We start from the raw sequence: 71,861 nt of genomic DNA, 5'->3' as shown, positions 1-71,861 counted from the left end.
GACAACTATTAGTGCTACTGACACAAAAGTGTCGACACTGGATCCACTCTCAATAGAAAAAAAATGAAATACACAAAGGAAATAATAAAAGACTAATAGTTTTTAAGTAATAAAAATAAATGACTAAGAGAACTGAACAATAACATCGAATTTTTGGTTGTCTTTTATCAGCAACCTTTTTTCCAGATATTCACAAAAGAATGAAAAAAAGAAAAGAAATAATGTACATCAAGCGGGAAAATCCGAGATCTTCTGTGACCATATACACATAGATATTACTTAGAAATATTGTACGATTAATCTCACAAAAGGGAGAATGCCTATTGTGTCCTGTCGTCCGCTGAGCTACCGGGGGGCATGTCAGGACAAAAACATAGAGGAACTGGGTTAAAACCTCACCTGGGTTCTCCATCCGTCACCGCTTTGCACAGCTCACTTTCCAGCCTATTCCAGGTTCGATGCATTGTCGAGGATTGTTTTATGAATTTTCTAAATCTCAATCGACCATCTCACCAGAATTAGCGTAGCTGGCCAGTCTGGATCGTCTTGAGAAATTAGCATACGGAGCTAACAGCGACTAAAAACAAAGCTCTAAAATACACTATCTTGTAGACGATTCACTACGTTACTTCATAAACAGTAAGTACTTGTTCTTGACTCTAATTCCGCAGTGTCAATACTTTAAAGATTAACACATTTCTTTCTCGGAGCGCATTTACGTCTCCATTGTTTATCGGATTAAACTTCCCTCCAAGGATGTACGTGCGAGAAAAACAGGAAGTTCCGCCCCCGCATACCTGTGATTGGACAGCCTTCTATCAATCAATACGTGGGGGAACTTCTGTTGTTTTCATGTATACTTCACGCCTCTGAATCTCACAGGGAGGTGGTGGAGAAAACTAAGAAATGTGCCGAAGATTAATTGTGTGTCAAAGAATAGTTTCAAAATGGAACTTCTGATCTTCCAAAAGTCTTAGGCCTAAATGCATTTCTGATTTAGTTGTAAAATATTAAACATCAACACTCCTGAGGTCTTCTGAAATAAGTTCCTTTAATGTTTCCAGTGTCATAAGCAAACAAGATGGAGAAGCTTCTTGTTCTATATTAAATGAAATTTAACCATGTAAAACATTTCTGAGATGAAAATGTATCTTTGACCTGAATAACTGTGTTTTGTGTGTGTGTGTGTGTGTGTGTGTGTGTGTGTGTGTGTGTGTGTGTGTGTGTGTGAAAAGGATAGCCTATTGAATGTCTGGAACATTTGTTCTTTCAGTGTGATTTAGTGAAGTCTTTTGGAGTGAGATGCAGAGCTGGCTAAAATCCAAAGGCATTATGTTATTTTTGAATTTAAAAACAATGGGTGCTTTTGATGATAACAAGAATGTGGCATTTTTAATAAATTCTTTGGTGTTATTTGAAAAATTCTTTATTCATAAATGCAGATATTTTAAGTCTAAGCCCTGTTTGACTCATTGGAGGAATGAGTTGAATCTTCTGAGTAAATCCACGAGACTTGTTAAAGAAAAGAAAGCCCTTAAATTATTTTCTTTACTAGGAATATATAAGTTAATTTCCGGTGGCTTCTGTAATTTCATTGATTTTATTTGTCTGTTTTGTTTTGTTTATTTTAATTTTTGTTAATATAGTGTTTGTATTCCTGGCACTTGTAGTATTTTTGATGCTGAATTTGCTCAACCTAAGGCAAATTGTATACAATTCTGTACTGATGCCTTGTTTGTATTTACTTGTTTAATTAAAAAAAGGCAACAAAAAAAGCTTCTCGTTCTGAATTTCACTTCTGCATCCATTCATCTATCCAAAAGATGTTCATTCCTCAAAATTTTGTGAGATTAGAAACGCCCCTCTTGAAATCACAAGTCATATAAGAAAACAGTGCTTTAAGGATATTTTTTATTTGGAAGTTTGGCTTGTTTATTCAAAATATTTCAATATAATACATCATCACAACCATGTTTTATATACATTAACTTAATACACTTTTACAAGTTAAAGTTTAGTGTGGCAAAGATGTTCCTGTTTCTCATTTCTCAGAACAAATAATCTGCACATGTTGAAATTATTTGAATGGATCAAATTTGATCAACTCTTTAATTTCACAGAACACAGAGCAAAGTTGTTGTTTTTTTTTCCTCAAAATAAATTTGATGATAGGCTTTTTGAGATCAGGACAAATGTGAAGGCTGTCATCTCAGATGGAGCGGAGGGCAAGAAGAAGGAGACTCATCATAAGCATGAGCACACTTGGGTGGGCTGCTGCAGCGTGGTTGAATGGAGTGAGGCTACAAGTGTTGTAGGGCTCGATGCAGGCAGCGTAGGCCAAGACGTGTGCGATATAGTTCTGCTCCTGCACACCATGGAAAAGGTGTGACATGGGACCTTTAGCAAAGATTGCAACGTCATCTATGCCGTGGGTTTCTGAATCAAGAGGAATGGCAGCTTGCTGGCGGTACTCCTTGTCCACTGAAGTAAAAAGAAACAGAGACAAAAAAAAACATGCAATTCAACTGTCATAATATTTATAAGGGTTGCAAAAGTTGTAACCTTTTACTGTGAATGTGTGTTTTTATCGAGTTTTGCATGACTGTTGGTGTATTACTGTCATATGTGTTAGTAATTAGTCAAAGTATGTGGGTTTCTTTACAATGGGTTTCTGCTTTGAAGATGCACATTTTAAAAAACTGGATAATATAGTTAGTTATCTAATATACTTAGTTATCTAATAGTAAAAAAAAAAATCCTTAGTCTTCATGGAAAGTTTTCATGTTTAAAATGACAATATATACATTTCATTATTTAATTAATAATATAATTAATAAATATATAGTCTGGTTGTTATTTCACTCAATTTGAGTTGTTTGTATGAGCTGTTCTTTTTTTTTAATGAATTAATTTATTCATTAAATTTAGGCCGGGTTGTTGAAAGTAGTTCCTAAAAATTTACTTCACAATCCTTGATTTAATCAAGCACTGGTAAATAAGGGTCTCATCCTGGTATATTGTAGAAATACAATGATCTTTCAGGCTGCAGTATGCATATACCAGATAGTGAAGTCCCATTTATTTGGTGTTCAGTATTATCCTGATGTACCACAAGATGGAGCTAATATGTTACATTGCCTGCCTCAGAGGACGACCAATCCATACTTACTTGTGACTGAATTGTTCATATCAGGTCTAATTCCGTCCTTAATCTGGTATCCTGGACCATTCCCATACACGGCTGTGGTGAAGTGCTTGTGGTCAGTTGCAGTTGCACTAGACACTCCTGTAAAATGAAAGTTGCAATTTTACCATTTAGCCGATTGTTCTCGCACACTTTGATTTCAAACACCTCTTTCAGTAGTGCCCTTGTAATTTTTTTAAAAGTGTATTTTACCAAAGACGGTGTTTCCTCTGGGAGAATATCCTCCAAAAGCAAATACGTGAGAGTGGTCAGCTGTGACCACAGTCAGGGTGTCGAGTTCACTGGTGAGTTCACCTGCCCGTCCAATTGCCTCGTCAAACTCTACGGTTTCATAGAGAGCTTTTTTAGCCGTTCCTCCATGATGGGCATGGTCAATTCTCCCCCTTAGAACGAAAAAGAGAATCATGGATCATTACACATCTCCTGAACATTCCCTTCTCATGCATTTGAAGCGATATATCATACTCTAAAATGTACCATTATTGAATGTAGCTGAAATGTGTACAAGGTTGGATTTAATGAAAAGGTTTATTTATTTAAAAAAAAAGAGAGTTTTATCATGTGTGTAATAAATAATAAACTATACTTCGAATAAACCACTCAATAATAATAACTACACGTTAGCAACAAAATTCACTTTCTCTGTGAAAGTGCTGCCACTTTGGAACTGTGATCAACTGTAAAAACTGATATTTTCATGATTATGCACTGAAAGAATCATTAAAAAAAAGTCATTGGTGAACATGTACTCCTCTTAGGCAACTGAGAAAAGGGTTGTAACAAATATTTTGGCAAAAGGTGAGGTGGGGATACAATGACAACATGAGTGCAAGTTTGCAATCATTTGCAGCCTGAAACAGACAGGAAGAAAAGGAAATACTTATCTTCCACAAAGAGGAAAAATCCATTGGGGTTCTTGCTCAGAATCTTAATTGCTTTTTCTGTCATCTCTGAAAGGGAGGGGTCCATTGATGGATCACGGTCTAGCTCGTAACGACAGTCTTTGGGTTCAAACAGACCTGAAGGCAAAAAGAAAACAAACTGAAAAATAAAAACTCTTAAAGCTCTAAATTTCCACTTATGGTTTACCACTGTAAACTGCTAAACCATTTAAAGCTATCTCATCTGAGACCCCATATACCATTATTTAGGCAATGAAGCACATTTAATGTCCATCGGATTAGCTCAGAATACAGTACTTAAAGGGCCTATTTCACAGTGGGATTTTTGGTTGTTGCTTTTTTTTTTTTTTTTTTAGTTTTTTGAGTTTATAAAACAAAATCAACTTGTGGCCTGGAGAGCCACATCTATTTGCACTCTCAAAATAATAACAATCAAATGACATATTCCCATGCTCAAAGTCATGGTTCTTCCACCAACAATGATTTAATGACTTATTCTTGTTTAACTATACCGGCTCTGTGTATTTAGGCTTGTATTGTTTAGTCTTTGAGACAAGTATATGCGATTACCAACTGCACTGCTGCATTTCACTCAGCATAATGCTAATATTAGGTAAAAAGGACAAATATGTCTCATTTAAACTGCAAGGCACTGTAATGTGTATATTATCCTTTTAAGTTTTCTATGACAAAACATGTAACAGGTGAACAAAAATATTCCTCTTACCCATAAGAAAGTCTGTATTTTCAGGATTGACGCTATCAAAGTCTGCTTTGTTCCAAACATATTTAGCATTCTGCCACCAAGAACAACAAAAAACACATGGCATGTTATTCATGAAATGTGAACTGAAGCACAACAGTGTAGACAGTTAAAGCTTGATCGTACTTGCTTCAAATTTTGATTACCTGTTTGTTGCTCGTCCACTCCGAAATAAGATTTCGCCCATCATTTCGGCCTCCTTGAGAAGAGGGATACTCTGGATCTTGCAAGGTGTTGTTATACATGTACTGACGACCTCCACCAAGGATGACCTGTATTCAAAGATACAATTGATTTTTTTATGTTCACACTTGATATAGCTTTAGCAGATTCCCAATGTAACTGTGTGATCGCTACACATGTGTTTTATCACTTAGGGATAGTAGTGAAGGAGTAGAAAATCAGGAAATCTTAACTAAATTAAACTTTTGTCCCAAAGATGTTAGTAAATGTCCAAGAGAAATTGTTACAGTTTTTGTTGTTTCTCTATATGAGCACTCTTGTGTTTAGCTAAAAAAATATTTTTAAAACAAGGCTTACATCTATCTCTGTGTTGTGAACCAGCTGGTAAGCAATGTCCCGGCAGCCGTTTTCGACAGCCTCGTCAGTGAGATCAGTGTCACCGTACCAGCCCCGTTCGGGAACGTGGGCATAGGCTGCTGCGGGGGAAGCGTGCTGCACTCTGGTCGTTGTGACAATTCCAACGGATTTTCCTGAAAGTGCACAAGATTGTTGAAAAATTAATTTAAAAGAAAATCAATAATACTGCAATTTTTTTTGTATTGCAAGCTTTTTTGTATTAGGAATAATACTGCTCCAAAATAAAGGGAGGGGGGGGGGGGGGGGGGGGGGGGGGGTAGTTTGGAATCAAAATCATCTGGGATGTAGCTCAAAACATTTTACAAAAGAAAACGATCTGATACCAGTTTTGATGGATATATGAATGTATTTTTTCTTCTTTTTGCTTCCATGCCAATCGTGAACTTTAATATTATTATTATCATTGTTATTATTTTTGTTGTTGTTGTTGTTGTTGTTGTTGCTGCTGTTGTTTTTGTTGTTGTTGTTGTTGTTGTTAATTCTGGAAAAAATGTTGACTTTGTGTGCATCTAAAAATCCTTCTTGAGAGCCAGAAAACACCTATGGCAAAATACAGTGTTTGTTTTTTGTTTTGTTAGTTTGTTTTTCTACTGAAAGCACTAATATTATTGATTCTGTTCTGTGGAAGCCTTCTGTATCAAAAATATCATTGCCTGAAATAAATGAAGGAACTTTAATGGTAGATAAATAGGTTACATGGTGTAATAGAATACATATTCCGATCAAAGTGCAAGTATCTGAGAATACTACCTAATTGCCTCCTGGCCCTCAGTAGGGTTTGTTTGTATGTCTGCCTTTCTGTCTGTCTATCTGTCTTTCTGTTAGCAACATAACGAAAAAGGTTACGGATGGATAATGTTAAAATTTTGAAGAAAAATCTTAAATACAATCAGGAAGAAGTGATTAGATTTTGGGAGTGAGCTGGGGGGGTTCTGTGGTGGAGGTCTTAACAGATTGTGGAAATCATTTTTTTTAATAAAAGCTTTTAGTTAAAATAAAAAAAAAAAGTCCCTAAACTCCTCAAACTCAAAGTTATACACCAAGACTTACCTGCTTTTTTGGCACGTTGCAGAACAGATGTTACTTCATTACCGTAGGCAGCACTACAGTTGGCCCTTGGAGCGGCAGCTGACAGACCCAAGGTACCATAGTTGGCTTTCACACCACACAGGTAAGCTGTGGCTGTGCCGGCACTGTCTGGCATCTGCTGGTCCACATTGTACGTCTGCAGGAACATTCAGACAGCAAAATCAGTGCATATCATTTCAAGTATAACAGAGTTGCAAATTGGTCATGATGTGATTTCTTACAGGAAAACTGTAAACTTTCTTCACTGGTAACAGTAGAAATCAAGAAAAAGTATGACTTGTGTTTATTTAGATTTGCTCCTTCAGATAGACCTGTCTTGATATGCACAGAAGACATATTAGATGTACTGATAGTTTGATCATTAAGTTCAAAATATGCTCTATTATCAGAATTTTAGCATTTATTAAAAGATCCCAACTTTGAACCATTGACGACAAAAACAGAAACAAATCAGCTGATGTAACATGACCATGAAATAATGAGCAAACAGTAGCAGACAGGTACATTGGTAAGGTGTTTGGGGATGCTAATGCACCGCAGGTATTACAATATAATGCAATTTATATTGCTAGATAAGCCTCATTGCAACTTTATCAAGCATTATTTACAACTATGTTGACAAATGTTAGCACCATGTTGGCTTCAGGTCAGGCTCATCGGCCAAATTTGTTTGTTTAGAAATTATTTTTGCTTACATCTTATGAAGGTTACAGTTATGAATGTTTCCACAGTACTGCTACACCAATCTTTAAAATTAAATTAATATACTGCCTTAGACTTAACATACAGGTGAAATGATCTGTTTGGTGTCCTCTTCCATTGTAGACAAATATATTCTGAACGAACATAACCTCCATAGTATTTTCAACATGTGTGTTTAAGTGTTCCTGAGTTTTTCTTGTTATCTGTGGAGTATGTCCTAAGATAGAAGCCTGGACTAAAAATCATGTCCAACCAAGCTGTATGTAGGTGAAAGAGACCAATGCTGTGACTGCTCTAGTCCACTGGATTAAGCAACTAGTCCCATTACTATTGTGTGAACTTATGTTACCCTTATGATTGCTCATTATTTCATAATAATCTTCTAAAGGTGTTGTAAAAGGTTTTATTTATCAAAGACAAATGTCCCAGACAGCATTAACGATAATCTATTTATTGGCGGCAATGTGCACTGACCTTGGACAGTGCCACGTGTGGAAAGGCATCCATAAACAGACTGCTCTCCTCCCCGGACCGTCCTGCCAACTGACCTTTGAGAATACGCGCAGCCGTCACTGTTGGTACTCCCATACCTGAAAGCAAGCAGCAACACAGCTCAAAGTAAAATAAGATAAAATGAAATAAAATGCAAGTTTATTTACATTATATAACTCAGACACAAGTCAAAAAAGTTTTAAACAGAAACTTGGAAACACATTAAAATTGATCAGAAAAGGGAACTTTTGAAACTTAAAAGCAGGAGTTTACAACAAACAAAATACATAGCTGCCATGATTCTAATAATGAGCTACATATCTACTTCACAAATGAGCTGCGTGCATATTCACAAAATTTGTTCCAAAGATGAAGATCAAAGACAATAAAAGTTGCTTTAGTTGATTTGTTTTGATCCTGAAAACTCTGGGTAAACCTGTTCAAAAATAATCTGAATCATCCGAGATGCAGCAGGAGGTCTATTAATCATATGATAACAAGCACAGCAATGTTTTGCAGCTTGTCACAGCACACTGGTAATTGTTTTTCAATTAAAAACGGTTTTACTTCAAGTGAGAGTGTCAGAAACTGTTTCGTCTTTGAACAAAATAAAATTCTTGATTTAAAACTTTCATATCAACTACATTTCTCTCTGTGCCTCAAAGGAAATAAAGTATTATGTCATCATGATACTATCTCTCTGATTAAAATTTCGCTTGGAGCAATTGTGGTTGTTAGACAACGACAAGCACAACACTAAAGGTGAGGTGCCTTATATTCTGGTTGAAGCTCAGGTTAGATATCCATTCAAATACTTTCTAGAAATTGCTCATGTTGAGTGAAGCAAGTAACTCGTGTTTCTTGGTGTAACACAGTTGAACAGAGAACAGGGACATTGCAGTTTATCTTCATAAGCACTATATTGTAGGGTTAATACTGATCAGTCACTAACACAGATAACATCTTGAGTGCTGCAATCAGCATGAATTATAGAAGCAGGGGAACACAAATGTAAGATACCTCCATAGACGTGTACTCTTTGTAATGAAGTTTAAGGATGTCGATCTTGAATTATGAAGTGAACAGTAGTTATAACTCCAAATAACTTCTGGGTGTTCGTAGTTTAAAGGTCATAGGAAATGTCACCTTACCTTTATAAGCATTTTTGCCATTAACAAAATACTACATTTGGTTATTTTTATGTAATTGTGATAGATACAGGTCTTCTTCAATCTTTTTTTTTTTTTTTTACTTCTTTTGCAATAATATAAGCCTGTTTTCTAAACTAATACAAACCTTTGCTTTTACAATCAGTGTGTGACTTTGAAGATATTGGCAGTTAATCAGAACATGCACCAGGTCTTCAGACATGACCTTCTTTGGTGTTCAGCACTATTGTCAAGTCCAGTAATTAAAACAGAACTCAAGTTGTTTTTATGCAAACTTGAGTGTTTTGGTCTTTTTTTTTTTTTTTTTTTTTTTTTTTTTTTTTGTGGGGCTGGTTTCTAAATGTGTTTGTTTAAGGTAATGAGTTACAAATGAACAAGTGAGCTGCAGAAATATTAAGAAAGCTTGTTCCAAAGCTGCAGAACACACAGAAAAAAGACCTTTGTTGCTTTGTTTTGGTCCTGAAAAAAATTGTAATTTGTCCTGCATCTGAAACTAAATCTTCTGTAGTTCTTGTATCATTTCCACCATAGCTGAGAGACTGGAAATGACCCTGACACTGGGAAAATGCCTGTTTGAAGTCATCAAAGTAAAATAAAAGGTAAGATATGTGCATAAAAAGAGTAATGAAGTGCAATTATCACTTTTATTTGGTATAGAGTCTGAATTCCATGAGCAGGTGTTTTGTGCTGTATCTGTTTTAGAGTTTTGTTTTATTTTAAATGCAGCAAGTTTGTCTTTTCACTTTTAGATTCCTTTTTTTTTATTATTATTTCTGCTTCTTCTTTTAAATTACATTTTGAGAGAAAATCCATTGTTTTCGATCTGGGCCTGATTGCTTCTTTTCACCATAATATGGCAACAGTGGTGTTCAGATCAACTAAGAAAGCATGGAGAATGACTGCACATGCAGTTAATTGTGGTTTCTAATTTTCCTTTCTATGCAGGTGATCAGGTGTCAGCATTAGTGTCCTAGCCTTAAATAAATGTTGCATTTAGCTTTGGAATCCAATTTTATGTTATGATGAACCTCAACACAATGGTAACTAAAACACGCTTTCAACCTCCATTGGCCTTTTTCTGAGTCTATGAGGAAGACGGAACATTAAAAAAAAAAAAAAAAAAACTTCTCAGATAATTGCATGAACAACACACTTACCATCCCCTAAAAAGAGGATCATGTTATTGGCCCGGTGGACATTACGCTGCATTTGCATGGCTTCATGAAGAGACTGCTTGGCTTTGTTGTTCCAGTAGCTAGCATGAAGCTCATCCTCCACTAGCAAGACAGAAACAAGATTAAGGTTATATGCAGGTTATGTTTTCAGCTTCTTCAAAATGAATTGAGATATTTCGTGTTTCCGACAACTTTATGTGGTTAATGAATTGAGCATTATAAATCATTGGGTTTTTTTTCATACAAGAAAGGGCCTATGATTAAAAGAACAATTGTAACAGATTGTCAGCAGTTGCTGTAGGTAACAGGTACTTACCTGGAACACACAAAATCCATTGTACTGAAATCAAAACCAGTAATCCAGCAAAAGTGAAATGTTTTTTGCTGGCCATGTCGCCAACTGCATGCAAGGCAGAGTATAATAGCTCTTATCTACTGGGTGAAGACCTTTTATAGTTGCAGCAAAGGAGCAAAGGGCAAGTGAAGCCTCACATCGCATGCACAAGGTTACATATTGCTTTCAGACAGACCTCGGAACTGCACTCTGGTTTTTGCCTGTAGTTGTCTAATTTCTCTTTGTTTTTTCTTCCTGAGGACAACTGCAAAACTTAAATAACAAGCTTGTCGGTAAAAGTAGGATACATTTTGAGTATATGTCATCTAACAGCTTAGCTCTGTGATAGATGACACAACTCTTATTTAGTTGAAGTGGTACTTTATTTAATACTTACCCCCCAGAACATCTGACCTCATCAAGGGTTCCTACCTCTATATTTTCACTAACACTCCTTCAACTCAGTCTCACGGCAATAACCTATAAGGAGATAAATACTTAAGCCATAAGGATCATCTTGGAACCTTAGCAAATACAAGTCCATTCCACATGGCATATTTTCTCACTTGTGAAGATGATGAACAAGATAAACAACAGCTTTATCTCTCTCTTTGACAATATTAGCCAACAATGTGATTTCTCACGTTTAGCCTTTTGGCACACTGAACTGTCAGAGTTGCAAATTACATGTATCATAATTTTTTTTTCTTTCAACATTCCATGTTCGTTATTTTTTTCTTTTCTTTTTTCCTCTTTTTTGTGTGTGCTTTGTTTTTGTTTTTTTCTTGTTTTGTTTTGTTTTGTTTTGTTTTTTTTTTGGCTGAGGTAAGGCGTAGACTGCCCCATAGCCTCTAACTGAGTGTGAGGATTATTCTTCACCTTTGTTGGCTCCATATTCAAGTCTATAAGCAAACAAAGTCTTGAAGGTGTCTTGGTGCTACTATGACTCTTGTGGGAAACACAGAAGATTTCTGTTCAAGAGTCATTCTGGGCTGCAGGAGTGACATGCCTATTTTGGGTGGCAGGAAGGACGCAGTCAGTAACTGGCTCCGACAAGCTGGTACGAGGGTCAGGTGATTTGACCGTTTATGAGAGATGATATCAGTTCCTTCACACTGGGTGTGTTGACAATAGGCAACACTTGAGATACCACTGTGCTCCTCTAGATCGTGTCTGTTACCCACACATAGTTACCTGGCTGCAACTGTGGCATGTTTTGGACTTTGTGTCTGATGTTGTAGTTTTGTGTTTGTTTATATCTGTATTTTTGTTCAGTCACTCTCGCCTCCCTCCAAGTCTGGCCATTTTTAGGTTAAGATAGAATGGGATGTTAAGTGGTGTTCTAATTTTTCTTCCCGTGAAAATTTCTGCAAGACTGTGCTCATTAGCCAGTGGAGCTACATGATAAGCTAAGACAGCCAGATAAGGATCCCTCTCCTTCTTCAGAAGCCCTTTGGTCGTTGTTACTGCTCGCTCCGCCTTGTTGCTCTGTGGGAAATGGGGGTTGAACATCACATGACTGAAACCCCACTCATATGCAAACTTTCTGAAAGGTTCAGAGGTGAACTGAGATCCACCGACAGAGTAAACTATTTCTGGGCTTCTATGGAGAGGCATTAATAGATCTGAAGTGCACAATCACAGCTTCAAATGTGGTGTGTCTTAGTTTAGTCATTTCAAAATACCTTGAGAAATAGGATACAATGACCAAATATGTTCAATTTTCAGCTTGGAACAGGTCAACACCAACGGTGGTCCTCTCCCAACATTTGGTGATTCCCAGATGGCCCTGATGAAGAGCCAGTGCCTCTGCTCTGAGTGATGGCGGAATTACTATTCTGCAGCCGTAAAGTAGCTGACCATCTTGAACTCTGAACTCACTTGTGAATGATAAATATGGTCTTTCAGTGGAAAATTTGTTATGCCAACCTTCTGTGCAGAAAATCTTCAGCTGATGAACAGTGTCATCTCTGTCCTGATGCATCTGTATTTCTTTTAGCTTCTTCTCTGTGGATGGCAGGCTTGCTACAACATATGTATACAGTTTGATTCTTCCTCTAAAAGCCCTTCTGCTGTGTTGCTGACAGGGGCTTTGGATTGCACATCTGCAGTGGCGATGTCCCTACCAGCGACATGTGAAATTGTGTGGGAGACCCTCATGAGGCACGTGCACAGACAGATGCATTGGGTTAAGTAAACCGCTTGCACCCATTGAGTCCTGGTTGCCTCATTCGACCACCTGATCAGCCGCAATTGATGCCACATCTTTTGCATTGGGCTGGTTTTCCCTGCTTTATCTTCTTGAAAACAGAGCTGCCTCAGACTTTGTTCTCTTTGAGATGTGCCCCACCATACTGCTGCACATGCATTCTGTCAAGTTGAGTATTCACAATTTCTGTTTTAAAGTCACTTTTAAGCATTCCTTACTGCTGTCTGTCTCTCACCATCACATCATGCAGACTGCCATATCCGCAGTGCTCCACCAGACGATGTAGTGTTGTGTGAAAGCTATCTGCAGACTCTCCTGCTTCTTGTTGCTTCAGATTAAACTTTAGCTACAAAGCTACAAGGTGAGCATCCACTTTTCTTTTGCGGGTTTCATACTCACTCGCTTCCTCAGGGCTTAGATGGAGGGAAACCAGTATGTCCTCTGCGTCCTCTCCCCATTTCCATCTGCCTGTGTCTCCAGACCTGATGCGACATGATATATGTTCAAGTGTTTAATCCACTTTGCCCAGTTGTCCCCTTAAAATAATTTTCCCGGAGGAGAAACATGCAACTGGCTCATGCTGCTGCCTTCTGCTATCCTTTTGCGGCTAACTCGTCATCCTCTCTGTGGAAAATAAAATGAAATCTATGTCGACACTGTGCAATACTGTGCAGCCGAGTCAAAAGTGGGTCTATCCAGACTTAACCCTTTCAATTTCTAACGCCATGTTCAGTTGGCGGATTTGGCGAATTGATCATTTAACGGCTCTATGATAGATGGCATGCATTTCCACTAACACTACATAGGACACACATATCATCACTCAGAAAACAATATTTTAAAATCACCACATATACAAACCTTTTGGGGGCAATTATGTTTATTTCTTTCATAGACCTCTTCCACTGGTGTGTGAATGTGTGTATAGATGGATGGATCTGATTCGCATCGTAAAGTGCTTTGGTGACCGTTAAATCAGGGATAAAAGTGCTATTAGAGTGAAGTCCATTTAATGTAATCCATTATACAAACACGTAAGTATGTATTATAAAACTATTTGATAAGGTTGACAAACATACGTTCTGGTTCATAATGATTTATAGCCACCATATATCATATTCTCATGATCCTATAATGCATTGCAGTGATACAGATAAGGATATTTCACACTTCATGGCACACTGCACTGGCTGCTCATGTGTTAAAGGACTGACTTTGAATGTTACTTCTAGTCTGTAAAGCTTTGAATGGTCTTGGGCCAACAAACATGTCAAATGAACCCAGAGAATTTTAAACATTTAAACCCCTGAGGTCCTCAGCAAAGGTTTACTCGGTGTTCCCCGAGTCAGGAGCGAACAAGGTGAAGCCCCTCTTATGTTCTTTGCATCTCACCTGGAGAACAAACTCCCTCAACACCTGAGGACTACTGGCACACTCACTTCTTTTAAGTCGAGACACTATTATCTGCATAGCCTTTTAACTGATTTTATTACCTATATCTTATTAAAGATTTTACTTTATTCTCTTTTCTATGCCTTTCACTTTGCTATATTGTATGTCTTAATCTTAATACATTTTAATGTATTTCCTTAATTTCCCTGTAAAGCATTGAATTGCCTTTTGCCTGAATGGTGATATATAAATGAACTTGGCTTATTTTGACTCAAGCATGAACCTAATAGCATGAAGCGGTTCTCTACAGAAGATTTGAACATTTTATCAGGTGTGTGATATAATTTTCCAAATGTGTATTTTAAAAGTGTCAGCACTCTCAAACCAACTGGCTTTGAGGTCTCATAGTATTTGTTTAGCATTAGCATTTCAACATGATAAAACAAAGAAATTCAGCATTCTCCTGTCTGTCAATTCTTTGATAATAGTGTCATATTTTCCCACTGTTTTCCATACATGAGTGGTATCTAGTTCTGGAATTCAGTCTGAAGCACAGAATACAATGTGTTAAACTGATGTAGCGAACAAGATGATAAATAACTTCCGGTCTAAACCATATATCCTTAAGTGAAGAAGCCATAGTTAGTTTCCATACTTGCTTTGGTTTTGTGTGATTATTTTATATTTTTGGTTAACTTGAACCAATGGTCCTGAAGCTTGAAGTTTATTATTTTTACTCTAAGAGCCAATTGTTCAGTATGTCTGCCCTTCAACATAGTGGTGTGTTATGGGAAGTATATTTCTAGGGCATTTGGTGCATAGATTGAAAATTCAATATCCTTTTTCAATAAGCAAGTCAATTTCTTTTTGGTCAAGATTAACAGAGACTTCGAATTTCGAAATATTTGGGTAACAAAAAAATCCAAAGATCTTTTAAAATAAGATGAAAAAAATCAAAAAGATATCTTGTAATGTTAGTAGACTGGATCCAATAACAATACCAGCAGGATATTTTACTCCAGGTCAGCCCTGCTGCATTTTTGAGAATCCCTCCATCCATCCATCCATCTGTCTGTCCATCTATCCATGTTCATTCTCTCTCTTTTTTTTTTAAACCTGTCCTGTCCAGCTCCGAAGCAGCAGAATGGAGATCTGCTGTTACTTGCCAGATAGATTTGCTCTTCCAAGAGGAGCTTATCAGTATAAAGCTCCTCTTGATGACATGGTTTCTTACTTTATTTCATTTATTTTAATACCGGTACATGATAGTGGTGGACCTGACAGGGGGAGAGGAAGATGGGAAGAGAGACAGATAGTGAAGGAAACAAAAAGAGAGAAGGAAGAGAGAGTAAAGATATGATGATCTATTAGAATGGACACTCCAGACAACCGGCTACTGCACCTGCATAAAGATATGACAGAGGGCATCCTTCGGACTTCTGTTAGAGAACATAGCTGGTAGATATCTGGAATGCATGAGCTGAGGATCCAGGTATCAAATTACAAACCAGGGCATCAGGAGAGACCTAACACAGATAGCCATTCGTCTAACAGGCCAGAAGACATGAAGGTGACAGAGTCCACATGCAGAATATGAAAAATTATTAAAGATCAATGTGATCATGCAGATATGACCTCTGACCTCTGAGAAGACCACCAGCCATGTTCATTCTCACTTAACTTGTGGATTTAAAACTTTTACACGTTTTCAGATATCTCTCAGAATTTACAAATAAATTTAAAATAAGGATAAGGATTGAGTCAGAAAAAGACAAAAACATATTTTGTGCTTATATATTTATGCTTATATATTTGAGAAAAAAGTATAAAAATACATTTACAATATTTGCTAACAAATTACATTCGAGGACAAGTCAAACAGAGTACATCCATATTGTGACAAATCAAACTGAAAGAAAACATACATGAATAGAAACCAGTGAGGTTGAAGTTTCAATTTTTTTTTTTCATAAAAAATCGCTACATATTACCACTCTTGAAAATTCAGTAACACAAAGAGCATCTTTGTATTTTTTTAAATGCTTATTATTGCAACTGATCTGACACAATGGCTCATTGTTCAGGTTCCTGCTACCAAAATATACTAATTTGTTCACTCTAGACAGACACAGTCATGAGCACCTGTTGATCATGTGTCAGTGTCTAAAAGTTCAGCATTCAGACCTTACCCTGATATTTATATCAAGTGACTCTTGGAAAGGCCCAGGTTAATGGTTGAACATAACACTTTGGTTCTCTGTAAATCTTTGAGCAAGCAGGACAAGAAGTAACTGCGTATAACTTGAGAAAATAATAATTTGCAAACGCAAACCTTGATAGTGAAAAGACTGGTTTGCTGTCGTCACATTGCTGCTGTTTGTTGTAAGAGACACAAATGCAAATTAATTTTTTGAAGAACTGTTCACTAATTCAGTGCCAATAATCTTTGCATAACTACAGTAGCTTGCAGTGGCTGCCTGTTTGTTAGAATGCTGCAGAAAATAATTAAGGTGAACGTGTCCAAAGGTGTGTAGTTGGATACAGAGTGAAAAAAAAAAAAAAACTAAATTCTGATAACAAATACAGTATCATCTATGTTCATCCCTGCATTCTGATTTGCCAGCCAGTGCATGAGTATTAAGTGCATAGAGTGTATTGCAGCATGCATGAACTGTAATTGTCTGTGTAACTTTGTGTTCGCCTTTGAGGGTCATCTGAATAGCAAAAGGAGGCCCAGCAGGCACAACAGGAGCCTGTAAGATGCATTCACATGCTCTGCCGAGGAATGGCTGTGAGGGTGAGGAGGGCAGTCTGTGTAGGGCTCCAAACAGGCAGCGTAGGCCATGACATGTGCCACGTAGTTCTGCTCCTTCACTCCATGAAACAGGTGTGCCATTGGGCCTTTCGCGTAGATGGCCACATCTTCTCCGCCGTGAGTCTCAGCATCCAGTGGGACAGCAGCTTGCTGCATGTATTCTTCATCATCTAAAGGCAAAGAAACAACTTGTATGAGATGATCTGCTGCAAACAGAATACTGGTCATTTCAAATTCTATGTCAAAAGTAACAGTTCTGATCAACAAATTCCCTCATCAGTTTTAGCAAACTTTTTGAAATCAGTATCTTATTTATTTACCAGGTTACATAAAATATTATATACTTGAACAGAAAGTTTCATGATACTTGTACTTTTCTGTAATTGTAATGGCTGATTCTTCAGTATTGTGTGGGTCAGTGTAATTCACTCAGCTGAAGTTACATCAGTCAGTTTTAAATCAGATGTTGCAGCACAAATTCCATTATGGTATTTTTAGATATTAATAATTTAGAGTCATTTTTGAAGTCTCATATTTTTAGCTTAGAGTGACCATATTTTGATCTCCAAAAAAGCAGGAAACTGTACCCACTCTTGCGAAATTGGAACTATAATGACATTTAGTATATTCAAAGTATGCCCCCTCAAAGAGCATGCTGTTTTTCAATATCTAATTCTCACAAATTTAGACCCTCTGAGGTTACTCAACAAGCTCCATTATTAATGATATTATTTCTCCTTCAGTGGTATAAAAATATTTGAAAAATCTCTGGAATGAAATAATCATAGAAATAATATCTTATAACTTATCCATCTTCAACTCTACACAATTCAATACATAAATGGGGCCTTTTCTTCTTTTGTTATTTGAAAAGCAACAGTTGTGCTCTGGTATTTTGGAGGTAGATTAGAAGAAATGTCGCAATGGTTTATAGCCAAGAACTATAATTTGAAATATACCCATACAAAAACCAGCTAACATGTTTAGCACATTATAATGATTACAAAATGACCGTAATTATTCAGTGTGCCAGCATCAAAAGCATTTTACCCAAAACAGTTATATCGCAGAGCTCCTCAAAGACCTTCTGTAATTACACACAGTAAATTATGGGGGCTGTCGCCATCTATGGAAGTTGTCAGCGGAATCAGATTTGGCTGTTCAATATGAATATTCTCAATATTTTTTTTTTAGAGAACACAAAGAGCGGACGCTTTGGTCTGCGGTTTTGCATTAGACCCAAACGTCTGCTTCCTCTCTGAGTGCTGTAGAGCCAGACACAAGCAAGTCTATCGGGATCATTCACACACAACAAGGCTCCAGGGTATTATGACACAACTCCAGTCGATTTAAATACATTTTTTCATGTTAAAACAAAGACACGTTGACACTTTCTTGACAACGTGGACATGTAGGGGCAAAAGAAGACATTTGGTGGGCATTGTAACCACAAGTTCTTCAAGGGAGATAAACCTGCTGTAAGCCCTCTTCTCAACAGAAACTGATTCATGAACCAATGACAAGTAAAGGCAGCAACTGCTGAGATAAACTACTGACATGTGGGCAGCCGCACACGGATTTATGTTAATATTTCATTCGAAATTGCCAATATATCTTTTTCAATAAGGACACAGGCTAATGTTGGTTAATCTTAATGCAAATAAACGCCTGAGGGAGAGAGACAGCAGCTCTCCAGATGTATTCCCTCACAACTGGAGTGAGGAGTGACATACTCATGGAAACTTCAGCAACTCTAATTCCATAATTAATAAGCAGCAGTATCATAGTGCAGTCCAATGGAATAGAACAGAACAGAATATGTTACTTTTCCAAACCTGTTCAGTGTTCATATTGTTGTATTGTAAAAATGTCAAATTCAGAATAGTCTGGTTCACCAATATTGACTGAGCCATTAACATGTATATCAGAGACAGACTAATAAACACATACCTTATTGTAATAAATGTAGTGCAGCTCTATATCACCAGAAAAATACAACCTCATAAATTACTGACGATTAAAAAACTTATTTGACAAGTTCAAGTAAATTACAATGTCATTGCCAACACTAACAGACTACACATGCGTCTAATGAAGTGAACAATGAGACTCTTAAAATTCCCATTTTAAAAAATTGCATGAATAGCAACCACTCCAAAGAGGATCTTTGGAGGGCTTTAAGATGACATTTGCCTAATTTGTCTTTGTTGTGGCTGCACTGCCCATACCATGGTGTTTTGCAAATCTTTTGTGATTAACTTAATTCAGCTTCATTACATTTCTAAAGCCTAGTGAGTAGATGAAGCCTTTCCTATAAAATAGCTCAAAGCGTTGCCTAACTTTCCTGAAGTTGAACAATTGTTTAAACATAGTGTTTTGATTTAAGTTTAGGAAACTATTCTCTTTGATAGCCTAGTAAATAATTGTTTCACAATATTGTTGGTCTCTTCTTCTGTTGAAAACGTTCTTCAGTGCTTTTTTGTTGGATGGGTGTTTTGCAACAAATCCTTTCATTGTGTGTGCAGTGTGCATTTTAAAGACACAACTATGGTTTTTCAATCTTTTCAATGACCAATTCACCATAGCAGAAAGGACTTTCCACCTTTGGGTAAGATAGATTTAAGTAAAGATTGAACTGAACACTGCAGCACTGAAAGAACTGTGTCAGAGCAGTTCAGTGTGTTACAGAGAAATTGACATCATTTCTAAACAATATGCATGAACACTGTGTGAGTTAAGCAAAGAACAAAACAAGTGACGCTACCACAGACGGTACAAAACATCATATTTCATATTTGCTTTCGAGAGAAAAATGGGCATGTCTCAGGCAAAACCACATAAGTATGAGCTGTCTGTAAACACGTCAGTACAGACGAGTGCCACATCTGAAAGACATTTGTTTCTACTCACAGTAATCAACCATGGTGATATTCCCTCTGGTTCCATTCACATGGACATACCCAGGACCGTTGGCATACAGGATGCTTGTGTAAGGCATTTTGTCATCTGCTTTTTTTGGTGCCAAACCTCAATGGCAAAATGAGAGCGGGATAAGGTTGTTAGCATGGGTCAAGTATTTTATTTTAAAACAAAGACAAAAATATGCAAGCAATTCAAAGTCACGATGAAGCAACTTGAGTTAAAATAATTGAGTATGAGACAGAAACTGCTGCTTTTGCCACAGCAACAACTACTGACCTTTATTCCACTTTCATCACTGGTATAAGTATGCAAGGTTACTCTGCATAACAAGTGTTTGTGCTGTGAATCATACCGAAGATGGGATTTCCTCGAGGTGTGCTTCCACCAAAAGTGAAGACGTGTGAATGGTCAGCGGTGACGACGGTCAATGTGTCAGATTCTCTGGTGAGATGTGCAGCCCGCTGAATGGCACGATCAAACATCACAGCCTCCGTCAGCGCCAGTTTGGCAATACCGTCATGGTGGCCGTGATCAATTCTCCCACGTAGCAGCAAAACAAGAAGGAAAATAATTATGATGCTATTGTATTTTTAAATATGATCTCTTTTATCTGTCCTTTATTGTCACAGTTATCAACTCACCTGTGACATATTGCAACTTGTTTCTGCTTTGTTAGTGAGAACATGCCCGTCTATATGTTTACTAGAGGAATCTTAAATGTTACTTATCTTCAACAAATAAGAAGTAACCTTTAGGATTCTTCCTGAGGATCTGAATGGCTTTTTCAGTCATCTCCACAATGGATGGATCACGCGTATTATTCCGGAAAACCTCAAATCTCATGTCTTTCGGCTCAAACAGACCTGAAACCACATATGAATCGAAAGAAGCTGAAATACGCACTTTACCTTAAAGGTGCATTAAGGAGTTTTTCAACTTTAAAAATGCTTATTTTCCACCATAAATATGTTACAAATATTCAATAATGTGTACAGTGTGCCCTGACATATTCATTGCAAGTACCTCTAACAGCGCTAAATTGTCACTTGAAAGTTGCAGTGTCAGTCCGGCACCAGAATTTTTTTGGGGAGAATGTGAGAGTATGTGACGTAATGCGCGCTCCCGCTGGCCTAATTTGCTTAGGTTTCGTTTTGTCCGCCATTACTCCGCCAGATGCTTAGCGAGCAACAACTGAGCAGTATTGAGGATGGATCTTCCAGAAAGAAAAGACTGGCTTCTACCACAGCCACAGCTCCAGCACAGACCCCACCAAGAAACTGAAATTTTACTCGAGCGCTACTACAAGAAAGAGGAAGGAGTTCCCCTCTTCCGTGGACGTACATGGACGCGAGCCACAGGCACGAGCGTTTCACTAAGCTGCAGTTACGCCCAAGGCCTGCAGGGGCCGTTGTTTCACATTAAACGTGCAAACTCCTTAATGCACCTTTAATAACAGCATAGCAGAAAACACAACTGGTTAGCAGTGCAGCAGTGAAGAAATTACAAGATGCATCTAGTATTGCAAAATACTCTCATTTCGCTGTTTTGCCTGCATTCTCAGTAAACAACCGCTGATCACTCTTTAGCTCTTTTTTTTTTTTTTTTTTTAATTTCCTTCCAATATTGCTGAACTTGACAGCAGATATTGAAAGCCTAAATAAAATGTGAGTCATGATTACAAGGACCTTAGTTCTGGCTCCTTTTAATGGTATATAGTATAGTATCCATGCATGCACATATAACAGGTATGTATAAAAATCTTACATAAAATTGACACATTTTTGCTGTTCGGCATCTTTATTAATCTCATGCACATCACTATGCACTATGCACCCTTTCCTATCACTGCAGTACAAGGTGAGAGTAACAGTAAATTGCACATTTACAAACATGATGCATGGCTGTAAAGAAGATAGCTGAGGCTGGCTCGCCTCTCGTTAACAGTAAGTTGAGCCACTGACTAGACATTATCTTTTAGTACCTAATGTAGATAAAGAGGAATATGTAGATTAGATTTTTAAGTGATATTTGTCTTAGTCGGTTTGACTTATGTCCGTGATATCAACGTAGTTTTATTAACTGCAGTGAGCCCATGTGACTTATCAGCAACCACTGATACGTGCGTGACTTGACATGTCTGCATACTCACCCATAAGACGGTCTGTCGTTTTAACATTAATCTCATCAAAGTCCTTCCTGTGCCAAACATAGCGGGATTTTTTGTTCTGCAAAAAAAATAAATAAATAAAAAATCAGGGGATATTTGAATATGTGAGTGGTTGCAGACTTTAATCAAATAATGAAAAAAAAATAGAAAGATTGAGCAATACTGGTCAAAAAAACCTACTGGTTTAGCTTTCAGCCACACATCAATGAGGTTCTTGTTGTCTTTGCGGTCCCCTTTGCGAGAGTTTGAGGTAGGATACTCAGGGTCTGGAGTGCCTTTTGGTGTCATGTACATCCGCCCTCCTCCCAGAACCACCTAGTAAACACAGCACAGAATACAAATGTCATATGAACAACATTCAGTCCTTTTGAAACTGCTTTCTTTTAATGATTCACACAACATCAAATGCAAATTATTTTCTGGATTTGTGCAACTTATTGTGAACATTGACAAAAACAGAAAGAAGAACTAAAGAAATAGCATTAATTAATTATTTGCATCTCTTATCGGATGTTTAAAACAATTTTTAAAAAACACAAAAAAACCTTTCATACATCAATGTCAACATTGGTGACCAGCTGAGTTGCAATGTCAACACAACCCTGCAGGCGGGCAGAGGAAGGAAGATCTGCGTCGCTGTACCAACTGCGGCTGACAGAGTGTGCGTAAGCCGCCGCTGGAGAGGCATGCTGGACTCGGGTGGTGGTCACTATGCCGACAGATTTACCTGGACAACAAAGAAGTACACAAGTAAGAAATATAACTGCATTTGCAAGAGCTGCCATTTTGGTAGCAACTCTTGGTAACTTCGGTGACATTAATAAGAAAGTTTAACAATCCTTATTTCAAGATAAAGGCAGTGGTTGATGTGTTCCTGTCCTCTGACAAAACTCTGTCAGTATTAACGTTTATGTTGGAGCGTAGACATGGTCAGGCAGAGCACACTCCTGGTCGGTAACCTCAGGCATGAGCAACACAGTTGGCACACTTGAGCATAATCATTGGCACACTGGCGAAGTGTCTCTCAGTACGCATAATGTTTAGAAACAGTAGTCATAGTGGTGAGCTCCTGAAACTTCCACTAGTACGAATGACATCCACACTAAAGGTGTCGCTTGTTTAATATGTTTGTCTCCTTTATGTCTGAGTGTGTGTGTGATTTAAGTTGTGCTTGGGGAATTTGCCTGGGATTCGCAAACATTTCTCACAAATCAAATAGTACTCTTATTTTGTTTTTGTGATCTATCTGATACCTAGAAATTGTCACTATGGCAAGAACTGAAAGAAATCTTTTAGGTGCACTGAGAAAAGGCCCAGGTCAGATGAGTGCATTGATCTTTTCAACATGTTCTATTCTCCAGAAATTCATTCACTGAAAGGAACGCATTGAAATCCCAATGCCACTATTTGTTTCTTAATTTTGTGTCATATTATAAGATGATTGTATTTCCTCTAGTCTGCAGTTGGTTATGGCAAACTCACTGACAAGAGAATATCAAACTAGTACTTCATGTCGAAAAGGTTGCTTATTGTACAATTGAATGTACCATTCCTGTTTACATGAACTTTCAGCTTTCTTTGCATTTTAGCTGCTTACATGACAGTTCTGTTGGAAATCAGTGAAAACTGCTTTTTTTTTTTGTTGCACATTCTTGTTAAACCCATGGTCTATGTCTCTATGTAAAGAAGGAAAGCAGAATTTTTCTGCTCACCCAGTAGCAGATGCATACTGTGGTGAATTTCTTACATTTGCCAGGTATTGAATGAGCCTATATGATTAAAAAAGAATGAATTGTTCCATTGTCTTTACTGGAATGTGTGTGTCTGTATTACACAAGCATGTCACAAACTCGGGGCCTGGTATTCAAACGATAGTATTTTCAGTGTTTCTGATATTTACATTATGTAAGGCGATCATCATCAACACAGTACTGTCAGAATGTGAAACTCTTCTGTAAGTAAAACATGAGAACTAAGCTGTTTGTATTGGATACGTTTGTGTCAACAGGGCCTGAGATGCTATGAAACGAACATTGAACCATAATTGCTGACACTCAAACAGTAAGTGATAGGCCTCACGTATGATTGTTTTATATTTCATATTTTATATCAGGATTGATATGCTCACTGCAGATCTTTAGATAAGGATAAAATTTGAACTGTCTGGTTTTTCAATTACACAGCACACCCACAACTTAAGTGAGCCGTCACCTTGTTTTACCTTGTGCCTTCGCACGCCGTAGCACAGAGTAGACCTCGTTGCCAAAGGTAGTGTTACACTCATGGGCCACTGCGTTAGCGCTAAGTCCTACAGTCTTCGCGTTGGCCTTAACTCCACAGTGGTAGGCCGTAGCCGTGCTCGCACTGTCTGCAACCTGCTTGTCCACACTGTAGGTCTGAGGAGTTGAACACAAAGACACAAAAGTCAACATTTGGAGATATTTTATGAGTCCACTTATCAAAAGACAAAAAAAGTTTAATGTTGCTTGGTGCTTAGCAAAGTTGGCCTTTTAGCCAGGGAGCAAATGTTTCTGAAAAATACGTTCAAGGGCGAGCCAACCAGAAAATGTTTTCTTTTTTTTTTCTTTTTTTTTTTGAGTAAAGCAAAGTGCAAACTCCTTTTGATTATAGGTTGAGGCTCAGTCATTTTCTCAGTCACACTGAAGTTACAATAATTTAGGGATTATGTTTGGCCAGGATGCTGAATCTGCCTTTAAACCTGCACTTACAGTTTATATCACAGTGTCAGCATTTCCAGTTAAAATGGTGACTTTAAGTCGGTATGTTAAAGCTCTTTTCATCGGAAGGAATGTGAGCTTGGGTGGGCATAACTAAAAAATGTTGCAACAAGTTCAGGGACTTAAAAATGGGAGTTTGCATGCTTTGAGCCCACCTAAATTGCTTACATTTTGAACTCAATACTCTTCATACTGAAGTATTTAGCTGTAGTATGTGCTGTTTATTCCCTCACTGTTCTGTATGTACGCATTTCTTCAGTCCATTCATCTTCTATACCACTTCATAGCTGTAATTACAGGTCACCAGTTCAGTATTGGACAAACACAGAGACACACACACACAAACTTACACCTACAGTCAATTTAGAGATTACAATGGACCTTCTATTGGTATAATTAGATATCTGTTCACCCAGTTACGTTTGGTAACCATAATGCATCATTCCCTCTGCGATGAATATAAGTATATTTTGCATTTTTTAAAACTGGCAAATAAAAATGTAATATCTTTGAGCTAAAGTAGCAGTAAAGCCCTACAATAAATGTTAAACTGTAACTAGACAAGGGACGTGAAGAGTTCATTGGTAAATGATCATGGACTGTAAACGACCATTTATTTTTTTCAAGATTGTAAGAATAAATCACTCTTGAAGCTCACAGGTGTGGTTCGTTCAGTTTGTTCTTTTAGTTAAAAAATATTACAAAAGTCAGTTATTGACACCTTATTTTACTGCCTTTCATAAAGTGGGTTAAGTGTATTCCCTTGGACAATTAGTTGGCGAAAAATAAGAATATGTTGTCACCTTAGAAAGGGCCACATAGGGGAAGGTGTCCATGGCCAGCACGGTTTCTTCCCCTGAGCCACCCTCCATCTGACCTCTGAGAATCCGTGCAGCCGATACTGTGGACACACCCATTCCTGCAAGACAGAGATTAAAAAGGCAAGGTCGGCTGTGTGGTCTTTCTCAACATTTCACAAAAAAATTATGTTCTGCAATCAACATTTTGAATGGGTTTACAGTCTATGACATTTTTGTTAACCTGATTCCATGAAATCATGAGACTCTACAGTTTGTCCAGTGTTGAAAGAGTTCTCAACATCAGACCAAAATAGTGTGCTGTCTGTTTGAAAAGGTCAGACTACTTAGTACAAAGTACAAGGTTCAAAATTTTGCTTTAAAATGTTCTCAGTAAACGACGTCAGAACATGTAAGGTTCATTACGTCAAAGCCAAACCCACGAATGGACTGGGCATTTAAGGCAGCGGTTTTTGACATTTACCACAATATTTCACAGAATCATCACCCAGACCTGGACAGATCCGTTCAGGGGGAAGGAAATTCATAATTTCACTATAAATCATGATATCAGTTCAGACTACTACAATTTCTAACAAGGCTAGTTATATTGGATTTTTGCTGTAGTTATTCCCGTGACTTGTTTTCCATAATTGTTTGTTTTTTAACTTTAACTTAACAGTACACTGCAATATATACAACACTCTTTTAGAATATTTTTGTCAAAGCTATTAGCAGGCTTTGGGGCACAGCAGGAGACGTGCACAAAGAAAACTCAGCACCAACCATCTCAAAATATTTGATTGCAGTGAACAAGGCGCTTGCAATACAAATACAACACACAAGTGATAATTTGAGGAGAAAGCCCAGTGAAATGTCACCCAGATGAAAACACTGCAACAATACAGCACAATACACAATACATACAGCCTGACAGTCCACTCTGCAAAACACCAAGGATAGATCTTTACTGCAACAAGTCTGATCTGTTCGTGGGGATTCTGTGATTTTGTTGACTCTGTGTGGTCAGGAGAGGCAGAGCTTTATATGCCTGGATGGTATAAGAATAAAATATGTACTGTAATAAACAATTAAAAAGTTGCATTCATTGATCAGTAAGCTTTCGATTTGAATTAATTTTTTTGTGTTGTTTAAAAATCTCCAAATCTACAGACTTCATATTCAAAAGTGAGAAAAAAGAGGCAGCCTTGAATTGAGCCTCACCATGAATTCTGCAATCCTTCACAAACTGCTGGTGACGTTATCAGTGAGAGGATACTACTCTGCATGCTGCCAGTGAAATGCTTCAAATCTTTTTTAAATATACTGTATGTCCCTTTCTATAGTTTTGCTGATGTACATGATGTGTGTTTTGAAACCTGTTTTGAGTAGGGGGTTCCCAATGACTCTGATGCTACTCTGTAGTTGTAGAGTAAGAGGGAGCATGCCAGCAACACTTACAGTCTGTGGCTTCAATCAGCAAACCAATGGCTGTGATCCTTTTTTGTTGGCTGATTTCAGAATGGAACATAATATATCCAAGCTCAAACTATTTTACAAACTTTTGACTTCTACAAAAAAAGCAACTCAAGTTTTGGCCCAAAAGGATTACAGCATGGACTTCAATTATAAATAAAGTTTTGATTTTGTATTATTATTAAAATCTGAATTGAAGTCTGTGTCAGTATGTACGTGTAAAGAATGGAGACATGAGATCTGAGACGCAAGTCATTAACATCCACCGAATTAATGGTGAATAACTGATTCTGTTGGGTTCATATATTTGTAAATGTGACTCTAATGGAGTCAGAGCCTCAACAGCTATGAACCTTAATGCCCGTCAGTGATACTCCAACACACATGTTTCAAATATGACCCTGGATGAATAAAAGGACACTAAATCACAAGTGTTTCGTTTTGGCTGAATTTGTACTCTTGCAGTTGTTCATATGCTCTGCATATAGAATCTGAACTACACTACACCAACACCAAGCTAATCAGCAGTTTTTGTACTACAAATGTAGTAGTGTTGCCAACAAGAGGAAAACAGAACAATGCTGAATGAGAAAATAAATGTCCATAAAGTGGGATATAAAATACCCACAGAGAAGGTAGATATGGTTTTGTGAGGTGAGAGAAAATGCACATAATATAGTTATATAGGCTCTCGGAAATATGCAAGTCAATGGCCAATGTAGGCAGACCTTTGGTTTACAAGAAAGTTCTGTGCTACCTTCTGTACTCTGCTCTTTCTCAGTTTTTTTAATAAAAAAAAAATTATTGCATTGATCGTGTGTTGTTTATTAAACCATTTTTGTTGCAGTAAGTGATATCCTAACATACTATTGCTTTCTAAGCTTTGCAAGGAACATTTAAAATAGTACTTATACGTGTATATTTTTCTAGTATTCACAGAACTTACCTGAAAATTGCGTTTTCTTGTTTTATTTGACACCAAGTTACAACAAAAGAGTTAAAATATACCCATGCTATTCAACTTTGAAATTAAGGTGCAAATTCCAAAATTTTTATTTAACTTTAAATTTTTGTTCCACCTCCTGAATAACATACAAAGACCAATGTTTTCGTAGTTACAAAAAACTGTGCAAATTATAAGTGATTTATTTTTTCTTGCCAGATGAATAATGTATGCTTCAAGTTACTGACAACTATCGAAATAAAACGTCTCCAGCATGGCCACAAGTTTGCGTATTTTTATGTCAAACAGTTTTTATATCAACAAGATTAATATGATTTTTGCAAATGTTTTTTTTCTATGAGTCATGATTGAAAACTTATTTCAACCATTTCATCTTGTCATGTGCTGTTTTGTTGTTGTTGAAACTTTACATCCTGAACTGTGATTATCAAGAATGATTAAAGTGACACCCTGTCTTCACAACTTTTAATCAAAACAGAGACATAAATATTTTCTACATTAGATTTACAGAACTTACCATCACCCAGAAAAAGGATGATATTTTTTGCCTGATGCTCTCGAGGTCGCAGTTTCAGCGCAGCATCCAGAGTTGCCCTTGCTTGTGCATCCCAATAGGCTGGCTCCTTCTCAAGTTCATACAAAACTGCTCCATAAAAACACACAGGCAGGGAATGAGATGGGTGTGCGAAAGATATCGGCAGATCTCAGGAATTGCACTGGTTAAGAACAAAGCACGTGTGCATTATTGGCTGCTTAGTATGTGCAGGTGTCATGGTTGTGTGGCTGGAATGGAAAAGCAGACCGGCTTTGCACACGTTCACCTCCTCATAGGTGCACACCACTGATCTCCCTTTCCTAACAGTTAAGCATGTGTTTTATCTTAGGATAAACAAAAAAGTTTCTCAAGAGTTGACAGAGTGACAAAAACCGCTGGGAAGACAATCTGGGGCTCTGTCCATTCATGCCCATGCAAGTGAAGGAAGTCAAAAAGGAACATTCTTCCTGCCACACATCAAAACAACGGAAAGTCAAACACACCATCCCACAGTTTACATAAATAGGTAGAAACAGGCAAAAATAAATTGACACATGCTTTTTGTTCCTCTCAACAAACATAGACTCCTCATTACACACACAAACCTGAGATTGTCTTCACATGCCATTGCAGTTCAAGTTCTCAAGAGCAAACTGTCCGTAGTTTTTCTCCATATGCAGGTTGACATTACCTGCCTGAGTTTGTTAATTCACCTACAACATGTGCTATTAATAGTCCTCCACAGGATGCTATAATAACCCTGTTGTCTCCTTACCTTGGGTTGTGGCCTGGCCCACAAGCATCAGGAGGGGACCCAGAAGGACCAGCACTTTGGGGGCCCTGTAGCGTAGCATCAGCATCTCTAATCCACAGTCTTCAGGCTGGAGAGGTTGACACAGCCAGCTTTCAGAGCAACACCCAGACCAAAAGGCAGAGGCACAGACACAAGCAGAGTGCGTGTGGCTGCTGAGACCTCCGGCCCTGCCTTTATAAAGCCCCGCTGGGTGTGTAATAAGGAAGGGCTCACGCCAGCTCATAGGCTTACAGCCACAAAAGAGGGGAGAGAGAGACGGAGGAAGAGTCAGGGGAGAGACAGAGTAAAGCTGGGACCACACAAGAACTCTGCATCGCAGCCCCTCACCTCACTTCATTGGGAAAAAATAAAAAGATAAATAAATAAATTACTCGCCCGGTTTCATTGTTTATAAATGTTGCCACTTTTCCCTGCCACATCCACCCTGTACAATAGGGATTCAAGTTCCATTATTATGTGGCAAATGTCTAATGGTTCTCTTTATGAAGCAGTCCCTCCAACAGAGAGAGAGAGAGAGAGAGAAAAAAAAAGACTAACCAATTTGTGTTGGCGTCTGTCATGATACAAATCATAACCACGTCTCTTTCCATTTCTTCCCCCCATCCCCTGGAAAAACAGTCCCAAGAAAGAAAGAAAGCAGACTCTAACCTATTCTTAAGAATGCCATGATTGGGTCCCAACTCACTCTCATTTTATGTCAGGAAAATGATCATGTTTCCATTTCCCCCCCTGAATTTTGCATTTAAAAGACCCCAATATTTTCCTTCTCTCACCAAGTGAACTTGGCTGGTTTTTCCATGGGAAGTGAAGTAGGGTTAAGCATTTTTCTTCTCTGAGGTAGTGGAGGCCGCCTGCAGAATGAAAATGTCTTCTCTCCTCTATGCAAACACAACAGCTAATGTGTGAAATGAGGTGAGTTGGGCCAACTTTGTTCCACGCGGCCAGAAGAATCAAATTCTTGGTGAATGGTTCTCGCCTTGTGAACCCACGAGGCTGAATCTTGTTACAATCCAGAGCTCTGGAAGACCTCTGCTTTTCTGCCAACCGCTCTCAAATTGCCAACAGGGGTTTGCAGTTAGTCACATGTGCCTAATCAAGGCTGCAATAAAATCATAGCAGCAATCCGGGTAAGGAGGCCTCACATGATGTGGTCCACACCACATGAACTGGAAATACCAGAAGCAATGCTCAGAAGCAGAAAAAACTTGTGCGGGCATGTGTGTCTGTTCAATTGTGATGGGTTTGCCCTTGAGAGAAAGTGTAGCTTATGTTGGGAAAGTCAAATTAGTTTCCTGCAAGACACACGCAAACAACTGGTGGCTGTTTTAGGTCTCAGCATGGATGATCCATTCTCCAAAAGGTGCTCAGCCACTTCTGTTGGCTGGTTATGAGCCAGGCCTGAATGCTTCCCTGGAGCCCAGTAGGCTTAGGTAAACAAACAAAGTTTTAGAATTGAATTAAATTAATTTTATAATTATTAAAACCTTTTGACATGATATGTTAAAATAATACCCCTTTTCTGACCTATAGCTCTATGTAGCCTAAAATCCGCCGTTTGCTGACATAAAATGTTTTATTGAGTTATATATTGAAAAACACCACCTTCAGATGGCAGAAAGCATAACAGTGATTCTATATTTAATCTTCCCTAAAACAGACAGTCATGGCTTCTTCACACAGTCCTTGATGAAGGGTAAGCGTAGGCTAAATGTGCTATTTATAGTGTAGCAGATGGTGACTTCTGTACACTATTGAGATCACGGATGAGCGGAAACCATACAGCAGGGGTGGCACCGAGGCAGGGAGGTTCCTCAACATGTGATGTGTTTATATGTTTAAACGAGTCTTTCCATTTATTGTAAACCCCAATGGATTTTGTATTTATTTTACTGCTGGACGAAACCTGGCAGCAGAAGTCAGGAGTGTCAGAAGTGCTTCTCATTGGGGATGCAAGAGGGATTCAGGGATGGGGGATACCTTTTCCAAATATGTTTTTTTTTTTCTCTTCAAATGTTTGAGAAGAAATGGCGAAACAAAAAAACCAAAAAAACTGGAGGGTAAAAGTACTACTTAATCAGACACTTTGTAGTGTTATTGAAGCTCTGTTAAAACCTCTGATTAATAATAAATTTTAGACTAGTTTTGCCTTTCCCCAGCCCCCATTGCATTGGTCACCTGTCCAGCACGTGACCTGCCTTCGACCGCAGTTAGCTGCGTTTGGACCTGAGTTGGATAAAGCGATATGTCCATAGAAGATGGATGGGTTGTACATTGCTGTAAAAAATATTTTGGTTATGCAGAATGCTTGTGTTTTGTTCAATTAGATTTCATGACTTCTGATGTGGATGTTTCCTTCATGGCTTGACTTCAAATCTAAACACCAAATGCATACAGAAAACACACACACACCTCCACATACACAAGTGTTCAATTTCAGCATCTGGATCCTGAATCAGGCTCTCTTAAAAGTGAATTACAAACGTTGCACTTCCCATTTCGCCTTTCTTGTCTGTTCTTTACATGAGGGGTTCGTTTGACCTATAGATTTTGCAAATTACAGTGGTTAGCTCCAGTTTGCGTTGAGATTACAACTCACGGAGGAAAATGTTTAGGTTCAGGTTGTCAAAAAGAGGATATACTGTATCTGTGGGTGGTGCCAGACCACACAGCTACAATTTCAAAGAGAAGAAGTCAAATCCTTTTTTGTCTTGATTTTAGAGTCAATAAAGAAAAATGAAAGAACACTTACAAATGACACATGAGTGCAGACGACAACAAGGGTTAGCCAAGGACTTTGATGGCTAAAGATTTAGACGTAGAGTATTTTTGAGGAAATGGAACAGTCACCCATCCACTAAGGGGAAGAAAAAAGGGAAAAGACAGACAAGCAGCCAGATCTTGAAGTGAACAAAAACAGAGACAGCACTGGTGGAACAATTAAAGTAAGTCTGCAATGATGCTTGTGATCCATTTTGGCTTTGTTACAAATATGATTCCCCCTTTCCCTTTAACACACACTGGCTTCCCCATGACACATAAAGAATACATCTAAATCAATTTAAGGGTCTACCATAAATGATGCAAGCCATATTTATGAGCGGCAGCGATGACTGAGATCGCCTCTCAGAAAAGTGAGGAGGCCAGTCATGAAAGGTTTTACTGCCAACATGCAGCTCAATCGGAGGACAATTAGAGGTGAAGTGCCATGAGACCCACATCTAGGCTCAAGACAGCTATGCTCACATCTGCGAGGGCAAGAAGTTTCTACCTCAACATCAAACAGTCTGACAGCTTTGAGAAGTGGCCCCACTCGGTTTTTAATTAGGCTCATAAAAGAAATATGGAGCTTATCCTAATTAGGCTATAGTACATATACTGTGTGTGTGTGTGTGTGTGTGTGTGTGTGTGTGTGTGTGTGTGTGTGTGTGTGTGTGTGTGTGTGTGTGTGTGTGTGTGTGTGCGTGCGTGCGCGCGCGCTCATGTGCACACACATACATGTGCGTATGTGTGAGAAAATAAACATCCCCTCCACTCTGTGATGTATTATAATTGTGCCATGTCTGTTTTTGGGCCGACAACTCATAACATGGAAAAAGTAACTTACTGTAAATCCATTTCCAGGAATATAGTTTCATTTTTTACTGTGTGCATTGAAGAATATATTACTTTTGACATCATGTCATAAAAAATGCTTTCACGAGCTTTTGTTGACCACATGAAATAATACGTTTTGGTCATTGGTTTGCTCCCTTAGCAACAGCACAAATATACAGCTCTGACTCACCTGTGCATCCAGATGTATAGAAGAGAGGAACAAATACAGAGTATCGTAAACTCTTCAGTTGTTGCTTATTTCTTTGTTCTCAAGTGTCTTAGAGGTCTCGTCTTCTGCTTTCCTCGCTTTCTAGCATCCTTCCAGAGAATAATTAAGTGATGCACAATACAAAACAAAACAAAATATAAAACAAAACAAAAAAATAATCCTTTACCACTTTGTCGCTCTGTCTTACAACTCTTTTTGCAGAGGAGGATTGGGAAAACCAGCTATTAGAAAACACATTTATCCGCAACTCCAGCAGCACTCACCTTTTTTTACCAGTTTGCGTCAGAAATATCCATGAAATCAGAGAGCAGGCCAATTTCCCTCCCCAGACTGCCCATCTTTTCCCTCCACAACGTCTCAAATCAAAGTGTTTTTCTCTCTCTGTCTCGCTCTTCTTTTAGACACATGTCAGTCAGAAGCTCATGGAGTCCTGCACTTTGTTGTTGTCTACAGAAAATGCTGTAATTTCTGTTTCACTAGAGTCAAAGTGAGACGGAAGACATAGAAAATGCTTTGGTATTTGTATGTAAACACAGTGGAGGTTTTACATATTGAAGATACCTTCATGTGAAAACACACATACCGTACTATTGAGCTCCATGTTGACTGAATACCAAGAACATTAAGATCCAAAGAGATGCATTTGTATTCAGGATGGCTGAGAATAGTCTCTCGTGGGAGAAAACAAGAGTTTTTAATCAAGACACACAACCACAGTGTACCTGCCTCACTTTCCTTGCCTCCTACACAACTAAGCAGTCTGCCAATCCCAGATCTCTTCCACATCAAAGGGCCCTCATTACAGAACCCATCACACATGCACAGGAAGAACCGGGGAGATTGAGAAAGGGGGCTGGGAAGGAAGGAGGCGAGGTGGGTGGACAAGGGGGTGACAAGGAAGAGCAGGAACACTTTTTCCTCATACAAAAGCATCACAACAGTCCATTCCAGGTCTTTATTTGCCATCACGATCATCATCAGCGTTATCAGTGAATAATGTGTTGAAAAATAATGCACTACTGTAACGTAAATCCCTTCAGCAGCAATAAACTCAAAACTGATTACTAGCATGAAGTAAGCAGTCCAGTCCACTTACTGCAATTTCTGTGATCTTGTTACCCTAAACGTTTGTTATTGATGAAAACATGTCATGAGCTACTCCTTTTCTCTTTCTGGCTCTTTAAGGCCCAAGATACTGTGTCTGAAATCTATCTGGTGCTGCTAAATGAAGGCTAGCACACTTTTAAAAGAACTTTATAGTCCAGCTTCTTGTTGCATTACTTTACCAATTTATTCAGTCTATTTATGCGTAATTAACTGCACTGAAATATGGAGAAATGTACTGAAATTTTGAAGAAACTTGTCCTGCACTGTACAAGACCAACACTTCACAAAAAAACAGTGTTTAAAAGAGTCTTGCTGATTTTTATTTAAGTAACAATAAAACAAATAACTTCCCTACTTGACAGAAATCCAAAGAAAGTTCCTTTTCCTCACTGGGCCACCCAGGCGTGATGCCTGCGCAAGTGGGAGAAACATTATGTCAGGTGGGAAGACCGACAGTCCGCGACTGGCGCTTGAGGTCAGACGTAGGCTTATTTTCCTATTCAGGCCTCTGTCCAAAAACATCCTCTGCAGCATCCTCAATGTTCTCCAGGTGCTGACCAGACACGGTAGTTTAGCAACCCGAGGAGAAATGCTGTGAGACGGCCGGCTTTTTTTTTCTCATTCATTTCATTTTTATGCTTTTCATTTCAATATATCAAATGGTCATTTAGGCCATAGAAGCCATGTAGTTGACATTTCTTGGCTGCCACACCAGACCACCCAGGGCTTTTATGTAAACAGATAGGTTTGCACTTCACGGGGCTTTAGGTTAGCTGTGAGCCTGCTCGCTTCACAGACACTAAACTAACCATGTGCCTTCTGGTTCAAGCGCTGGACTCAGGAAAATGACCACAGTATGTAACATCTTTTGTCATAGTGACACAAAAAATGTTGCTGAGTAATCTTGGTCCACTTTGGGCCTTTTATAATCTGTTTTCTCCTTATCTTTTTTTTTTTTATTTTTATTTTTTTTATCAGATCTCATGATTTGCTGAACAAACAGAAAGCAGTAAAAGCATATTTCCAGTGATTCGTGTAACAACATAGACTTCCTGGTTGCACCGTACCCAATCTAGTGTCTTTTGTGAACAACCGAACAACAGAATAGCTTGTCCATCACAAGATAATAATACTGTCTAAGCATATTTCAAAGGGAGATAAGCACAGGAATATAATTCAGCCATGACACAATCAAAATCAAAACCACTATGTAGCACAATGTCAGTGGAGTATCTAAAAAAGGAACATATGACGGTACGAAGAGGATACAATATGGCATTGTTGCTGATGTGAGGATTCTCAAGAATATTCTTTACTATAATACGTAATGTATGTAGTTTACAGGTCATTTACTCGTCACATTCACAATAGTTTCACATTTTAAAAAGCAGACTCATTTTGTCTTATTTGGGAGTCTATTACACAAAAACTGAAAAAAATTCAATCTAATGGTTGTCTTATGATGTACTCCTTACTATTCCTACTATTAATCAGACATGATAATACATACATGTTAAATTTAGTAAAGCTTGTCCCTTCATTCAGTTTGTGAACCCTTACAATATTAGGGTCAAATGGCAAATCAAGTTGCTTTTCTTTTTAAAATAATTCAGTCATTCAACCTCTAAGCAATGAACCCATTTGCCTTCTTCTCACCCCAGATAACAGCAGCGAAGCTTCCAGTCCGTTTCCTGGACACGTCTGCATGTGGTGATTTTTGATGCTCTGGTCATTCCTGTTGCTTGTGAAAGTTTTCCTGCCACGCTGTGGCCTTCCAGGCAACTTTCCATGAAACTATTTGGATACAGCACTTTATGAACAGCCAGCTCTTTCAGCAGGGATCATCTGTGGTTTGCCCTCTGTATGCGAAGAGTCAGTGACTGTCTTCTGGAAAATCCTCAAGTCAGCAGTCATCTATATCATGGCAGAAGTCTAATAGTGAGTGTTGACTGTGTGCTATTTATGCTGCAGAAACTGAGATTTACTCAAAAAAATAACTAGCTCATTGTAATATTTTTAGACATGCTTGTTGTTGGGAAATGCTTGTTTGTTTTCAGTTTTTGAGTCATTTTTAGTAGGTTTAAGGGTTCTTTTTTTTTTTTCAAGAGACTTTCACATAAAACTGAGGCATGTTTATATTTTTCAGGCACTGAGATTCATTTTATTGAAGATAGCTTTTTCTGCTATTCTTCATTTGAATAGATTTTTTTTCAATTATAATACAAGTTGAATCATAATGTGTGTTATTTCTCACAAACACACAGATGCGCATGCACACACATAAACACACGCGCACGCACACATACACACGCAGTATTTTAATAAAGAGCTCTGGTTACATTTCAGTTAAAGCCTGTGTGTTTTCTCACCTACTCCTTTCAGAAATTACATCCATACTTCCGCTCTCACCAAAATATCTTTTAAATTATTAATATCAATTCTAATATTATTTTGATTCATGTAGTTGTAATTGTACTTCAGTAAAGAATGTGAATACATTTAAGAACTTAGTATTGCTTGTTCTTGTCTTGTTTTGAGTTTTTTTTTTTCACATCACTTCTTCATATAAACTTTAATGTATGCATGCATGGAAGACTATAATAACTAATGAAACTCGCTCCCCCCTTTTGAACTGGGAGCTTTAAACATTTTCTCAACTTGGTGAATACTCGTACTAAAAATATAACTGTAACAAAAAAAAAAAAAAAACAAAAAAAAAAACTTTAATTTGCTTTTTGGAAATGTTTCATATGAATTAAGACTTGTTCTCATCAGAAATTGTGTTTCTCCAGTGAAAGAAATAGTATGTCATACTTGAACAATCTGCTTTTCCAGCCCAATGCTTGTTTTGGTTACATAAAACTTGGTGACAACAGCATCATGGCTGGGATCAAAAAGTTCAAGGAACCACAGGAGGACTTTGTGTAAGGCTGCACTTTAAAACTATGACTTTGACTAGTGGGTGTACCACAGAGATGTAAATAATGACGTTGACTGCATGCAAAAGCTGGGTAACTGTGGTGTGTCTGAGAGGAGGACAGATTGCTTCAGTATTTTTTTATTTATTTTTTTACTGTGCTCATAAACATGCTTAGAAAACTTTGTTAAACCCATTCTGTAATGAGTTGACTTTGGAGGCCATGATTCATCTCAGCTGGAGAATGTCGTAAATACTTTCAAGAATCACTTTGAAGAAAGTCTTATTGTTTTTGGACTTTTACCTCCTGTAGCCTTTTATTTATCTTGTAAAGCATTGATTGCGTGTGTAAGCCTGTATTTCACTCCACAGGCACCACCTGAGTAAATATTTGTTGTTCTGGAAAAGGTTTAACCATACCATTGTTTTAATTACAAATGATTTGCATGTAAAAACAGTTTTCACTTTCTGTGTTGTTGCATGGTCTAATTTATTGTACTTGTCTTGTTTTGTTTTGTTTTGTTTTGTTTTGTTTTGTTTTGTTTTGGGGGTTTGTTTGGTTTTTTTGCTGCTATTGTTTGAAGGCAGTATACATTTGGCAGAATAGTATTTATGACTGTACAGGGTCAAAATTGCATTTCATTTTCACAATTTAAACTGTTGATCCTTTTATATAAGGAACAATGGAGTACAGAAAATGTAGAATGAAAGACTAATTGCTTAATGCTTCAGCATATCAGTGTTTGCAAAACTGTGTCAAAAGAAGCCCTGAACCTGGCCCATTCCAGCCCATTCGGCCTGGTGTGGACCTGATACTGACAATGTTTCATAATTTTTAATGAATCACATTTTCAAAGCATCTAGACTAACAAGCAATGTATTTTTTAAGGAGGCCTCCCCTGAACCAGGATATGACTGCTTTTGTTGTTTTATTTTATTTTTCTATTTATTAAAAAAACTGCACTGAAAAGTTTTTTTGTGTGTGTTTTATCAATATTTCAATATTGTCTTCCAATAATGGCTTCAAAAACAGATAGCCATTCCTTTAGATATATATATAAAATAAAATAAAAAAACTACTGAAAATAAATGAACAAATGTACTGCTGTCTGAATTCTAACCTTCAGTTCTGACAGCATGAATCATTATTATGATGGTGAAAAAGCTTTTCTGCTCGCTGCTTATTTGTACCAAGGATCATGTAAGAAACATGACAAGCAATAAATCATTGATGACAAATGAGCTGATGCAATCTTTTTAACTGAAATAACTGTTCTGGGCAGAAGCACATGTCGAAGCTGAAAACATCTGGAGATGGAGTTTCGGATTAACTGTGTCAAAGTGAATGTAATATGATCTTTAGGTAGCAGAGAGGAGTCTCTGATCCCACACAGACTAGCCAGACAGATGGCATGTTTTTCTTCCAGTGTGTCAGTGTAGAAACATACGGGTACACAAAACAGTAATGAATTTAATCTGTTTTAGTTTTTATAATGAAATGAGTCATTGAACCCCAATAAATATTGATTCTGAGTCTGGTCTGATTTTGTTGTCATTGCTCCAGACACAAACTTTCTTCACACAGTGTGAATCATTCAACACTGGTTTCTTTTCGCAGTTTTTTGCTCCTTCCAGTGGCAGGAAGGTGTATCTACTCTGACTTTTCAAAAACCATAAATGAATCACAGAATACAAAAAGTTACAGCAGTTAACAGCTTGCCCCAACTTTGCCCTCTACTGAGGCAATAAACAAAGATAACACATGTGCCTTTGCAATCTCACTGATTTTAAAAGTCAAGACTGTCAAATAAGTCCTTGAAGTTTTCTTATGAAAACTCAGAACATGTGCTTCATATATTGAAATTCAGAATTTCTAAGGCATAAATGTCACTGGGGGTAAACATATTTTTAATGTCAAAAAATGAGACTTCTATATTCTTGATGAAAAGGGTTTTGACAACAGTCAACATCACTTTCAATCTTTAACATCACCATGCGTTCAAAAACAAACACGTTGGTTGTAATGTGTATTTAATGAGGTATTACGTACTGTTTTCATGAATACAGAAAGAGATAAAGCTAGGTGTGGTAAATCAAAGGTCTCAGAGCCATTACGTTGTATTTTACAACTCCTCATCTGATTGGGCAACCATGCAAGAGTTCTTTCAATTTATTTGTTAATTCATTTGAAATGAATTTTAAAATAAATGTTCTCAGTTGTTACAGATGGCAGCATCAAAAAAATCAGATTTAGATTGTATGTTCATGTGTTTATGTCAGAGTCTGAGAGACGATGGTGAGAGAATGTCTGGGGGCCCCGCATCTGCCGACATTTTCCATCTGTCCGTCTGACTCTGGCTGACTTCACTTAACCCCTAGAAAGAAACCACAAAAGGCATTCTGGCAAAATAATCAGGCATGACTGTTGTGGGTGTGGGAGAAATCAGATTTATGTTATAGAGAAAAGAAAAAAAAGATAATCTCAAGAGCTTCAAAAGATTTATTTATTTATTTATCTATTTGGTAAGTTAGTATCACCGACGGAATTTACGATGCTGCTTACAAGACCTTTTCTCCACTGATTAGTAGGAGCCGCCTGTGTTTCCTCCTGTCACAGTAACATTAAATATGGTGGTAGTTATCATGCATTCATCCAGTTGGGTACTTGGTATGTTGATTGTTACCAATCACTGAGGTTTCATTTCTCACATACTGTGATCACATATTTTGCAGTCACAATACTGAAAAAAGGAACCAATAAGCTCATTGAATAAACTCAGGGGGCAGGAGCGTAATTAAGCATGTTTGCTGTACAGATGTTTTCTGCAGCTGAACAGCTGTTTTGACATATATTGAATTCAGTGACCTCAGTTCAAAACAATGCCGTGAACTAGGCTGAATGTAAGACAGTGAATGCTGGGATATTGAGGTGGCGTTTTTATGAGTTAGACCAAAAGCATATAAAGTCTTTGAAGGCATCAAAAGAGAAGCCAGTTCCTCAATTTTACACAACAGTTACGATTCACTACAAAGATGTAGTGCTTCTGAGTTTAATCACCCCCTGTGTTTTGTCTGTTCAGAGTCTTTGGTCTGTTCATCATTTGAACCTCAACTTAACTTCAGTTGAACCACACCAGAGTTTGTTTGGGTTTTGACCAAGACATGCTTTTCAATCTGATCCAGTCCAATTCATATGTTGGCATTGATGCTTAGGTGGCAACATTCACAGCTACACGAATGAACCTGAGCACACTAATCCACAATGTTCATTTTAAGCTGACTGAACTTCAAAACAGGGGATACACCATCTGTGTTATGTAATAGAAATTCAATTAAATAACCCACTTTTCAGTTAGTCCCACCATGGACACCAATTCCTTCAGGCTAACAACAGCATTGCATTAGTTTGAAGTCACAATAATGTGTAATAGACTTTGCTCAGCACCTAATGTGATGTTGTCTCTTAAAAGTTTGCATCCTTTTATGTTTGAAACACCAAATAAATCACATTTGAACCCATTTTAAAAGAAGCAATGTGCATTTATATTTTGTTGTCAGATCTGGTGAAAGCAAAAAGACAATTCAGACATGTGCAGAAACCCCAGTTTTGTTTTGTTTTCACATGCATATAATCAATATTACATCACTTCAGTATTATTGTAATGTGTATTTATTTTGACATTCCTGTTAATTTCACGTCAGAAACTACCTGAACTGTTTCTTTCAACTAGAAATTCTCTTAATTTTTCGAAGAGACATTGGTTATCTTTAGACTATTTTTGTACATGAAATTAAACTGAGAGGGAAAGAGGCAGCTACTCTATGAAAACCACCAAAACATATTACTTGTACTACTGCAATGACAAAACCACAGAGCGTTATTGAGAGTGTCTAATGCCATGGTTCTGTACTTTGTATTTTTCTTGAAATGTTCTTTGGTTATATACACATACACTGGGTTGCCACACAATGAAAGTTTAATTATTAACTGTTAGGGTGAAATAAATGTGGAGTAGATAGTCACCTGCAGTCATTGATTATTTTATCATTACTAGAGTGAAAGTTTAAAGTCACTTAAAATAAAATATCCAACTGCAACATCCACAAAGTTTTACTATTCAGTAAATTACATGTTTGACTGGAATGAGATGAAAGTTAAAAAAAAAAAAAAGGCGGGGGGGGGGCTCTACACACCTCCCGTCCAGGTGGTGGCGCTGTAACAGTCCGTTGTTTTTCCAGAGGAAATGTTTCCGGACGACCTTATTTGCCGTGCGGACTGTGTGAATGTAGGTTTGAATTGTGCATAAACTACAAGTTTTCTACCTTTTTTTTCGATACTTTCACCTGAAACGAGCAATGGCGGTGCCGGGTATGTCTTCAGCTCTGTTCATTTGTTGTGTTCAGGGAAGTTTACGGTCTAGTTTACAAACAGTGTGTGAAAGAAAACGACGATGCCAACCTGGATATAAGTGTTCATTAAACCAGCGAGTTTACCGCACCTCGTCGTGTCCAGCGAGCAATAGCTAATAAAGATAGACTCCACATTATGCCAACAACTCAGTTATGTTGGTTTTACCTTGGCTGAGCTGTTTAGAATGAAAACCTCCATAGGAGCACGAAGCTCATTGTGTGGCGCTCACGAGCATTAATCAGGGAGAAACGAGGTCTCGTTCTCTGCTCATGTACAAACTGAACTTTCGAGATTAGTCACTGTTGTGATCTCCGGAAAGATGAAAATATGTATTTTGCTGCGTTTCAGGTCCCAATAAGGACAATATCAGAGCGGGATGCAAGAAATGTGGATATCGTAAGTGACAATATTTCAGCTCACACGTTACATTGTATCAAAGACTGTTTGGTTTTTCATTAAAAAAATGAAATGCATGACGTTGATAGTGGTGATTTATTTTGAACTGCGTTTTGCAAATCTTCTCGAAAACAACTCCTTACCATTTCCCTTTCTGTCAGAATGTCTTTGATCCTAGTAGTAAGTCAGAGGTCATTGTAATGTCACTGGTTTTTCTTGATACACTATCATATCTCTCCACAACTTGGCATACGGATTGCATTGATCATCAGCCTTGCTTTCATGTTATTTACTTTCAATGAGGACACTCCTACACATGCTGATTAACCTCACATTAGGATCAGTGTTGATAGTTTCTTCATCGTTTTCAGCTGCAGTGGCTCATCTGTTGGATCAGCCCACCTGGGCTTTTTGCTAAAAGAGACTGACCATTGCAGTCTGGATAAGCCCAACAAGAGCTTTTCAAAGCAACCGAGTCAGGTCTAGTAAATATGGTTGTATGTCTTGGATGTTTCACCCCAAATCCAGTTAGCGTCATCTGTGCTGTTGACGAGCCAGTTGCCTCCTACCTGAACAAAAGAGAATATACATAGGTCCATAAGAACTGCAGTTTTGGAGATGCTCTGACCCAGTCACGTAGCCTTCGCTATTTGACCTCTGTCAAATTCATTGAAATCCTTAATTTTGGCCATCTTGCACGTCATATTTTAGAACTGTACAGTTGGACAGAATGGTGTTTTGTTGCACAGCGTATTTCCTATGCAGGTGTCAGAGTAAAAAGCTGTTTTGAATGGTCAGTATATGGTCATGAATTGTCAAAATGAAACCATTACAAGGAACTATTTGCATATTAGTAAATTCTACAGTGCAACCCTTTTAGGCCTTTCCAGATTGTTGTTCTAGAGTCTAGACTGTAAGTAATGTAATAGTTGCTGCTTTGCTGATATCATTCTTACTGTCTTTAACTTTTGTTTTGTCAGCGGGCCATTTAACGTTCGAGTGCCGAAATTTTGTCCGGGTGGATCCTCAGAAAGACATCGTTCTGGACGTTAGCAGCACCAGCAGTGAGGACAGTGAAGATGACGTACCTACTGCTCAACGCAGTGAGAAGCTGGGGCATGGTGGCCAACATCGTAAGAGTTGCATTCCGGAAACTTTAATGAACCAAATGTCCATGAATTATGCATATTTGAACTCATGGTGCAAAACCACTTGAAATAATGAAATGAATTGACAAGAGTTACTCATTTATATAGGTTGCTATTTTAACATAAAACCTGTTTTCATTCTCTTTCTATGAATTTTTGTGTGATAGGTTCCAATAATGACAAGGATGATGAAAGGAAAAAGAGACAAAAAAGAAAGAAGAGCAAAGACCCAAAGTCAAGAAAAAGGTAATCTTTGTTTTGCATGAATGTCCTTCCCTATTCATTATTTACTCTTAATACATAATGTCTTTTTATTGCAGAGCAACTTAACTATGCGAACAAACTTCTGCAATATGCAAATTTTAAAGCATAGAAAATTAGCTTCTGTCATATGAAAGCAGACTTACACCATGACCGGTTCCCCACTGATAATATTATACCAGTGGTTGAGGTTAAATAGAAATGCATTTCAGTTGAAAAAAAACTTGTTTGTTTCATAAACATTAATTGTTCCCAATTCTTTTTCTAGATCTGATTCATCAAGTGATGAAGCAACTTCCAAAAAGAGAAAGAAACGCAGCAGGTCATCTTCATCATCTGACAGAGAAGAGAGGAGGAAGAAAAAGAAGCTGAAAAGCCATAAGAAGAAGAGCAAAAAAACAAAAAAGGAGCACGGCAAGCACCACAAAAAGAGACAAAAGAAAAGGAAACAGGAATCATCGTCCTCTTCTAGCTCCAGTGAATCTTCAGAAAGTGATTAAAATCAGCTGTGCAGCTTTTTAAAAGTGTTTGCATGATATTTTACAACCGAAGCAGCTCATCTGGTTTCACGAGTGTCCTTCCCTAAAGAAAGGCTTATTAGATTTATTAGTTACACCAAAATGCATGTGAGACAGAAGTGGTTTTATGATGACACCAATAGGGCACATTTAAACAAGTGGCAGAAATCTGACTGTTGACTGTTAAAGTTGTCCTTCATCTGAGCTTTGTTGGTTGTTTTTTTTTTTGTTTGTTTTTTTTGAAGAGTTTTTTTGTTTTGTTTTTTTTTCCCCTCAGGGCCTCATGTTGACTTAAATTTTGTATGTTTGGTCCATAATGAGTAGTCTTGACGGAGTGCTGTGTTACAACTCCCCCCATCAGTTATAGATAGTTTATTGATAAACAGCTTTTAGTTCATCAAACAAATTGTTGTGTTAAGTTTTTTTTTTTTTTTTGGATGCAGACTTATTGGATATCTTCTATGAAATATTGTGAGCAGTTACTCTGCCAGCATCAAATGTAAAAAGTGAAATGTCACAACATTTGTACTTAAGCCTGACTTATTTTCTTTTTTCCAAAGGAAGTCCTATTCATTGTCAACACTACGTTTGCATTAGTTTGACTTCAAAAAGTGTTTTTGTCATGCCCAATACTCTTGCTTAGGTGACTTTGTAAAGCAGAAAAAGTGAAGATTTCATTTGGTTGTACCTAAAGCAGTTGCCAGTTAATAATTTTCTTTCCACATTTTGAGCTTCGTTTAAAGTAATCATTCCAGAAACATGTATGATTTTAAATTCTGTAACATTTTCTGAGCTGATCCTCACTGTATATGTTTGTTGTTTCATCTTAACATGTATGGTTCTTTGTCTGAAGAATAAATCTATATTTTTATCAAACAATATTTGGGTTGATTTATAAAATAAATATGTTCACTGTACAGTATACTACATGTGCGCATATTGACGCTACCGGCATCATGTTTAAAAAGGAGTGCAGTACACTCCTGCTTCAGGTAGAGGGCAGCAACACACCTAAACCGTGGTGGATAGTTTACTGAACTGATGTATAAAGGAAGATGATTACTTTTTTTAATTGTGTTGCCATTCCACAAAAAAATGGGGAATAGATGGAAGGAGCTGTTGTACTTTGTAAGAGAATGTCAGACTGAAGGAACACTAGCCTACATTAATCACATTTTGTTAGTTGTATGTATTCAACCAAAACTTAGGCACATAATTCCTAAAAGGGATCCATCCATCTTTTCTATGGGGATGTGATAGCAGTTAGGAGAACATCCATATATTCCTCTGAAACTTGCGTCAGCTCTTCTGGAAGGGCCCCAAGCTAAAACAGGCATTTTGGAAACGGGATGTGAAGAAGGTTTATTGTCTTTTTTTTTTTTTTTTAAATCAAGTCCTTCCCTATTGAATGTGGAGCCAAAACATTAAGACTGACACTCTGGACCTATCCCTGCAAAGCATCAGTGTTTTAAAAAACAGAAAGAAAGAAAAGAAAAGAACGGGCAAATTTCACTAAAGCTTAATTCTTATGTCACATATAGGGTATTTTTTTTGTAATCATTACTTATGTTCTATTTGGAGGCTTTTCTGAAGCTCAACAGAGCACTATGCAATTTCAGCTCATCACTGAAACTCTTCAATGATTCACATTGTTTCTCACTTGACACGTTTAAAAAGTCCACTACTCTCTTGGATTATAATTTTCTTTCCTGAATTAAATAAAAACATTAAAATGTCTAATGGTAAAAAGGTGACATGGTTAAAGATGTAAACTTTAAAGCAGGAACATTAAAAATAGTTATTTGTTTTCCCTGACAGAAAAATGACTCCACCTGGTGGCCATTGTGTGAAGATTCAGAGCCTGAGCTGATGTACCTCCACATCTACTGAGAATCATCTTTTCTGATAACGTGAGGCAGACTGAATCAGGTAAGCGGATTTCAAAAGTGTTAAATATGCTATATATAAATAACATGTTGTTATAATAACTCGTGAGCTTAAGTTTAGAGACCTGTGCCAAAAAAGAAAATGCTACTAAAACGAGATGAACCCAACTGGATGAACTGAAGCAGGGCTGACTTCTTATCTGCCGTCCATTCTGATATCTTTGAAATTAGCCCAAAGCTGAAGCAACATATTGTTACTTTCAGGCAATTACAACAACAAAAGGATTTACAGAGAAAACAATCTTAGGAGGTCCTTGTGTTGAGTGACAGCTGTTTATAGATAGGCCATTAATTTTCCTTTGCCTCGGGGAAGGGGATATTTTTCTAGACATCTGCAGCATCCTGGCACGTACATGCATGGCTGCTGATCACAGCCTGTTCTTATGATGAAACATGTCCGGCTTTTCTGAGTCTGCAATGCAATTTAAAAAAAAAAGAAGAAGAAGGAGCAAGACAAAGACTGTGAGACATTCAGTGAAATTTAGGAAAAGTTCTGGATTCTACGACTGAAGCTTGAATGATGAAACTCGCCCTGACTCTTATTTCTCATTATATGTGTATAGTAAAATTCCAAGCATCAATTAATCTTTCCAACGTTGGGTAGCAGGAACTGAGCTGGACTGAGCTGACTAGGCAGAAAGGACTGGACAGGTTGCCCACCATCACAGAGACACAGACATGCATACTTTCAGACAGTGTGGGAAAACTCGTACAGCGTAAGAGGATGCAAACAGAAAATCCCTCGACCGGGACTCAAACTGCAGTGCAACACTATACTGGTTAGCAATCTTAATTTTCATCCTATTTAAACCTGTAAATCTGCCATTCTCATGCTGCTTTCATGCACCTTGGAAAACACACCTATTGAGACTGACCCATTCTTAGTTCACTGTGAATGCCTGACAATAACAAACAATATGGCCTCCTCCAGCAGTGTTGCTTTATTGCTGCTGTCAGAATAATGAAAAGCTCATACATTACACACGCACATGTCAACAAAGAAGCTGATGAAACGTATCTCTGTCAGGAGATACTCTTTATTTTCCGACTTCTCTGAGGCAAATTTGCTATATCGTCATTACTTATTGTTTGCTGTAGTTAACATATGTACTCATTCTTATAATCCTTGTTACAAGTCAATAAAATTTTAAATGACAGCCTTATTTTACTGAGTGGCATGAGGGAGTGCTGTTAATACTGTTACCTGAAAAAGTAAATTGCCTGTCTGTTGAAAATGCACCATAACGCAGTGTTTTTACCCTCTGCTTAACAGGTTTCTGTCAGTGCTTCAAAAGTTCACAGTGAATACAATAATTATTTTTTTATTAGACATTGCAGACATATACATGTGACAGTTGAACAATGCCTGTAAAGTGCTAGAAAAAGAAACTTAGTGTAGGAAACTTCATAATTGCACAGATGGTAAGAGGACAACAACTGGATACAGAGGAGCAAATGAAGTCTAAGGAGTGCTGCCATGTGCAGCCGTACTGAGCAAACCATATGCTGTTTGCATAAGACAACAACTAGGTTTTCCTGTTTTCATCAGCTCATTGGTTTTTATTGAGCCTGTTGTGCTGTAGGGAAGAATAGAGCAAATGGGACTCCACTGAGCCATTTAAATGAAAATAGAATGGACAAAGTCATCTTTTGGAGAATTGAACTGCAGCACAAAAGCAAATCTTCTGCCACGTAAACATCTTTAATACATTGATCTCTAACTTAATGTGCTTCCTTGTTGCAAACTGCTTGACCTGAGTGATTGTAAGGAGGAGCAATGATCACTCATTACCATAAAGTGTGTTTTTTCAATTTGATTATAGAACTTATGCAGCTCATTTTCAGGCGCCTTTGCTGATGTCTGCTTTTTACCATTTTTGGTGAACTTTTGGCCCATTTGCTCTCTCTGTCTTTCTTTTTTTTTTTTTCTTTTTCCCAGCAACACCTGTCTTCACCTTCACACGGTTTTGTTCATCCAGCTCAGGACCAAGCCAGTATAACCAAAGTCTCCTGCTGAGGTCCTGAGCCACTCCTCTGGAGATTGCTCAAGAGATTGCTCAAAGGCACCTCAGTGGCACACTTCAGTCAGGATGGACTAACGCTCTCTATCATGCTATTCAACCTGAAAATTCAAACTTGCAACTAACTTTTGGTCATGTCTCTTCCTTAACATTAGGATCTCCGGTACTACGCCACAGCATAATATCTTCCCAGAAATAAAATGAAAATCCCTTATGCGGCACTTTGGTGGGAATGGCCCAAGCTGAGAGATGGCGCCGGTTTTGTGTCTGTAACCACTGTTGAAATATTATTTCAGAGGCAAGCCGTCCCCGCATCTTGGAGCACGGTGAGCAGAGCACTTGAAAAACGCATTAGGGCCAAGGGGCAAGTCGGAGGCTATACATTTGCTACCAATTTAGTTCCTTCATCTTAGATTTCGTTCCTCTCTTCCTCTCCTGGCCCCAAACCCAAGCCTAATGTAGTAAATGACCTGTAGGATAAATAGACAGCAGGCTACATGACCCCAGCCATCAAAAACGGAGGCTGTAATAAATACTACATCGCTTTACAGGAAGCGTGTTCAACATTCTCCCAAAACCTGCAGGGAAAGAAAACGAGGGGGCGAACGGGGTAAGTCTCTGCTCACCACTCTCCCTTTGGTTAAAAAAAAAAAAAAAAACTTTTTTTTTCTCCTGAGGTCTGTTATTACCGGCCTAGTTCCTGGGTTCTCATTCAGAATGGAGCTTGTTCATATAAACCTTGAGGTTTTGAGGCATCATTGGACTGACTGGGTGGCTTTCACCAGGGAATTAACACTGGGTCACATTGGATCGCGATCTGTGGACCCTCTATGGCTAACCTGTGTTGGCCTGGGCTGCTTGTGGAGGTGGTGATGGTGGCGGCGGTGAGAACAAGTTTCCTGGCTCTGAAATATGGGTCAGTCAGAACGCAGGATGCGTAGGCCCTGATACTGTAAACCATGGATCCTTCTGATGCTTTTCTACTTATATTACTTCCAAATCAATTTCATTTTAACCATTTTCCAGATTTTTCCTAATGACTTTGGGAATTTGTTCTTCTGTAGGACCCAGATGAATGTTTTTGTAGCTTTGTAACAGCTGCTTACAGTACAGTGTGATAACTATTAAGACACACCAGCCTTGATGGTTTTGGTTTCAAGTATGATGACTTTAAGTATTACTTTTTCTCTCTTTGTTTCATATGCCATTAGCAGCTTGGTTTACGCGTGATCTCACTTTACTATTCACTGCCAAAATATTTCTACAATAGACAAATGTCTGTCATATTAATTTCACCTTATTTTACCACAAAGAAGCCTCAGCAGCATCAGACTGAGAGGTGGCATCTGTTTTGCAGGCACTTGTTGTTGTTAGAGGATAGAAAAAGAGAAAAAGAACCGAACAAAGACCAAAAACAAACAAGCTGACATGAGACAACAAGCTTGACCACATGCTGTGAACTCGATTGGTGTATTCAACATAGATAAAGGAATTCCATTACTAATCTTGCAATATTTCAATAAGCTAAAGATTTAGAAGGGTATCCTAATAGTAAATTACAACAGTCTGATATAGAGGAATCAAATGTAGGGATTAATTTTTTAACGCCGCTATAAACCAAAGAGTTACAATTTATGGTGAAACTATAGAGGAGAAAGAAAAGCATGCTACACACTTTAAAATGTAATATAATATAATATAATATAATATAATATAATATAATATAATAAAAGTCCATTGATCGCTTCAAAGTTCCTACAGTAAGCCAGAGTATGCAACCCAGCCTGACTACATGTTCAGATTAATTTATTTTCTGACAGATAATAACCTCTATCAGAGGCAGAAGCTTGAACCATGAAAAAACAATGCTAGTGAAAGAACAGACAAGGTGGCTAAATTGAACAGAACAACATTGTGCTCCAACAGATGATGGAAGTCAGTCTGTCCCAGTGCAAATACCCAAAACACAGCTGTCATGCAGCTGATTCCACCTGACTGTGGGCAGCACATTCACAATTAAGGTAAATTAACCTGAAACACATGTTTTTGCTATTGTTGTTTTGTTTTTTTTTGTTTGTTTTGTTTTTTTCAACTTTGAGTAAGAATTTCAATACCTGGAGAAATCCCATTAATACTCGGAGAGAACATGCAAACTCCTCAAAGAAAAGATCCCAAGCTTAATTTGAACCGAAACCAGGAGCTTCTTTGCTGCTGAGGCAGCAGTGTGAACAATCATACCACAGTGTGTCCCTCACCTGTAGAATGGATCACGGCCTTCCTACACAACATCACACGACTAATTACAACACAAATTAAAGTGACACTGCTTTCCTTTTCTCCTCTGGTTTCAAGCTGACCCAGAAAAGGTCCAGAAGATGGCAGAAGTGGTACTGCTGGCTGCTTATACCAGCTGCAAAATAAAATTGCAACAACCTGAACAGTTTCAGCACCCTGTCCCTCTCCTCTCCTCTCCTCAAATGACGATAGACATTTTAAGTGTCCCTAACATCAGACGCATGTGGCTTTTTCAAAGACCAATGACATGGTGTCATCTCTGTGTCGGGCACATCTGCTCACTCTTACTCTGGTTTTAGTGTTCTTTCCACTCCACATTTATATGGAAAGTGTTGTGTGTCCTTGTTCTGTGCTGTGGGGGGTTTCTGTCCCTTTGTTTGAAAGAGACATCAAACAGGGGCTGATGTCTTGAACATCATGGAGATGGATTTTTTTTTTTTTTTTTTTTTGTCATGAAAAATAAATTAATGATTATATAAAAGTAGCTGCACACATGACATGTTTGTTTCCAACTGTGTCATAGTCTGCATTGTCTGTACACTCCAAATTAGTTCAAGTCAGATTTAAGGTATTTTTGCTTACGGTCATCTGTTATTTAACAGATGAAACTAAAACAAATTTTACTGTTTAAAGCAAATTCCAGCTTGTCTGAAAGGTCTGCTAGTGAGGGCAGCTGGATGATTCAATGAAATGCATAGTGGCACCTTAATTGAGGTTTTATAACTAAGCAGAGCATCTTAGTCATTCTCCTCCTTGACAGTTTCACTGCTGTTGTAGGGATATAAACCAGAAACTCACTTTGTCATATTGCTTTTTGTAGCAGTGGCACAGAACAGTTGGACATTAGATAGCATGCTCAGAGTCATCTCAGCAACACATATTTTACAAGTTTGGAAATACTTTCTTTCCTGGTTCTGGAGGAATACACATATATTGCCTGAAAATGTAGTTTCCATGCTTGCATGCTGAAACTTGCTTATAAATGAAGATGACTTAGTAAACCCTCATAGATAAAAACAAACAAATAAACAAATCTAAATTCAAACTGACACAGTAAAAAGTTTCAGCATAACGCCCCGGTCTGTGTGCTACATACATGCATGTCTTTGCTCCTTTAGGAACTTGGAATATATATTCCAAGCCAAACAAACATATGCTAAATTGTGTAATTGTTAAATGTTTTTTGTTTGTCTATTATTTATTTTATTCATTCTAGATCTCATTCTAATCATTTCACTTCTTTCAACGTTACAATTGAGTGAAAGCTGTGTTCATAAATGTGAAAAATGGTCTTGTGATATCTATTCCTGCATTTTATTTTCAGTTTTCCCCACTTTCTCATGACAGTACCAAATTGTTTCCTCTTAAGAGCAGTATCTGGCCCATAAACTGCCAAAAGTTCCCAAGGCAAAATGAGGGACTCTGTAATTGTCTAAGTGGTCGGGTGTGTGTACGTGTTTGTAAGATTGGAAAAAAGAAATAGAGGGGATGGCAAAGGAAGGACTGAAGCTTATTAGGCAGTGGGAGAAAAGAAAATCCTGAGTGGGTGTAGTTTAGTGTGAGGTTGCTTGCTAATGTCTTATTCAAAGAATTGTTTATTCATTGAGGCCTGTGTGCTCAGCTTTCCATTCTGAACATCAATGGGCTTTCATATCCTGGCAATTAATAGGCAATTTCTTGGGTAATTACATTTTTTTTTTCTTTACAGAATCACAGAGAGCAGCTCTTTTGGAATATTCTCGTTTTTCAAACACATGCAGCAGGTTTAATCTTCAGGTTCAGCTGGTTTCCTCAGTCAATGGTGGCTTGCGAAAATAATCACAGTCAAAGCGAACTTGGTCATTTCATTCATTATTACCCGAGCCTGGAGGTCTCTTGCTGTCTATATGTGGACGGTATATATGAAAGAACACAGTTAATATTGTAAAGTAGTCAGAACCAGGCCAGCGTGTTCCAACTGTAGCAACTGTAGGTGTGAAAATGATCACTGCGGACAGCGGCCTTTCTCAAGTTTCCTCAAGCAACACTATCCTCGCTGACATAAAAAGTCCATTTTCCTCCCCATTTCAAAGTCTTTCTTTATTATTCATCTTTAAATTTTTAAGATTCAGCTAGAATTCTGTCAGAATTGGTTAAAAGCTGTATCTAACATAGAATTTGTGTTACACCTGCTGGAGGACTGTTACACACTGGAGTCCATCCGTTGTTTTAGCAGTTACTAAACTGAAGCTAGTCAGGTGAGGGAAGGAAAAGAAAAACAATCACAGAATTTCTGTCTGTATCTTTCTTTGAAGCATTTGATCACAGGAAAAAGAAGCAGGAAGGGTGAAGACATATCAATGCTGTACTTAACTTTTCAGAGCTTTCTAATTGCCAGTGAATGGCTTTCACCCAAAGGAGAGAATTGTCATTTTTCATTCATGACTTCAAACAGGCCGCTTGTAAAAATTGGTAAGGAACATAGCCAAAGAGACGATGGTAACCAGATATGTTTTCTCAGTTATTCCCTCCTGGATTTGGGTATAACCACGCCTGCAGCGTATGGGAAAGTCCGTTCACAGCAGCAGTGAAAAGGAGGAAAGGAAAGTGAGAAAGATTGAGATAATAAAGAAAGTTGGGACAAGAAAGCAGGGAAAACTAAAACTAGACAGACTGAGAGTTAGAGGCATTATGTGAATTGAGATGGCGTGTTAAACGGGACTGGGTTGAAAATAACGGAGAGCTTGATTTATGATGGTGAATCTGAGTAAATGAACAATGAAAACCCACTGCAAAATAGCAGCAAAAACAAACAAGCTCATTAATAAACAAACCAGTAAATGATGGTAATAACTACATTTTTAGGTAAAAAGCTGCAGGTGTGACACATAAATCCATTCCTGCAGCTTTGTTTATTAAATACAGTCAAGTTAGATGAAATCAGCTGCATTTATGAAACTTGGAATCACAAATTCTGCATTTTATCTTCATTGTCCGAGTCTCGTCAGGTTATTCTTAAATTGAGGTCTAAATGACTGCTTTGGCTGGGGCTGAGGAATTATACTGTAGTATTGCTTAAATAAAGCAAATCTGGTTAGAGTCAAAGATGAAACTTTTATTGATTACCCGACCATCAACCAGGACATTTTCCTATTTGTTTGACAGTTAATATGTGAACTGTATGGCAAGATCATTAGATTTTTCCCTTTGTTCACTTTTGCTAATCACTAGTTCATCCCCTGGAGGGAGCTGTAACAAACTGTAGTACTGACTGGAGGGTGAACCCTCTCTCTCTCTCTCTCTCTCTCTCTCTCTCTCTCTCTCTCTCTCTCTCTCTCTCTCTCTCTCTAATCATTGTCTGTGTCCATTATTTTAATGAAAGACTGAAAGTAAGTTTTTCATATTTTGCTTTTGGAAAATGTCCTTCAAGGTCATATAAACATTTGTTACATAGTTTTAGTAGCATTTTTAATAACTTTTCTACATTTTGGAGCATGTAGCCAGTTTTCTTTGCACAAAATGCATCAACATTTGCTTGCAAAGGTTTGCAGGAGGAAAATCCATTTTCTGGTCCTGAGTGAGTTGAACTACGTATAATTTCTTTGAGTATTCTTTGTTCAGGCTGTGGCCAATTACGTGATATCACATTGTTTTGCTTTTGAAAGTTTAAAGTCACACCTGTGAGTTCAGCATTTCTTCAGCTCTGTGTTTGCTTGTTTTCCCTTTCTGGCGAGACACTGAGCCATTTTAAATTCCTCCAGATTAAAACATAGAGGAGCGAATTAACACAGCAAATTTGTCCTTCAAAGTAGTCCAAAATGAAACCTGAACTGCAACGTCATCCACCTGACACCAGTTCAAATCACTGGGTGAGCATAAGAGAAGAGAAGATAACAGACGCAGTGGCATTTTAATGCAATGTGGCAGTTCAAAGCTTTGTCTCTTTTATCGGCTTCATTTACATTTTTGGTGGTTTGCCTTTCATGGGTCACAGCTGTTGTTGTTGTGACTTCTGATTAACAGTTCGAAGTGACACCATTCTATCTTCTCTGTTCTGACTCCAGGAACTACAGTATTGTACAATAAAATGTATGAATTAGGGTTAAAAAAAAAAACAAAGAGAGAGAGGGAGGGGTTGGAAAAAAAAAGACCCCTGCTATGTGTGTGTCTGTGTGTGTGTGGAGACACTGCAGCAGTAGGTTGGCTTTCACTGTCATGGACTGACACTGTGCCAGAGTCTCACATCTGAAAGCCACTGGCAGAATAGACTTGTCACCACACACTGAGAACTCAGGTCAAAAGCTTGTGTGTGTTTTTGTGACATGTGCAAGTGTTTTGTGTCTGTACCTCTGACTTACCCTTCATGTTAGCTTCAAGCATGTGGGCCTTCATGTGCTTCATTTTTCCTGAATTTGGCCATATTACCAAGAGATACGCCAGCAGTGTTAATTAAAACCGTCTTTTCTGGGAACATTGATTCAAATAGAGAACTCACAAACTGTGCGAGCGTCGTCACAACACATTGACATTATGGATAACACAGAACATAATTTTAACCCAGTTGCCCAGACTATAATACATATGTTTCCAGGGAACACAGAAAAGTGACAGACATGAAGATGTTCATGACTCATGAACCTTTTGTAACCGACATGTCTTTGTTTTCTGTATTTAGAGTGAGTTTGTACTTTCTCTGTTGTGTTGATCCGTATTTGTCTGCATCAGTTTGCTGAATATGGATCTCACCGCTTATGCAGTTTGAATGTTTAGGAATCCCATGTTGACAACCACTGAGTGATTAAGTCATAGATCAATATTACGGTTCAAATATTTGCATTTTGTGTGTTTTCACCTCTGTATTGAGCAATACAGTGTCTCTTGTTGTGATAATGATTAATAACAAAAAATAGAGCATGTTATATCACTTGGATAGATAGATAAATGATAGATGGATAGATAGATATTGTAGTAATCACATAGAAAGTTTAGTTTATGGATGTTCCAGTGTATGTTGCAGATAAACTTACCCTGGTTGTAATTTGTGTTGTGGTCTGTGATCAGCAGCATATGCAATTTTTCAGTATTTTTTTTCTTTTCATTTTGATGATAATTTTTTGGAGTTATTAGTTTGTTGTCTTACTTAGATTTTACCTCCCTCAACACACTTTCTCTGAGCTTCACATGTTTCTTTTAGGCCAAAATGAATGGCCGTGAAAAAGAACCAAAACAATAACAGAGTGACTTAATGTTTTTGATGGAAGTTGGTCCAAAAACTGAAAATACTTCTGATTCATCTTCTAAAATGTTGATGTGATTGGAAAAAGTTGCACTACTTGAAAACCAAAGCAGACAATCTTGAATTTGTTTTTGTTTTGAGCTTTTTCCCCCTCAAACAAAAAAATCAATCAAACAATTTTAAATTGTTGAAGTCACAATTGTGACCACAGAAAGCGTCTGATTTTCAGGGGTCATGCCACCAGCTCGTACTTTAAAGAGCGTTTCCTACTCAGTGAGAGTCACTCAAATGAAAAGATTAAGTGTTTGTCTTTCTATTTTGGATTCCAAGTTTGACATATCAAAGTAGATTTCAAAGCATTTGGGCGCAGGAGTCATTTCCCTCTGGGCAGACTGAGGAGTTGCATTGCTTAGTCTGACAGAATCTCTGATCTGAGCTCCTGCAAACAGAGCAGCTCAGAGGACACGAAGAACCAGGCTCTAATTACGTAATGATGTTTATTGTGACAGAAAGTCAGCATCACTTAAAGTGACAGAAAAGGTGGCTGGCCTCAGGAAAGTGAGTGTGCACAAGTTACTAATGTTATTCCCAATTTACTCTTGTGTATGAAAAGATCTACCGAGAGAAAAAAAGAATAACTAAAGCATATTTTGCATTTTATTATATTTTATTGTATATTTTCATTCATTTTCACTAAAATGCTACCAAACATTGAACTGATGGGGCTGTAATTACAATAGATATGGTAATAATTAGAATATACTCAACATTACTCCAAAAGAAAGTCTCATTTAGTTTAAATATTATTACTGAGCTGGTTTAGGAAACATCCTGTTGAGTCATTCTACCGGACATGGATCCAAAAACATACAAGGAATTCACTAAACTTCTATAAGTCTGCTTTTCTCTATTGGTGAATAGTATGGTCAGGAAGTTCATCCTAACGTTCGCCTCCCACCCATTTTTTTTTTCTGGTTTTGCAGGATGTGTGTTGGGTGGAGGCCTGGGGTCAAGGACGAAGTAAAGGTTATTTTCTGACCCTTAGATAGGAGAGCCTTTGATCTGCCCTCTTCAAATCAAAATTACTGACTCATATTTGAGGGAGTTGTTACTGATATAAAAACAGGAGACGACGGGAGGTTTAAAGTCAAAACATCACTCGTTAATTTCATGAACGGGAGGAGGTGGCGAGACACTGCTGTCAGGATGAAAAATAATGTCTAATGGAACTATTTCTTTTAGGAAAAGAACTTCATTATGCCACAATTTAATAAAGCCAAATACGAATCAGCCTAAAAACAACATAGGTATCATAAGAAGTTAATGCAAGGATTCATTTAAATAAATCCATCCTGAACTTAGTAGCATGAAATGTTGATTTGGAGACAACCTGCTCTGTGTTGCTCTCCTGGAAGGTTTCCATCTTCACAAAATAATCATCGATGATTCTCTATCTCATCAGCGTGTCTTTGCTGAAATTATCTTTGAAAACACACAAAGGTTTAAGAAGGGTTGTTTTGCATGTTGTACTAGTGCTGAAGAACAGCTCCAGACTGTCCTAAGACCTGTAACGTGACACACTGAGCAGGTCCGACCCTTCGAATGTACTTTAAAAACTAATTAGAACTCGCACAGCACTATCACACACAACCACAGAGAACAGCGCTTCAAAAACAGATGAAGGCAAACAAAGAATTTTCATTTGCATAATTAAAACTGGAGGTCTAAATAAGGAGAAATCAGTGATTGAGATTCTAACACATAGCAAAAAACAAAACAAATAAAAACTTTTTCAGTAAATGTTTTTGTTCAATATAATTTTATAATGAAATTCTGTTTTAACTAAATGGGGTAAACTCTATAGTTTGTTAAGAGACTTGACAAGCTTTCAGGCAAAAAAGCAAGCTTTACAGTGGCTGTAATTTATGATTACATTATTATTGACTTTTATTATTATTATTTATTATTATTATTATTATTATTATTATTATTATTATTATTATTATCTATTTTTATATTTATAATTAGTATTATTTATTATTATCGGGTTTTTTTATGGATTTCTAGTATACTGTGGTGTGTGTGTGTGTGTGTGTGTGTGTGTGTGTGTGTGTGTGTGTGTGTGTGTGTGTGTGTGTGTGTGTGTGTGTTCACAGTGATACAATAAAAGGTCTTTAGTGTTACCGTACATCAACAACTTGGAACAAGTTATGATATATTTGTTTCTCTGTAACGCACCACCTCAGTTCTCTTCAACCCAGCCATACAAACATGAATTCCCAGCCCTCTTCTCATTAACCTGGGCCCTCTATGCTTATGAAGTCAGCGTTTGTCCAGCTTTCCGCCTTCAGTGCCAAACAACAAAGGCTTTTCCATTACTGCTCTGGGAAAATGAACAGTTATGGGCATCGACTGTACACGTCGTCGTGAGATATCTTTGAGATGTTTAGAGCTGTGAGAAACTCTCTATTTGCCATTTTGCATCCTGCATATAATGTTTAAGATTCCATGTTGTAATTACACCGGCAGAATCTAATAAATACTTTTTTTTTTTTTTAAATAAACTCAATATTTATACTTTTTGAGACCTATTTATCTCAAGCACCTTTTTTCCATCTTTCTTTATTTTTTAAGCTTGGCAGCATGACAGGAGCCCAACAAGCTGAAGTTGCGCTGGGATTTCCATTCTGCCGTGGGGATGACACCAATGCCCTTGTGAAATCCACTTCAGTAATAAGTGACATCACTGATTATGTTATAATGGCTGCTCAGTCTGACAAATCTAGTCATATAGGATCACACTAATCAAGGTTCCTGTTTAATGATAGCAGTGTATTACCATGACTGTCATCCTGTAAAGATGGGTGATTCCCAAACGCTGGCCCACATTAGCAGCATCAAATTAGAAATGCTAGCTCTTAGCCAAACATAAATCGCCGCGTGAATGCGGCAAGTTGAGAGTGAGAAGGCAAGTCATTATTCAGTGTGTGCAGGCAGCACCCTGGAGTCCCTGCCTGCAGATTTATCTGAAGTCCCATTGCTTTTCAACCTCTCCTGGACCCTAGTAAATCACCACTTGGCACTTTGACTGAACAACTTGTAGTACAACATAAAAAGAGAATTATGTGAGGTGAAATTGATCCAAAGTTTTTTTTTTTTTTGTTTTGTTTTTTGTTTTTGCTTTTTGTTTTATTGGGTTGCTCGTGTGACCCTCTGCAGCTCAGTGGGGGCAGAGAGAAAGAGCAGCCAACAGACAGATGGGCATACCTGCAGAGCGTCTGCTTCTGTACTTCCTGAATTATGGGAAACCCCTTCACACAGTGAAACATCCTAAGGATTCCCTGCTAGCATTTACCTGCACAGCATGTTGCTGCTTCAGGGAACTGGTTTTATTGTGAGAAACTACTATGTTGAATCCTTCTCTTTCTGCACACTGGGCTGTATAATGCAATGCTGCAACCAAAATAACTCAATAAACTTTTAGTGGGAAAGTTTAATACCTATGCGGCTCTTGTGTGGTCCCCTTTTCATGAAAAAGGCCTCATTTTCCACTCAAGCTCTGGAAACTCTAATCCAACAGTAATTTCGGTGAAGTTACTTGGTACTACAAAGAGTCGTAGAGCCATGTCTCTTAAGAGAGCTGCTACCGGACAATGCAGTTGATATTGCAGTGACGTTGTATTATGAACTGAAAGGTGATATAATTTTATAGATGATTTGATTTTTTTTTTTCACATCTCCAAATGTGCATTTCCTTTTTTGAAATGAGATTTATTAGAGATAATTACCAATCATATTGCAACTTGTCATTTTTAGAGTTTCGGTTTCCAGAATTTTTAGTGCTTGAAGTGGTTCTCTTGTTTCACAATGTGCCACGAGTACGCAAAAAAATCTCTCAGTCATCTATTAATAAGTCAAAAAGAATGCATGATCAAAGGCAAAACTAATAAATATATTTGGCTCAGCAACATGAAAGGATGAACTGCTTGACACACGATTAACTCAGCAGGATGCTTCTCAGGTTGATTACAAAGACAATGATTTATAGAGAAAAGATGTTCCGCCAAGAGGTAGTACAACGTAATCTAACACTGTTTACTTTTCCGAATTAACAAGAAAAGTGTCAGACATGTGGTTACATGTTTAGGGTAATAACCAAAGAGAGGAACAGGTTGGAAAATGCAAGATAGACCATGCCATGAGATGAATAGAAGACTTATCATCAGCTCCATCTTGGCGCCACCCACACAGCAGACTTCAGACAGGTATAATTATATCACAAGGCTGTTATCCATCACAAAACAAATAGGAAATATGCTTTATTGATTACACGTAGAGGCAGAAAATCAATATTCTGTCCTCTGTGTATTAACTGGACATGAAAATTGCAGTAAACACATTATGGCATTATTATGCTCATTGACAGGTGATGTTAATAGAAATCAGTATTTCCTTATCATGGCAGCCGTTAGTGGGTGGGATATATATCTGGCAAGATGTTGATATTCTGTCATCAAAGAGTGTGTTAAAAACAGAAAAATGAATGAAAGTGTGAATGGGTAACCTTTAATTTATCTCTATATGTCATGTCCGTGTCCATGATGACAGATCAGGTAAAAAGCTTTGAAGCGGATCCACCTCAACAGCAGACACCCTGTTTGTGGACTTTATGTGTGGTTGTTAACAACACCACCATCACAGACCCAATGACCTTTGATGGCTCGTTTTGTATGCAGTGGTTTCTTAGTAACTAAATGATGGACCATCGTGCGCATGTCAGATCATGAGAAGCCGTGATGTTTGCCAGCCAAAACACAACATTGAGTTTAGGTTTAAAAAAAAAAAAAAAGTATATGGCACAGACTTTTATCGGCTGGTGACACGCCTGAGACATATGCCGCCTTTTATCCAGCCGGGATAAGGTTCAGCCTGTTAAACATGGAAAAAGTGGATGGATGAACCTGTTCAGTTTTCAAAACAAGAGAATTTAACCAATTGCACATTTAGATCCGAATGGAAAACCTTTGTGAATGACGCTACATTGATAAATCTGAGGTTAAAGTAATACGATAATCACAGTTATAGGGCACACTGGCATCCACTTTGAACGGGGAAAGAAAAAACAACCAATCAAAATTCTGTTGATCCTTCCATCTTCTGTGACCAAGTCCCTTTCTGGTGCCTTCAACATAATTGCTACGAGCATGATTCACAGTATCCACAAATATGTATGACATTCGCTCATAATATTGAGTTCAATAGTTTGCTCATATTTGGCAGACATCTAAACAGCCAATTTAACTGGAATTACATGGAATTAAAAGAAAACAGTGTCCACAATCTTCAGTGCAATCTAATGGCAGAGCTTACAGTGTTGCAACTGTTCAATATACACTTATATACATAAAAAAAAGATACCATCTAGCAGTCTGTAGCAACATCCACTTGAGATATGATTTTATGTTGGCACAGTGGTAGCAAAACTATAATCGTCTAAATTATATGGTGCTAAAATGTACTTGTGACAAAAAAATGAAAGAAAAAAAATTCCACCTAATTGTGATTAACATTGTGTTGAATAATACTCATCTACAACAAACTGGATTTAATACTATATGAGGTCATTTATCCCACACTGTATCCATAACAGGAAATATCTGAACCAGAGCAAAGTGGTCAAATACTACAACAGACGCGTACCTCATACATTCCGCCCATCAGCATGCATTTGTTTTGATTGTACTCAAAATAAAATAAAATAGAAGAAAATACAGACCGCATTCTATTTTAAATCCCTTCCTTTTCCATTTGTGGAGCTTGCCACAACTTTGATCTGTTAAACAGAGCTGTAGAAATCAACCTTAGACCACAAGCAGTTATGCATGAATGTGCACATTTTTTTTAACAGCAATCAGCGGGCTGCATTGTGTCTGTCGGAGGTGCGTTTATCCAATGTTTCATAACATTTATTCCCATTGTTTTGACAGTTGCTGAAAATAAGTTCTTGACAGTAACTCCTTTTGTTGTGATCAGTGGGTTGCTTCAATTGTCTCTCCCTAACTTTCGATGTTTTAATGAGGAGCACACAGTTGTATTTTTGCAGTGTTTCTGTTGGACATCAGCTGACCTGTCGGCACTGTGTGGGTCAGACCAATGACGCTCAGGTGTAGTTCCTGTTCGTACGAAGTAAATCGGTTGTGGTCAGTTTGTGAAAACCATTATGTTCAAGTCCAGGGTTCAAGGTTTAAACATCACACCAAACATCATTCTCTCCTGCAAGGCGGACTGTTTAGCAGGTATGCTTAACACTGCTTCCTGAAAGAAACAGAGTCACAAACGATGGCAAAAGGTAAAGAACAAATAAGGTTGTCACAGTAACACACCAGTGTGAAGACAGTTGTTCCCGTTAATCTGAAGGGCTTTCTATACCTATAAGTAACTTTACAGCTAACAAATGGGTTATGACTGCTGCCTGTTCTGCGGCAGCCTGTGGGGGGTGATGACAAGCTGCTCAGAAAGGTTAGCGTTTCCCCTCTTGTTATCGTCAAACCTTTCCCACGTCAGTCATAACTTGCTGACTGTCAGGCTCCATAAAATCAGCGCTTTCATCCATGGATGTGCATATGACCAAACATATTGAATAGCAAGAAATATAAAAAGTACTCCCAGGGGAAAGCGATTCCTAACATGCCAAAGTTGTTTGCTCCAAAACGCTCAGGGGGGTAAAATCTTGGCTTACCGATCCTGTGCTTAGGTTGCAGTAATTCCTATGCATATATTCCTGAAATGCTTTGTATGTTGGGAGCAGGCTACGTGCTTGGAGTCACAGACTTACTGAATGGCGGGCAGCCCCGGGGGGGGTCACGTCACCAAGGATATTAGAATTCTGTCTTGTTAAGACTGTGCTGTGTAGTTTTCACAAAAAAGCACCCGACATTTCACAGGCTATGTGAAAAGGCATGCTTCAATACCTGCAAGTGCACACAATTTCTCCCTACATATCAAAATAAAATGTATTCTTTGAGGGGAATTTTATGAAAGAAGCAGTTGTTGAACATGCAGAAAATCCAACATCTGAATTCATCTTTGGAATAACCTCTCACTACAACCGTTGCAACATTATCAATCATTGGTATCTGTAGCAGAAATCTGTTCTAGTTGTATCATGCCTTTTTATTTTCACAGGAAAATGACATCCCACACTGTTTACATTTCAAAATAATCTGGCCTATGATTCATTGCAGTTTACTTACTTGAATGAACCCTGTCTGGAGTAATGCCAGGATTCTGAATGGTAGCTGTGTGAGTGGATGAATCATACGGCATTAGAAGGAGCACATCCTCTGAGTAATGAGGGGATAGCCTTTAGCAGGAAGTGAGAGCTCAAGGTAAAAGAACAATATGAATGTGCCAAGACTCTGAAGTTTCTTAAAAAAAATCTATTAGTCATGAGTGAAGAAAACGACACATGACGTGTGAAGGAGCCTGGTGCATGTCAGCATAGCAAAGGAAAACTTATGTATACAGTGACACCTGACACAAGCTGAGCATTTGGGAAATGATGAGGGACCAGCAGCGGTAACCCCTTTACAGTGGGAATAAAGGTTCAACCTTAGTGTCTCTTCTTTCATTCCCACTGCAAAGGGGTTACCGCTGCTGGTCCTTCATCAATGCCCAAATGCTCAGCTTGTGTCAGGATGAATATTCAGTATTAAAAAAAAAAAAAAAAAAAGGTTAAATAAAACATGCAAATCACATGATCATCTGTCTTGATCCCAAAAGGTTCAGTCATATTAAAATGCACTTACAGTATTAAATAAGTGAAGGTTAAACTTTTTTTTTTTTTTAATCAAAACCAACATTTTTGAAAGTGAATGCAGCTGAATTAAAATGTGGTCTAAGCTTACTTTAAAAACCCTGTGCTCAGCGACAACTTTATTCATAGATATTCTTGTTTTTAACCAACATGTTTTTCTCTATGACAATAATTCTCATCCTAATGCAATTATGTCCCATGATCTTTAAAAAGGTCACTTCTATGAGGATGTGAAGAAAAAACAAAAGTACATTCAATGTTGATGGAGTATTAACAAGACAGACAAAAAAAAAATAATGAATAAAAAATCAATGCTATCAATAACTACCTAAATGTAAACACTGACCTTATTCAAAAAGAATTTTGAAAGAACAGGTTCAACACAGAAAAAAGAAGAAGAAGCCACATCTTTTATTTGTGTTTTTAAATAAGTGATGGAAAACAGGAGTCTGTTTATCTGAATGGTCTCCGAGTTTAATGGAGGTTGAGCAGTACAGAAACACATTGTACTTCAAATCCGTGCAGTGATCATTTAGGTATTTGCTATAATTGGAGGTGGAACCTTCTCTTGCACCTTTTTCACATGCCCAAACACACACTGGGTTAGTCCCCTTGATTAAATCATTCTCTGCATGATTAAGTCGCTATGGCAAACATCAGTCAGAGCAAACACAATGCAAAATGCCAGAGCCGCACACTTGAAAAGCAGGGTTTACGTGACCTCTGATATGAGCGGTCATATATATTCCCGGCACGCACATCTTCACAAAAGAAAACCAAGGAAAGAATCCCAGTTTCTTTTACTTAAGGGCCACTGGGCACTTAGTCCAAAACAAGGCCACCAATAAAAATGAATGCCAAAAAAGAAGGGAAAGGGGTGTAAATGTGGAAAATGGGAGAAAATAGTCACTGACATGTTGCGCCAGACTGCGAGAAAGTAGCATTGTCTTGATCTTTTTGTCTGCACCAGCAGGGGTAAGCTTCCAGTGAGAACTGTGGCATATCATGTGCTTTGCTGTGGCCACTAAAAGAGCAAAAGAAGGACTGAAACTCAGCCTGAGCAACTCTGAGGGTCTTTGAAGTCAAATAAAGCCACCTCATCGATCACTGATTCAAAAGCCCTTTTTTCCCCACTCTTCTTTTTCCTTTTCTTTCTTTTTTGCTCTTGGGAAACTTTTGTTTACGCCACAAATGAACCTGTTATAAGGCTACTTCACTTCCCTTAAACAAGTCAAAACACAAATTCTCTTATGGACTGCATTACGTAAATCTAGCATTTTGAGACAAACAGAAAAAAAAAACAACTACTTTGTTCTTAAAAACCACTCTCTTGTTAGATTGCCCTATCTACAGATTATTTACTCCTTCAGTTGCAATACTAATAATGTTAAAATATTGGAAGGAGGATCAGTTTGTGCATTTTTGCTCAAGTGTACTGAAGGTGCCCTTTTCTGTGACCGTTTGTTTACTTTCGTAATACCTGAAAGCTTGTAATAAAACTGACCTACAGGTTTCGAGGCTGCTTTCCAAGCTGCAAAGGTTAGAGTGTATTTTTTAAGATGTGTTACTCAAATTATAAAAATGTCAGCCATATCATTTACGCCGAAGTATTTAACGCCCCTTAATTTTATGATGACAACTTGCTAGACATGTGAGTCACGCCTTCTTTTATATTTATAGCAACAGGGAAACAATTAAGCGTTCTGACGACATTAAAAATAGGCCCAACATGGAAAGATAAGAGAGGGTTTGAGAATTAGGGTTTTACTTCAGTGCTTTAATGGTGTGTTAAACAATTTAAACAATCCCATGATAATGGAGCCCAGATGCACTACTGCAGGAGCATGACAACATGTTTGTGCGTAGTCAAAGAACAAGTGTTGTAAATACAACTGAGGGTTTGTTCATTTACACTTGGCATGGATGTTCCATCGCATACGCCTTCAGGTTAAGTATTAATGCTCGAAGCAAATAATAATGCCAGCTGTAGAAAGAAAATTACCTTTGAAGTCTTCTTGAGAAAATTGTGATGTGCTAACTGTGGCAACATTTCGTGAACCACAACTACACACACACACACATTCACACACCGCAACTACTTTCCTGACCCAATCTTTAACCTAATCGTCATCTGCTGTTGACTTTCTTCAGGTTTCATGTGGTAACCTATTATATAAATGTATCACATGGCCTCTCTGGCTGGAAAGTCACATATGCTGTTCTAGACTTTATGGAATCTGCAGAGGCATCAATGACCAGAGTGAAATATTTAGACACAGATAGAACGAGTTCTTCTAAGTTTCTGTCTATTTTACCCTAACATTAATGAAGCTCAGGATTAACATATCATTAGAAACATGTAAAGATGCACTGAAACAGTGCATTCCAAACACTACTTTTATGGTGTCAAGTGTTTTCTTGTGTGATTGCGGATGCCATATACTGGATGCTGATGCATGTGTGGCATGGTGGGGAGTTGCACTCCCCTCCACTTGAGGCAGTGTGGCTTCTAATTACTGGGCGTCTATAAATATCCCTGCTCCGCCCTTCCTCTTCCTCTTCCTCTTCCTCCTTCATGGGACTGACAGACATGTGGCTGCTGTCCTGACAGCGTGCCTGTGCAGGATAGTGTTTGGCCTCCCACAAAGGTACGCATGTCCTGTTTCTCTTTAGTCCACTTAGCAGCCTCAGCAGTGTATTTACCCCAGCCCTGCGTTTCACAGCTGTGAATTGACTGGGAGCTGGACTGCCCTGGAGTTTGTGTGGGCGCGGTGTGTTTCCTGCAGCCGCCGCCGCTGCTGTATCGGGCTGTGTATGCTCTCCTTCATGCTGCCAGTGGTGCAGTCATCAGCTGCAGTTGACCCCGGGCTTTACTGCTGTTTTGGCTCTCCTTTGGATGTGCTTGACACCTGCTCGTCGCACCACGACCTCCTCAGTACACCCTGCTGCCCTAGGGGCCTGATGGACCACCCAGGCTCCTTGAGAAGTGTGGCTCTCTTGCGTCGAGCCTAGGAGCTTGAGCCTGCGCCGTGCTCGGGCATTTTTAGAAATGCAGACGCACTTTTCCTTCTGATTTTCTTCTTTTTTTTCCTTCTTCTGTTCGATTGCGTTTAATAGTGATTACGTTGCTTTATTGTTCTCTGTTCTATCCCTTTGGTTCTTGTTATTTTGTAATGATTTGTTTTTTTCATTTCGTGTAAATTACTTTGTTCCTCTTTCGTTTGAATATTTAGGTATTGGGTTTTTGTTTTCAGGGTATGAGGGCTGCCATCATTTTGTGAGTTTAATTGTTGATTTTCTTTTCTTTTGACAGGTGCTGGGGGTCCCAGAGCGGCAGCGGTTCCCTGGTGGTGGTTCCGTTTTCACTTTTTGGTTTGCTGTGTCACGGGTGCTGTGTGTTTTTGGATCCTCCCCCCTTTCTGTTACCGCTGTCGTGGTAAGCCCCAGCCCTGTCCAGTTTGGTTTTGTTTGGCAGGCCTCAAACCCCATTTATTTTGAGTTAGTCTGTTGATTTTAACATTAGGAATTTAATAAAGTTTGTTTTAATTTGAACTCACGTCTCCCGTCCCAGTGAATCCTTTGAACCTGCGGGCCCTTGTTTTTTGGTTTAATTTGGTTTAGCATTTGAGATCCTGGGGTGCAAGCCCCCAGGTGGCGTTGTCTTTGATTTGGTTGAATTTTGGTTATCCCTCCCATTCATTCTGCCACATTCTGGCGTTGTCGGCAGGATTCACAATTAAAGGACGGAGACGTGATTTCAACTTTAAAATATATGTATTTATCTTTAAAAGTCTTAATTGTGTTTTAATCGTTGTCTGATTTGTGTTGGAGCCAAAACAGCAGCACTGCCTTGGAGGATCACCCATTCATTTAACCATTGTCATTTTTTTGGTTATTGTTCTGTTAGAGGCACCGAATTGAGGTGGGGTTGTCTGTCGGTATGGAGGAGGAAGTGCAGCAGCTTCGAGAGCTTGTGCAGCAGCTGAAGGCGGACAACGAGCGTCTGCGTGGGGAGCGTGCTGCGTCTCACTCGGACCCCAATGGGGCAGCGTCAGCCTCCGCAAATCCAGCTGGTAGTTCACCTGCTGTTGTGGCGGAGCGGCTGGTGGTTATACCAAGGGATCGCAGGTGTCCCATGTTTAACGGTAGATCAGGTATGGGTGTAGCTGAGTGGATTGAAGAGATACAGGCATGCGTGCGAACTCGTCACCTTTCTGTTGCTGATCAGGCCCTTTTCATTGTTGACCATTTGGAGGGGGAGGCACGGGAGGAGATAAGGTTTCGACCGAGGGTGGAGCGTGACGACCCGGCCCGCATTTTTTCCATCTTGCGGGAGTTGTACGGCCACACGCACTCTTATGTCACTCTACAGCAGGCTTTCTTTGCAAGGCAACAACAGGAAGGTGAGACCTTGCAGGAGTTTTCATTAGCCTTGCTGGCCTTAATGCAGAACATTAAGCAGTGTGCACCTGATGGGATGCCAAACTCTGAAGTTTTACTTCGAGACCAGTTTGTGGAACATGTCCTCGACAGTTCCTTGCGCCGGGAACTGAAGCAGATGGTCCGGCGTCAGCCCACCGCTTCGTTGCTGGAGGTGCGTAGGGAGGCTATTAGATGGGAGCGAGAGGGTCTTCCTGGCGGTTCGCGTGGCCGTAGTTACTCTCTACCATCTACACATGGTCTTCAGTTCAGAGTTCAGGGTGGTTCCATTTCACCTCCTGTAGCTGCTTCCCAGGGTCCTAGCTTAACTGAGCTGATGGACGTTCTGAAGAAACAACAAGAGCAGCTTAACACCCTTACCCGCACAGTAGCTGCCTTGCAGGCCCCTCGACCCCAAGGTCGGATGACACGTAATAACCCTATGATTTGTCGCCGGTGTCAGCAACCGGGACATTTTGCTCGTGAGTGTGATGGTGAACGCGTCTCTTCCCACGCTCGTGCCCACTCTGTTACAGGACTAGTCTCCAGCCCCTCCAGACCTGCCTCGTCCACTCAGCAGCCGGAAAACTGAAACCCGCTGAGTCACTGAGCCATGGCCCAGTGGGGGAATATGCAGGCTCCATAGATGGTAAGGCTGTTGATCTGATGTCTTCCTGTCCAAAGATTGATGTCTCGATAGGGGGAGTTTCCGTTTCTTGTCTGGTGGACACTGGGTCCATGGTTTCCACCATAACTGAGCAGTTCTTTATGGAGCAGTTTGCCCCTTGGGGCCATGACCGCCTCCAGTGTTGTCACTGGCTGCAGCTGCGAGCGGCTAATGGGCTCGCTATACCCTACATGGGTTACCTGGAGCTAGATGTGGAACTGTGTGGCAAGGTTATCCCCCGTTGTGGTATTTTGGTGGTTAGGGACCCCCCAGCCCCAGTGTCTTCATCCCCAGGGATCCTTGGGATGAATATCATCCGCCGTTGTTACAAAGAACTCTTTGGCGAGTATGGTGATTCTCTGTTTGATGCCCCACTGTTATTAGATGTTCCCCGCCCAGTCCGTGAGGCCCTCCAACAGTGTCACGAGGTTGCAGGCCAGGCTCAGATAACCCTTAGTGGTACCGTCAAGGTCCAGGGAAGACGTGTGGTGCGCATACCTGGTGGGTTCATGAGACTGGTGACTTGTACGTGCCCGGAGCAGTTTGCTGGTCGGGATGCCCTGTTTGAACCCGCTGAGTCAGGCCTACCAGCAGGGTTATTGGCATCTCCGAGCCTGATTCAGGTGGTCAGGGGTACCGCTTATGTCCCTGTGGTCAATGTGGGAACTACGGAGGTCCTTCTCTACCCACGCACCAGTCTCGGCACTTTAAGTAGTGCACAGGTCATTAGTCTCCCGGCGGGGGTCACTGAGTTGACGTCGTCCACTGCCATGGTATCCTCCCAGGTGGTGTCTGATCCTGTCCTGGACATGGTGGAGGCATTGGATTTGTCGGCATTAAGTGAGGGACAGCAGTCTGAGGTGAGAACCCTTTTTCAAAAATATAGTTCAGTCTTCTCTGCTCATGAGGGCGATTTAGGCTGTACTAACCTCATCTCTCACGACATCCCTCTTCTTGATGATATCCCCCTCAGACAGCGATACCGAAGAATCCCTCCATCCGAGTATGAGGAAGTGAGGGCCCATATCAGTCAGCTCCTTGAGTCCCAGGTGATCAGGGAAAGCAGCAGTCCATATGCCTCCCCTATTGTCCTGGTTCGAAAGAAAGATGGAACCCTGCGGTTGTGTGTTGACTACAGGCTCCTCAATCAGAAGACCAGGAAGGATGCATTTCCCCTTCCCCGTATTGAGGAGAGTTTAGATGCACTCTCCGGGGCCCGCTGGTTTTCTACGATCGATTTGGCTAGTGGGTACAACCAGGTCCCAGTCACCGAACAGGACAAGCCCAAGACTGCATTCTGCACACCCTTCGGCTTGTTCGAGTGGAACAGGATGCCGTTTGGGTTATGCAATGCACCAAGCACCTTCCAGCGCCTGATGCAGAGGATGTTTGGGGATCAACAATGCCAGTCCCTCCTTTTGTATCTGGATGACATTGTTGTGTTTTCTTCCTCTGTCTCACAGCATCTGCAGAGGCTCGAAGTTGTTCTGGGTCGTCTTCAGAAAGAGGGACTGAAGGCAAAGCTTGAGAAGTGCTCTTTCTTTCAGAAAGAAGTGAAATACTTGGGCCATGTGATCTCTAGCCAGGGAGTGTCCACCGATCCGGACAAGATCAAGGCTGTGGCCCAGTGGCAGCGCCCCCAGAATGTTTCAGAGCTACGCTCCTTTCTGGGCTTTGCCAGCTACTATCGGCGTTTTGTGGAGGGATTTGCCCACCTGGCTGGCCCCCTCCATAAGCTGGTTGCTGAGCTGGTGGGTACGAAATCCAAAAAGGGCTCAGGGAAGCACCTGGGTGCCTCCTGGACCTCTCAGTGTGAGGAGAGTTTTGAGGCCATTAAGGCGCGACTGGTCTCAGCCCCGGTTTTAGCCTATGCCGACTTCTCCCGTCCCTTTATATTGGAGGTTGACGCTAGCTACAGCGGCCTTGGGGCAGTCCTTTCCCAGGACTTGGAGGATGGGGTACGCCCAGTGGCATATGCTAGCCGGGGCCTCCGACCCACCGAGCGCAACATGGAGAATTACAGCTCCATGAAACTTGAATTCCTGGCTCTTAAGTGGGCCATGACGGAGAAGTTCAGGGAGTATTTACTGGGACACAAGTGCATTGTCTTTACAGATAATAACCCGTTGAGCTACCTCCACACCGCTAAGCTCGGGGCCACAGAACATCGGTGGGCTGCTCAGCTTGCAGCATTTGATTTTGAAGTCAAGTACCAGTCAGGCCGAAGTAACAGGAATGCTGATGCCCTTTCCCGGCAGTACACCTCTGGTGCGACTTCAGTTGAACACGCTGTGCCTGGAACATCTGTCCCTGTGGCCCTCCAACAGACTTTGCAACTTGCCCCTCCCACTGGGGTAACCCAGTCCCTGGTATCCGTCCTCCCAGGGCATTCTCCCTCTGACCTTTGCTCTTTGCAGGAAACTGACCCCCTTCTGGCGGCGGTCCTGGTGTTTTGGAGGAGACGTGCCCAGCCCTCCCGAGCTGAACGCCAGCAGCTTTCAAGGCCAGCGGTAGCACTGCTGCGTCAGTGGGACCGCTTGGTGGAGAAGGAGGGGGTTCTCTACCGTCGATTCTTCCACCCAGATGGGGGTGAAGAAGGTCTTCAGCTGCTCCTACCTGCTGTCCTTAAGGAGGAAACCCTGAGGCAGCTCCATGATGAACATGGCCATCAAGGCATCGAGAGGACCTCTGAGTTGGTTCGGGAACGCTGCTACTGGCCCAACATGACCACTGATATAAAACAGTGGGTCCAGGGGTGTGAGCGTTGCCAAGTTGCAAAAGACTCGGACCTGGTGCCTCACAGCTTTATGGGTCATTTACTGGCGTCCAGGCCCAATGAAATTGTGGCCATGGACTTTACAGTCTTGGAACCATCTCGAAATGGCTTGGAAAACGTCCTGGTGTTGACCGACGTCTTCAGCAAGTACACTGTGGCCGTCCCCACTCGAGACCAACGGGCTTCCACTGTAGCCCAGGTATTGGTCAAGGAGTGGTTCTTTAGACTGGGGGTTCCTAGTCGTATTCACTCAGACCAGGGGAAGAGCTTTGAGAATTCCATTATTCAGCATCTCTGTAGCCTGTACGAGGTTTCAAAATCCCGCACCACACCCTATCATCCTGCAGGCAATGGGCAATGTGAAAGGTTTAACAGAACGCTCCACAACCTCCTGCGCACACTCCCGACTTCACGGAAGCGTGACTGGGCTTCTTGTCTTCCACAGGTTCTGTTCTGTTACAACTCCACCCCGCATCAGGGCACTGGGGAGTCCCCCTTTTTCCTGATGTTTGGACGTGAGCCGCGGCTCCCTGTAGACTTTCTCCTAGGTCGCGTTCGTGATCCAGTTCCAGGAGAGGTCCAAGACTGGGTGGCTGAGCATCAGGCCAGGTTAAGGTTAGCCTTTGAGGGTGCTCGCGAACGCTTGTCTGCTGCTGCTAGTCGCCGGAAGGAGCGACATGACCAACGCGTTCGTGATGCCCCACTGAGCGTTGGCCAGCTGGTCTACCTGCGGGATCATGGTGTCAGAGGTCGTCATAAGATCCAGGATGTCTGGAACTCTGCGGTCTACCAAATTGTGCGGGCACCTGTGGAAGGGCCTGTTTATTCTGTTGCCCCAGTGGATGACCTCCAGAGAGTGCGCCAG

The 71,861-nt window shown here is 39.2% G+C and overlaps 4 protein-coding genes across 4 annotated transcripts in view; 1 reads left to right on the top strand and 3 right to left on the bottom strand.

Moving 5' to 3' along the window:
- LOC115381737 (uncharacterized) overlaps window positions 1-541 on the bottom strand; it is a 7,937-nt gene extending 7,396 nt beyond the window's left edge. The window contains exon 1 of the mRNA XM_030083323.1: window positions 400-541. Coding sequence (XP_029939183.1) covers window positions 400-464 — 65 coding nt within the window. The 5' untranslated portion in view covers window positions 465-541. The remainder of the gene's footprint in view (window positions 1-399) is intronic.
- Window positions 542-2,202: 1,661 nt separating this feature from the next.
- On the bottom strand, window positions 2,203-10,489 carry LOC115381684 (alkaline phosphatase-like). Its single transcript, XM_030083236.1, has 11 exons — window positions 10,414-10,489; window positions 10,080-10,199; window positions 7,736-7,851; window positions 6,521-6,695; window positions 5,411-5,583; window positions 5,017-5,142; window positions 4,835-4,904; window positions 4,086-4,224; window positions 3,398-3,588; window positions 3,170-3,286; window positions 2,203-2,481 (listed from the first exon to the last, which is right to left on the bottom strand). Exons 1-11 carry the CDS (start codon window positions 10,487-10,489, stop codon window positions 2,210-2,212), a joined length of 1,575 nt encoding a protein of 524 aa, XP_029939096.1. The 3' UTR covers window positions 2,203-2,209.
- Window positions 10,490-16,532: 6,043 nt separating this feature from the next.
- On the bottom strand, window positions 16,533-29,306 carry alpi.1 (alkaline phosphatase, intestinal, tandem duplicate 1). Its single transcript, XM_030083645.1, has 11 exons — window positions 29,222-29,306; window positions 28,429-28,554; window positions 25,478-25,593; window positions 24,158-24,332; window positions 22,491-22,663; window positions 22,117-22,251; window positions 21,919-21,994; window positions 20,498-20,632; window positions 20,122-20,313; window positions 19,758-19,874; window positions 16,533-17,017 (listed from the first exon to the last, which is right to left on the bottom strand). Exons 1-11 carry the CDS (start codon window positions 29,304-29,306, stop codon window positions 16,743-16,745), a joined length of 1,605 nt encoding a protein of 534 aa, XP_029939505.1. The 3' UTR covers window positions 16,533-16,742.
- A 12,047-nt stretch (window positions 29,307-41,353) lies between these two features.
- Window positions 41,354-44,712, top strand: srek1ip1 (SREK1-interacting protein 1). Its single transcript, XM_030083416.1, has 5 exons — window positions 41,354-41,476; window positions 41,867-41,914; window positions 42,895-43,047; window positions 43,230-43,308; window positions 43,592-44,712. Exons 1-5 carry the CDS (start codon window positions 41,464-41,466, stop codon window positions 43,821-43,823), a joined length of 525 nt encoding a protein of 174 aa, XP_029939276.1. The 5' UTR covers window positions 41,354-41,463; the 3' UTR covers window positions 43,824-44,712.
- The last annotated feature ends 27,149 nt before the right edge of the window (window positions 44,713-71,861 follow it).

Source organism: Salarias fasciatus, chromosome 23 (assembly GCF_902148845.1).
Source record: "Salarias fasciatus chromosome 23, fSalaFa1.1, whole genome shotgun sequence".
NCBI classification, from domain to species: domain Eukaryota; kingdom Metazoa; phylum Chordata; class Actinopteri; order Blenniiformes; family Blenniidae; genus Salarias; species Salarias fasciatus.
This window is presented reverse-complemented; position numbering and strand designations above follow the sequence as displayed.

Bases quoted from the DNA above. Each gene is read 5' to 3' on its own strand.
- LOC115381684 (XM_030083236.1), bottom strand. From the start codon at position 10,489: ATGGCCAGCAAAAAACATTTCACTTTTGCTGGATTACTGGTTTTGATT. The intron at 6,696-7,735 runs GTCAGTGCACAT...ATGTTCCTGCAG, and splicing joins CACACGTGGCACTGTCCAAG to ACGTACAATGTGGACCAGCA. The intron at 4,225-4,834 runs GTAAGAGGAATA...TTTTGCCTTCAG, and splicing joins AAATACAGACTTTCTTATGG to GTCTGTTTGAACCCAAAGAC.
- alpi.1 (XM_030083645.1), bottom strand. From the start codon at position 29,306: ATGCTGATGCTACGCTACAGGGCCCCCAAAGTGCTGGTCCTTCTGGGT. The intron at 24,333-25,477 runs GTGACAACATAT...TCAACTCCTCAG, and splicing joins CCTATGTGGCCCTTTCTAAG to ACCTACAGTGTGGACAAGCA. The intron at 20,314-20,497 runs ATAAGTAACATT...TTTTGCTGCTAC, and splicing joins TTACTTCTTATTTGTTGAAG to GTGGGAGAATTGATCACGGC.
- srek1ip1 (XM_030083416.1), top strand. The intron at 41,915-42,894 runs GTAAGTGACAAT...TTGTTTTGTCAG, and splicing joins ATGCAAGAAATGTGGATATC to CGGGCCATTTAACGTTCGAG. The intron at 43,309-43,591 runs GTAATCTTTGTT...TTCTTTTTCTAG, and splicing joins GACCCAAAGTCAAGAAAAAG to ATCTGATTCATCAAGTGATG.